At 39.9% G+C, this 72,089-nt stretch overlaps 1 protein-coding gene, 1 non-coding gene and 1 pseudogene across 8 annotated transcripts; 2 read left to right on the forward strand and 1 right to left on the reverse strand.

The window, feature by feature from the left end:
- Positions 1-1,068: 1,068 nt before the first annotated feature.
- On the reverse strand, positions 1,069-8,747 carry LOC148643323 (uncharacterized). 6 transcript variants are annotated; one of them, XM_088615953.1, is made up of 5 exons: positions 8,661-8,747; positions 7,880-8,011; positions 6,326-6,457; positions 2,504-2,599; positions 1,069-2,336 (listed from the first exon to the last, which is right to left on the reverse strand). In XM_088615953.1, the coding sequence occupies exon 5, from the start codon at positions 2,308-2,310 to the stop codon at positions 1,477-1,479; it is 834 nt and encodes a 277-aa protein (XP_088472079.1). In that variant the 5' UTR covers positions 2,311-2,336; positions 2,504-2,599; positions 6,326-6,457; positions 7,880-8,011; positions 8,661-8,747; the 3' UTR covers positions 1,069-1,476. The 6 variants fall into 6 exon arrangements, with proteins under 6 accessions (XP_088472079.1, XP_088472080.1, XP_088472083.1 ...); XM_088615954.1 differs by lacking the exon at positions 6,326-6,457; XM_088615957.1 differs by lacking the exon at positions 2,504-2,599.
- A 20,006-nt stretch (positions 8,748-28,753) lies between these two features.
- On the forward strand, positions 28,754-39,319 carry LOC148643324 (uncharacterized; annotated as a pseudogene). Its single transcript, XR_015929007.1, has 2 exons — positions 28,754-29,548; positions 37,978-39,319. The product of XR_015929007.1 is annotated as an uncharacterized LOC148643324 (transcript).
- A 12,699-nt stretch (positions 39,320-52,018) lies between these two features.
- On the forward strand, positions 52,019-52,160 carry LOC148643325 (U4 spliceosomal RNA). The gene has a single exon (XR_015929501.1). It is a non-coding gene; the product is annotated as a U4 spliceosomal RNA (small nuclear RNA).
- The last annotated feature ends 19,929 nt before the right edge of the window (positions 52,161-72,089 follow it).

Genomic DNA, 72,089 nt, shown 5'->3' on the forward strand with positions numbered 1-72,089 from the left:
AAGTGAGACACACCAGAGGAGATCAGGATGGCCTCTCGCCAGGCCAGGAAGGACATGTTGAATCACCTGAGGAAGGAGCAGATCATGGATTACATTGAGATCGAGTTCAATGAGGCAAATATGAAACTGGCTGTGAGACTGTTGGAGTCCTTGGGTTGTTTTGTACTTGGGAAACCGGAAGACAAACCAGCTTGCTGAGATATTAACTTAAAATGCTTCTTTAGTTTATTTTCAAAGCTTTGTTTGCAACATATGATTCACATTTTAGGTATGTTAAAAGTGTATACATGTGTTCCAGATGCCCAGAGCAAGCGCCTGCTTTCCAGCAGGAACAGAAGCCGCAGGTTCCTCTGGAGGCTGAAGCAGATGAAGATGAAGGAATCATCAGGAATATGACTACTTTCTGTACCTTCAAGTTCTTGAGCATTCCTAGCTGAACACGGGTGTTTACACTTGAGCCATTCACTGATGGAATTGGAATTAATTCAGTTTTCTTTTCAATTCTGATGAACACACACAGCCAGCAAAGGAAAAGCGATTAAACCTTCTTCAGGTGTGTGGGAAAGAGAGGACGATAACGGGAGAACAGTGGTCAGAGCAGGTGAGAAAGAGTGTCCTGGGGAAAAGGTGTGAAAAGATGTAATTCGTAAATAAATGTAGAGGCTCCAAAAAGAAATAAGTCTATCACTGAGAGATGAGGAAAGATGAGATCCAATGTCAAGGGTGATCTTGGGTCCTGATACATTGCCTGAAATTCCAAGGGTGCAGCCTAAGAGGTTAGAGTAATGATTATAACTCATCTGTTCAAGATTACATTGACACTTCTTCTAGATAAATACATGTACGCTTAACAGACCAGCTTCAAGGAGCTAATTATTGTCAGTGTATGTAATTATGATGCATGTAATTATCATTCATACAGCATTGTCACAAACAATGATAACACCTAGTTTAATAATTATACACCTTGAATATGCAAGAATCAAGATGCCTGCTTAATGCTTTTGTTTTCAGTATGATCACCACAATTATGAATCAAGAATGCACAATTAAGCGAAGTGACAAAGATGAATGCAACAGCTGTCTTTAATCTTTAATTGCAAAAACAATACCAATAAAATGGCTCTAACAAACACAAAGTGCATACACAAGGAACGGTCAATTTTGTATGAACAATGCTGTTTCAGAAGGTTTTCTATTAAAAGATATATTTTCTTCAGATGCAATCTTGTTATTAAGAACACTTATTACGAATAATTATTAAGTAGATATTGGGTGCTTTTTTACTTTATCTATGTTAACATAGCCAGAACTAAATCAGATAGATAGTTCAACTCAGATTTAGAAGCCTTTACTTCTGTATTGCAGCACTTTCAACTGTATTGTCTAAAAAATCTAGAGCAAAGCATAAAACCAAACAGGGGGATCAGACAGCAGTGACCCCTTTATTACTTTTGCACTTCTTTGTTCTAATAGTTATTTATTGCTTTGAATTATCTTGTGGACAAGTATCGAAGCTGGGAAGTCCATGACTATGATTCCCCAACGAATTGTTTGGTCTCCAAATCCATTTAAGTAGTAGTAAAGCTCAGGATTGACTCTATCAGCAACAGCATTAGGGTATGCCCCACCACTTGACCCTGAAGCAAAGGTCAGAAAGATCTGTGAGCAACTGCCATACCTTGCCTTTTCTAGGTGGTCCTTCACTCCTGACCACTTCTGTGGGGTGTGAAAAATTGTTGGAACATGGTAATCATCTGCAATATCTAATGACCAATAGTTAATGCCAACAGAAGCACAGGGATAGTTTTCTATAATAACTATCTTTCCACGTGCTTCACCAAGGGTTGGGATTTGGTTTTTCACCCAGAAATTTGATTGGCCATATGCCTCAATTTTGTTTTTCAGAGTTTTGTCAAAAGGTTGAGTGCAGCCTGTTTCATCGTATTCTTTTTTTATGCGCATGAGAATCGCTTCTCCTGTGTTTTCTTTCAGGAACGCAATGGTGTCTCGAAAAACATCCCCCAGAATTGCTTGCTGATAAACTACATCATGGTGGATGGTGAGATTGTTTTCAATATGTCGGCATCGAATGTCAACGAATCGTATGCCAGCCTTATATTGCTGAGAGAGAGGCCATCTCTGACATTCAACCAAGGCGCCTCCATAGAAAGCCATGGTGTTATGTGTCCCAGGAATTGAGAGCTCAGCCACAGACTTGCTGTCAGAGATGTCAGCCATCCAATTGGGCCACAGGGCATCGGGAGTACTATCCCAATCACACACGGGTGTTCCCTGTTCATTTCCCATCTTTACAAGCTCAATAGGTGCATGAACTGAAAGTGGAAAAAAAACATGGACATAATTATACACCTGAAGAAGGCTTCAAGCCAAAACAGTTTTCTCTCTTCTCTTTTCAGAATGGAATCAACTTATTACTTGTTCCTTTGCATAATTATACAATTACCAAATTGTTGTTGTTTTTTAGTTAATCATGGCTGACCTGATTGGTAGACAGAAAGAAGTATCTTCTTCTCCTCAGATAGACGTCTCAAATTTCTGGAACTGTAGGAATTGGATCTCACTCACAGGGCTTAACCTGCAATGGATTAGAGAGTTAGTGCCTCACATGCTTCAGCTGCAGTGGATGAGAGAGTTATGGCCAGACCTACTGATAGTCTATGCATGTAGGTAGGTCCCCTTTTCAGGCGATAAAGGCCAATGGGGAATGGAGGGTCAGGGCATTTTTCTCAACCATCCGACACTGGAGTTGAAGATGATGAGGTCAGCATCACACTCTGGCCAGCCTATTGCCCCTGGAAGGATTAACCCCCCAGTACTCATTTAGAAAGCAGGGAGCCGTCTGGAAGGAATTAGAGCAAGCTACATTGCTTACCCCTACCTGGGATTGAACCCGCCCGTGCTGTCTGAACTACCACAGCTCCAGACTAAGTATGTAAGCACATTAAAAACGAGGCTAGAAGTAACTTGAATGACTTTCAAAAAAATGACTTGCACTCATGTACTGTGAGTTGCATTGGATCTGACACAACTGAACTAACCTAAACTGCTCTGAACTAATACAAAACAGTTTTCTTTAAGAAAAACCTCCAGTGTTTCTCAGTAAATTTCTGTAAGTTTTCACAACAGAGTGATGCATTGATGGTTCCATGGTAGAACATGTATCACCACTGAAACGCAGGGCAATCAGTAACATCCTATACAGTTAACACATGGTCTGTTGTTGAGATACACCACCTTTTATTCATTTGGAGTTAACTAAAGATTATCAAATGCAATGGGTTGCATTATACTAAGCTAAGTGCATGACATTTTTAATTGAAAATGTCTCCAACTACAATTGTTAGGAACAATTGTATGCAAAAAAGTTTTGAAAAGTGCCCTCTTGCCACAACAGCAAGGGTTTATGCTGCTTACTGGGCTGGACAAATATGTATTTGATTAAGCCTGCTGTGTACAAGTGCAGTGCAGTGTAGGGGATGAAATGTCATTTATGGGAGAAAAAAAGTCCTTCATATGTTCTATCCAGGCTGGGTGGCAACCTATATTAATTTAGCCACCAGTTTTAGATTTAGTCATAGTCTTAGTCAGGTTGCCTAAAACACCTATTATTCACAGCTACTTTCTATTCACCTACTTTTAATTTAGTCAAGTTGACTAAATATGGAATATAATTAGTCTTACCTTGGTAAGTAATTAGTAATTTCTATTTAGTAAAACATAGTAATTAGTCTTTTGCTCTGATTTTTACTTTAAAATAATAGAAGGCTATTAAGTATACTATAAAGGCAGAGCAGTGGCTCTGGATCTGTTCGTGTGGCTGAAAGGTTGCTGGTTCAAATCTTGCGGTCAGCAGAGAAACCTTACTCTGCTAGACCCCTGAGCAAGGCCCTTAACCCCAACTGCTTCAGGGGTGCTGTACAATGGCTGACCCTGTGCTCTGCCCCCAAGCTTCTCTCCCTGTCTGTGTGTCTCATGGAGAGCAAGCTGGGGTATGCAAAAACAATTCCTAAACTTCCTGCAAAAAAGTCTATGTGGCCAATAAAGTGATCTTATCTAATAGTATAAGGTCTAGCAATGTAACTTTAAATGTGTAAAACAGATTGTGTCATGAATAATTACACAATCCTGAACATTAATGATCTTATTATTATCTAATTTTATATTTAGCCCCTCCTCCCAAACATTAACTGGTTTTCTTTACTCACTATTGCAGTATTCACGTTTGTTAAAACAATTATAAGATATTCATATAAAATTGATGTGTCAATATAATGTACATATTATTAATCAACATACCATTGATATATCACTCTTGCTTGGATTAGCTAATCTGGAAACCACCAGCATTGCTGTTTCCATTATCTACAATCTTTTCAATTAAACAGCAAGTGTTTAATTTTCCATTGGATTCATAAAGACAGCAACTGTTCATGTTAGAACAAGCATGTCAAAACATTTTGCTAAATAACTACAGCAAGTGACCAAATTAAAGAATTTACTGCAGAAAATGTTTATGAAGGGGGTGGAATACTATTGTATACCTTATTTGTTTTTATTTTAAGCTACCACAACCAACTATATAAATATTTATATTTATACAATTAATATTAATGATGTTCAGAATCTTTATCATACTTTTGTTTTTTCTTTTTTCAGCTACCCACACTTTCCCTTAGTTATATTATTCTATATTAATAAGCTATAATAAATACATTTAAAGATATAGTGCAAAAGATTAAATTAAGATACTGTTTTACTAACATCTGACTCACCACAGGTGCCCCCCTTTGATGGACTCTCTGGGCAACACAGCACACGTATAGCTAGCTGAGGCAATAAGTTTTGACACACATTTGGAATGGCTGCATCTGTTCATAGCTGGCATTTAATTGAACTGCATAACTGTGATATTTCTAATTAGAATCCAAGTTACCTGGAGTCTGCTTACTTTAAAAAAACTATTAATAGTTTAATTCATAACTCAAAAGAGAACAAAAACACAAAAAAGGCTATACCTTCAAGGAACCGACTTTGAGATTTCTGGTCCCCACAGCAGGCATAGTGATTATATATTGACTACAGCTGGAACTAAACATTGCATAGGATTCAACATCATAGTGTTAGACTTCCAAAGGGTCTTTGATCACTTATGGATTATGGAGTTGCTATGTTTTCTCTGGCTTCTACAACTCTTGTACTGAGGTAGGTTGTTGTATGTAGCTCATAGACATTTTAGTCTGTGATTATTTATCTCAGTATCATTTTAGACACACCATCAACAGTAGACAAGCTGACAGTCCTTTGTGTAAGCCTCACGACCACTATTTTCCTCACCAAGCTAAAACCATGCCTTTATTTTGGGAATCGTTATTATCATTTTATTAAAAGTGAAGCCAGTTTTAAGAACCATATAAGCTACAGTACTTGTGATTTTCCCTTCAAAATGGGTTGTAATACTTTCCCATAGACACCTGCTATTGGCTAAACATGATGTTTTACACAGACTCCTCCTGTCAAAGGACTGTTTTAGCCCATTATCTCCAAATGTGGTACAGTAGGTGATTTTAAATAAACTGATGTTTAGATGTAGATGTTTTATTAACAGCCGGACCCTGAGATGCATAATTTATAATTATAATAATTGCTTACACTTATATAGCGCTTTTCTGGACACTCCACTCAAAGCGCTTTACAGGTAACTCCCCTCCACCACCACCAATGTGCAGCATCCACCTGGATGATGCGACGGCTGCCATAGTGCGCCAGAACGCTCACCACACATCAGCTATCAGTGGGGAGGAGAGCAGAGTAATGTAGCCAATTCATAGATGGGGATTATTAGGAGGCCATGATTGGTAAGGACACCAGGGTTACACCCCTACTCTTTTCGAGAAGCGCCCTGCGATTTTTAATGACCACAGAGTGTCAGAACCTCGTTTTTATGTCTCATCCGAACGACAGCGCCTGTTTACAGTATAGTGTTCCCGTCGCTATACTGGGGCATTAGGACCCACATGGACCACAGGGTGAGCACCCCCTGCTGGCACCACTAACACCTCTTCCAGCAGCAACCTTAGTTTTTCCCAGGAGGTCTCCCATCCAGGTACTGACCAGGATCACACCTGCTTAGCTTCAGTGGGTTGCCATGCTGTAATTATTCTTCCTCATTACATGATTAAGAAGTTCAGTCTTTTTATTGTTTTCCCAAAACTGTCTAGAACTGGATGGTTGTGTTTTCTGGTTTATGTTCCCACTAACTAGTGAATTAAAAAAAAAACAGGAAATGTTAGATATAACAGACCTCTCTTCAGCTATAGACTGTTACTCTGCTTCTGCTGTCAGATAGAGTGGCAGTGTGATGATCAGCTGAGGTCCAAGCGCAGATCCCAGATCAGGGTGCTGCTTTGGGTTTTTCCAGTTTGGCAGAGAGTGGCTGTGAGGGTGTTAAAGCAGAGAGATGGTGCAGGCAGATAGTGAGACTAAGATTGCTCCAGTGGCAGAAAGGCTGCCTGTAAGCTGCAGCGAGAGTGCTGGAGCAAAAATAGCCTGAGTGGAAAGGGCATGAGAGAGCTTTGTGATTGAAGGAAGTACGTGAGCCGCAGCTATATAACCGAATAGCTGAATTCTTATATACCTGAAGCTATATAAAAAACTATATAAGAATCTAGGTTTCACTGGACATTATGAGAAATTCATCCCCAACTTCAGCACATCTGACAGTCAATTGAGAACTATCGTATCCAAAATCTTCAAAAACATGGCCAAAGTCAACACGGTGACCTTCTTGAGAATAAACAGTGAAACAAGGGACACCCGTGGAGACTGAGTGGAAAAGCATTTAAACCTGAGAACAAAAGGCACTTTTTCAGCTAAGTGACCCTGTCACAATTGTCACATTTGTACCATCTGTTCAAAATATAGATCATAATTCTAAATAAGTATTTCAGGATTAAAAAAAACTGCATCAAGAATGGAGTAAGTTCACTGATAGAGAAAAGAGGAAATTGTGTTGCATAATCATGAATTGCACCCACAGCCTTATCTGTACCTCAGCTGGGCTTCACAGGGTTTGCAGACTTTAACTTGAAGCCGTTTCCCAACACTGACACAGAAACTGTTTTTTTCTTCTGTGGTTTTAAAGATCCAAAGATAACTGCTGCTTAGAAAAAGTGAAGTTCCTACATTTTTGTTCCGTCTGAGTTTGTAATCATGGCACTTTTAACTAGGACTTTGGATTTAGAATATACAGAATCTATGTCTTATCTATCTCTTTCTCATCCTAGTGTTAATCCCGCATCAGCAGGGTCCGCTTGTCTCCATTTGATGGTTTGAACTAAATCTTTGAGCTGACATTGCCATTAAATGTGACTGAGAATACTCCAACCGGCACAGTGCTCCGCCTGCCATGGGGGGGGGGGGGAAGGAGAACAAAGTAATGTAGCCAATTCATAGAGGGGGATTATTAGGAGGCAGGGGAAATTTGGCCAGGACGGCAGGGTTACACCCCTACTCTTCTCAAGAGACACCCTGGGATTTTTAATGACCACAGAGATTCATGACCTCGGTTTTACATCTCATCCGAATGACGGAGCTTGTTTTTACCGTCACTATACTGGGGCATTAGGACCAACATGGACCACAGGGTGAGCACTCCCTGCTGGCCTCGTTAACACCTCTTCCAACAGCAACCTTAGTTTTTCCCAGGAGGTCTCCCATCCAGGTACTGACCAGGTTCACACCTGCTTAGCTTCAGTGGGTTGCTAATTGTAAGTTGCGGGGAGACATGACTGCTGGCAGTTTATGGGCCCACTAACTAGTGAATTAAAAAAAAACGGAATTGTTAGATATAACAGACCTCTCTTCAGCTGTAGACTGTTACGCTGCTTCTGCTGTCAGATAGAGTGCAAGTGTGATGATCAGCTGAGGTCCAAGCGCACATCTCAGATCAGGGTGCTGCTTCGGGTTTTTCCAGTTTGGCAGAGAGTGGCTGTGAGGGTGTTAAAGCAGAGAGATGGTGCAGGCAGTTAATGAGACTAAGATTGCTCCAGTGGCAGAAAGGCTGCCTGTAAGCTGCAGCGAGAGTGCTGGAGCAAAAATAGCCTGAGTGGAAAGGGCATGAGAGAGCTTTGTGATTGAAGGAAGTACGTGAGCCGCAGCTATATAACCGAATAGCTGAAGCTATATAAAATGTGGCTAAATTTCCAAAATATAAAATATTAAACAAATATTGCAAACACCACAAAACCATGTATTTGGTAGAGTGGTAATCTCTGAAGCAGCCCAGCATGACGCTGCAAAGGTCTGGGGATTAAATATTTTTAGATATCCAATAGGTAAGGTTGGGTAAGTTTTGCCAATGAGTCATTCCCTGAATCACTTTATGAGCACAAGCCAGATTCTACGCCTGCTAGAAGGGTCATTCTGGAAGTCTCAGAGTTATTTAGGGAGAAAATTATACATTTGTATCTGCTTGGAAAGTTAATATTGTTAATTTGTTAGTATTGTTAATATTGTTTGAGATAAAGACACACTATTTGAAGACTTAAGCTAAAGAATTCAATTACATCGATGTATAGATTCAGCAAATCAGACACCAATCAATATCAGGAATAAATGAAAGAATTTCAAATACTTACAAGACGAAAAATCTCAGTATATGCTTTTTTAGGGTGGAGAAGTGTAAATGCTGGTCTTCTAAAAGCTTTCTGGTACTTCTGGAGTTAATATACTGTAGTTTGTGGAAGAGGAGGAGCTTAACCTGTGTGTTTTATTGGATACTTTACATCATATGATTGGAGTACAAAATGCCAAAAATACAAATACAATTGCATTAGTATTGCTTCATGGAAATAAATACAATTAAGTTAAAAAATACTGATATGTTTTATAATTTTAAAATAGACCCCAAAACACAAGGCTCCTTACATTACGCTCACTACACTTCAACTTTTATTTTATCTGTGTTAAATCATTAAATGTTTCAATATATTATGATGGTGTTAATAATTGTGACATGTTTGCGAAGATGTCATGGGTATATTTATAAAACTAATTTTAGATCTGTTTCATATTCTTTTTCACATCACTGAAAGAAAATAAAGATAAAATGACTTCATATGTTTTAACATATGTTGATTACTTTTGAATGTAAACTGCATTTATTACCTTAAACATGCTTTTACTCCAGCTATATATAAATATTTACACTAGTATGTTGCAAATGAAACATCTAGAATAAAAGACATTCTCCTCAAATCAGGAAAAGATTTTTGCCAAAAAAATAACAACTGTTTCCAAAAGCAAAACAATAAAAGCAGGAGTAAACTGCTATAGACATGGATAGACATGCATAGATATCTATGGTAGAAGACATCAATGGAATATCCCATATTATGAAACAAACTCTGTTAGTGTTGTAGAATTATAGCCGAACTGCAACTGAGGTTCTTTAAAGTTTATAATAACTGAAAACCAATAATTCATCAGAGTTTGATAGTATTTTCTTAGTGGTGTCATTTCTGATAGTTATATTTCCATGACATACTTACAGAAATGAGAGATACTATTCAAAACCCTTAGCTAGGTTATTTTCATTTCCACTTAGAAATGGATGGAATTTGCACATAACCATAAGAATTGCAGATTTGTAAATGCTGATCAATCTTGCCACTGTTAAAAATTTGGAAATAAACAGAGGTAAATAAAAAGATTTCTTAGAAGTAGCCAATATGGATTTAGAAAAGGAGACTTCTGTTTAACTTTAATATTATTCTTTGAACAAGCAACAAGAATAGAACGAGAACAGGAAAATTAAATAATTTGATGTTATATACTTAGAGATCCAGAAAGAATACTGTAGTATGAATTATTTAAAAAACATGCACATGTTTGTCTCACATGGCACATCAGTATTCCTAGACCCCCTATTAAAATATTAAACAACAAAATCTATCTTTTGTCTTGATTAAAATCACAATAAAATATGAGAGAACAGCACTCCCTATTCTTAAGTAAAAATCTTATTTAAACAGAAATAATTCTATATTATGTGACAGTGTAACCATAATGATAAGAATTTTTTACACTTTAAAGCTAAAACAAAGACAGAAATGGTTTTAAGTAGAATGACATATTATAAGTTCACAACAGCACTGCCAGACACACTGCCAGCCCAAAGGGTTTATTCAGACATGTTGATGAAAAGCATTTGTAACTAAAACTAGGAGGCACTAATTTATGCAAAGATTTTTTGGAGCTAAAAACAAGACAATTTTCCCTCATTTCTTTCTAGAAACAGCTGGATGACGTTTATACCAAGTATGAGTAAACTGAGTTTTAATAATGGTTAAAAAAAGATTATTAAAAATTATTAGAAAACATAAAGTCCTTTATAAAATTATTAAAAACAACCGGATCCAATACATAATATACTGCAAGGACAAATAAATATGATATTGAAAAAGGTCAAGAGAAACAGGAATATTATAGTGGAGGGTTAAATAAAAATAATACAATAATAAAACAACTCTTTCAGCAGTAAATGTACCATTAAGAATGAATTAAAATATATCCAGGACAAAAATGGGAGACTTCTGGACAATGATTGGGAAATGGCTGATTTTGTATCCATTCTGATGAGGAAAGAAGAAAGAAGGAGTCACGAAGGCTGGGGTCAACAGCATTCTGGCAGTGGAAAGGAAAAGGTTCTCAGTAAATAACATCAGCAGAAGTGTTCTGGGTTCTAGAAGAATCTGGGTTTCACTGGACATTATGAGAAATTCATCCCCAACTTCAGCACATCTTACAGTAAATTGAGAACTACCATATCAAAAATCTTCAAAGACATTGCCAAAGTGAAAACGGTGGCCTTCTTCAGAATAAACAGTGAAACAAGGGACACACGTGGAGACTGAGTGGAAAAGCATTTAAACCTGAGAACAAAAGGCACTTTTTCAGCTAAGTGACCCTGTCACAATTGTCACATTTGTACCATCTGTTCAAAATATAGATCATAATTCTAAATAAGTATTTCAGGGTTAAAAAAAAACTGCATCAAAAATGGAGTAAGTTCGCTGATGGAGAAAAGAGGAAATTGTGTTGCATAATCATGAATTGCACCCACAGCCTTATCTGTACCTCAGCTGGGCTTCACAGGGTTTGCAGACTTTAACTTGAAGCCATTTACCAACACTGACACAGTAACTGGTTGTTTCTTAACTGTGGTTTTAAAGATCCAAAGATAACTGCTACTTAGAAAAAAGTTCCTACATTTTTGTTCTGTCTGAGTTTGTAATCATGGCACTTTTAACTAGGAATTTGGATTTAGAATATACAAAATCTATGTCAAACTGTGAAACTTAAAATTGCTGATCATGTATAGTAAATGACAAACGTGTAATTACGAGTATCCAAAAAACCCCAACAATAAGCCTCTGAAATACATTGTGACTGACACAAGACATCAAAGAGCCAGCAGCATTCCGTCTATAAAAAATGGTTATGGCCGCATCATATTATAAGGATAACTTTCCTCAGCAGAGACTGGGAATTTTGTTAGGATTAAGGACAAAATGGGGGGTTGCAAAGAACAGGCAACTTCTAAAGAAAAACCTGCTTGGCTCACCCAAAATCTAAAACAATCACCTGAAGCACAAGAAAGTGATGAGCATGTTCATTTCAGAAAAGCGATAACATTACATGGAGACAGAGATCAAAGACTTGATTGGTGGTTTCCTAACTATTCAACTGTAGAAGTAAAAGTTTCTTACAGATTGCATCTTCACACAAAATGTACTGTTATGGTGGAAAATGCATGGGTTCCTCATTTATGAAACACGCATTTTCCTTTTTGCTTTTTGTTTTTCCATGGGTTTTTTTTCCCAGTTTTTCGCAAACCTCTCACCCATGCCTCCGCCCCCTCAGATGGGGCGTTGATCTTTACCTCCTCCCACTCCCGCGCTTCTACAGTGGAAAAAGCAGATGGTCTTTATAGGACAATGTCGCTGCTACCCCACCACTCATGCGGAAAATGGATGGTTGGGATTTTCTGTGTTTCACTGGAAACTACGAGACATTCATCCCCAACGACAACACATCCGCCAGCAAATTGAAAATCGTCAAAAGGCATTGTCAAAGTCAACACAGTGGCCTTCTTCAGAATAAATAGTAAAACACCAGTGGGGACTGAGTGGAAATGCATTTGAACCTGAGAACAAAAGGCACTTTTTCAGCTATGCGACCCTGTCACAGTTGTCCCTCTTTTACCCTTTTTCATTGTTCAAAAATATAAATCATTATTCTAAATAAGTATTTCAGAATTAAAAATAAAGCTCTGCATTACGAATGGCAGAAGTTTGATAATTAAAAAAAACAACTTCATGTTGCATAATCATGAATTGCACCCACAGCCTTATCTATACCTCAGCTGGGCTTCACAGGGTTTGCAGACTTAAACTTGAAGCAAATTGCTTTCTAACATTGACACAGAAACCAAGATAGGTTTACCTGAACTTATTGCAAGCAATGTTTGTTTCTTAACTGTGGTTTAAGAGATCCAAATATAACTGCTGCTGTTTACAGAGCCTTGCAAAAATATTCTCCCTTGTTCCCACAATCTATTTCTGTTAGAGCTTGTAATCATGACAGTTTTCCATAGGACATAGGACATACAGTGATCTATTTAAGATGGCTAACAGCTGCTAACAGTATGTAAAACTTAAGGAAGATTAGAGGCCTCTAAAGTGTATTGTTTTGACACAAGCCAAGAAAAACACCAGCACGATTAAACCAGAAAAGAAAAGTCTTGGTTACATTATATTATCACCTCCATCAGTTAGGCCCAAATAACTTTATAGAGCTTTGTCCAGGAAGAATGGACAAAATTATACATCCATTTTACAAAATTAGAAGCTGTGCTCCCAAAAGTACAGATTCATGCAATCAGTAAATGTTAATTTATAACAATTGCTTACACTTTTATAGCACTTTTCTGGACACTCCACTCAATGCGCTTTAAAGGTAATGGGGACTCTCCTCCACCACCATCAGTGTGCAGCCCCACCTGGATGATGTGACGGCAGCCATAGTGCGCTCCCCACAGACCAGCCACAGAAGTGGCTGAGTTTCTAGCCCTGTCACAAGCACAGCCTTCACTTGAAGCAGTCCTTCCCTTTGCTCTCTGTGGTCTGCCTTCTCACAATCTGGCATTTGGGGTTCACCTCATGCTGCCATGGCCTCACTTCTAACCCACTTCAAATGCAGCGCACACCCTTTTTCTTTTTCTTTCCTAGGGCTGCCTTCCAGGTCCCAGCAGAGCTTCCCAATAAAGGTAAGGAGGTTTTATATAAAATAATTCATCAAATGTATCCAGTAAACACCCTTGTTGTGCAGTGACTTAAAATTAATATACAATAGGTGATGACTTTTTTGTGAAAGTAGCCCTTAAACTATTCAACATTTATTTTGGTTGTCCTATGGTAAAAACTTTCTGGATTGATTTTCAAACTTATATTTAAAAAGAGGCCAATATTTATATTATTTTTAAATAAATAGATGCTATGATAAATTTCAAAGACTTTGTAAATAATACATAAAATAATTTGTGATTGACTTAATTATCATAGCGGCACATTATTATATACAGAAAATGAAAGGGCCTGGGAAGAGTCCTACATTTGAAGATTTTAGAATAGATGTAAAGGCATATTTGTAGACTATTTCGAAATGTAAAAACATGAAAGAGGTGTGGATGGTATCTTTATTCACTCAGTTTAAACTTTATTCATAATGTGTATTTTTATTGTAATGCAGATGCAGCCATTCAAAACGCGTGGGGTATTTCGCGGTACACCGCGGTGGGCGTGTCGCATGAAAACACAGAGCATGCGGTACATCGCGTCATTTGACGTCATGCCGGAAAGTATCCGGAATCACCTTGTAAAACTGCCAGGAGGAGCCAATAAAGCTTAACCTCTCATGTACAGCATTTGAGCTTTTAAATTTAAAGTGTGTATTACAGCATGTTAATCATCAGTCATTAAAAAGTCGGTATATTTTATGAAAGCAACATTGCTCAGTTGGACAAAAGTACACAACCTACCTTTATCAGAAATATTTTAATTATGCAGAAATATTTTATGCATCAAAGCCTTTACCGAAGATATTACTAATAGTATTAATAATGAATGACTTTGGACAAGCTGTAAACTCAAAGTATTACGCTGGTCCACATTCTTTCTAACCGTCATTTTAAACTAAAATACTTTTAGTTTTTCCTTTGACAAACACCACAGCATTTCGTTGATCTAACTAACGAGGACAGGACATTAGCTAGCCAAAACGATAAAGAAATGACTTTATTTTGCTAAGTTCTTTAGCACATTTGTACAAGCACTTGGAATCTGTCCAAGCCTTACTTTGTCAGGCATTTTCTTTTACTGCAACGGACATAAAATCTCCCTTGCTTTTAACAGAGTGTTTCATAATTTCTAACTATGAAAATTATTTAAACTGCGACATTTATCATTCAACCAGAGCAAAATATCACAAGGATCCTCAAGAGCACATCAAAGACTGTATTAAAAGATACTTGTATCAGATACATGAGAATCCAGACTTTTTTATCAACTCTTTCTTTTCCCTATACCAGATATTATGGAACCACTTCAGAAGGGTGTCAGCCAGTCAGATTCCAGGGATCGGTACTTTAAAGAAAAAATACACACCAGTATTCCATTTCTCCCTAAACATTTTAAACATCGAAGTCTTTAACTAACATGTAAAATAGCATGTAAAAAAGTGGTAGTTTTAAGCTTTTCTGCTTATATAATATGGAATCGCGTATCTAAAGAAATTAATAACGATATGATTATATTCGTGTACTGCGACAGGACTGTGTAGGGCTATTTCGCCTCTCTCTTTATGTGAGTTCCCCAGTAGCCCACTGGTCTATGTGCCTGATTACTAACCTATAGGTTGTGTGTTCAAATCCAGCTGGCACTATGACTTTTCATTTAACAAACATTTCTTTGAAAAAATAGAAAAGCAATATTATGGACAATTAATTGACTTTTATATTTCTAAATATCACAACATGATCTAATTTAAGTCATTTTTGATAACAATGAATAGTCACCTTCTTCCCTTCTGACAACAGTCCCTGCTTCTGCTTCCTGCTTCTATTGTGTGTTTGTTGGGGGGGATCCCTTTAGATCTCCCTTCAGATTTAAAAGGTTATTAATCATATCTTCGGTGTCGCATCTTACCAGTGCAGCTGATCTTTTGCTGTCTGGGTCAACTATCACAAAGCTTTAGAAAATTTAACAGTTCTATTATCAACAAATTGTAAATTGCGTTACAATCTAAACATTTATATTTATTTAAATCGCATTTCAATTTAAATCACAAATGCATGTTTAATTATATGTGATTTTTTAATCATAATCAGACAAATGCAACATAAATTGATACAGTATTTTTGTCTTCTAAGTATCTTAATAAACTTTCAGCATAGCTTTCTCCCCATTTAGATTTATTTTGGGATCAAACGTGGAAAGATTAGATTGTAATCGTTTTTATTTTTTAAATACGTTTTAGAAAAGTGTAATCTATACTAAAAAGCTGTACACCACCTGCTATATAGATACATATTGTAATACTTTCGGTTTTGGATAGGACAGACACAAGAACTCAGACTTGCGGAGTTAAAGGAAGTGAAAGCCTTTATTTTTCTTCTCCGTCACCACCTGCCCGGCTCTCCCACGCCTCTGCCGCCAACAGCGCGAGCCAACACACCGCCCGCGCGCCCGAGAGAGAGTCAGAGACAGCTTTCTCACCACTTAGATTACTTTTTGATACCATCCTTAGACAAAGCAGAAACGTCTTGTATTTTCCAATGACATACAAGTGGAAAGATTACAGATTTTAATAGTCTTTAATTTTGTTACGTTATACGTTTTAGGAATGTTTCATCTATATAAAACACCACAAAACTATTCTCGATTGTATTTCTGAATGTTATGTTACACTTACAGTAGTTCACTGTTTTAAATACATCTAATTAAGAAAGTTAGGTGTAAGCATAAACTATTAGTAATCAATAATATTGAATTTAGCACTGTAATAAGTTGTTGCACTTTCCCCCGCATCTTGTAAATATATTTTCATTGTTCAATGAACAATGCCGCAGCAGGAATCTCTCCCTCCTTCTCCCCCACCTCACTGCCTGGCACCGAGCCAGAGGACACCGATTGGACGCAGCAAAAGCCTGTCGCTGTTCCCTTGTGTCCGCAGGAGATCTGAATCCACACAGATTGGATGAGTATTCAACATTCTACATTACAGCTCGAGAATTCAATTGTTACCTCATCCCCAGTTGATATCAATTGAATTCCTAAGAGTGATGTACTTTCCTTTGAGTATCTAGTGTAGAAGTTTAAATCAAAGCTCATTAACGAAACGGTATAAATGAATGGTATACTGAATGTATGTCTCTCTTGGTTTGTAACTCTTCATTTTTGAATATATACCTTTTGTATTCTGCTGAGTTATCTTGCAAGGCTGGTTTTCTAACAGCTATCAAATAATCATTCTGTGACTTACTGCTACAACTAATAACTGTCCCAGTAAATGCACAAAACCCCTACAGAGTGTAGCATAAAATTCCATTAAAACAAAAGCCAGTTTCAGTCTATTTTGTTTTCCTGGGGAATAAAGCCAGTTGCTGTTTTTTTGGTTGTTTTCAACCAGGCCCAGGCTCCATCCGGAAATAGCATCTTCAATAAAGCCAAAATCCCTGTGGGCATCTCTAATCCATCCTGCCGGAGAGCAGGCCCAGTTTTCCGCAGTAATGCTGAGTTACTGGGAGACAGGCCAGTTCGGCTCAGATCAGTGCCCAGTGTCTCCTGTCAATACCATAGTGGGAACCCATGACTGAGATTCTACAAGGATCCTGTAACACTGCTCTGTAGAGGTGAAAAGGATCTGATGCAGATGCAGGAGTCATAGGGAGGTAAGTAAGCGTACAGAACCAGGAGCTGAGTCGTAGTCCGAAGGCGAAGGTAGGTCGAGATCCGGTAAAGGCACTGGTGGCGAACAATCCAAAATGTGAGACAGAATTGTGGTTGAAAAGAGGGCTGCATGGTCAAATCCGAAACAGGCAAAGATAGCAAACAATCCAAGGGGCGAGACGAGATCCGAAGTCCGAAGGCAAAAGGTGTAGACAGAATTCCAGGAAGGCAAAAGGAGTAAGAAACGCTAGGCAGAGCAACAAGTAGTGAACTCAATACCGAGCAACAGAAAGTAGGTTAGAAAAGTATAAATAACCCGGCGTGCCGCACGGTAGAGCAATTCCAGGTGTGTTAACTCGTGCGGCGGCGCTTGTTAATAGTAATCCGCTGCTGGTACTGATTAGCTCGCTTACGCATTGATCTCTGCTGGCTGGTGGTCGTGACAGATCCCTCTGGTGTGCAAAGTATGGGGACTTTTGACCAGCTTCCTCTTCACTTGAAGAGGGTGTGAATAAAGTGAGACACACCAGAGGAGATCAGGATGGCCTCTCGCCAGGCCAGGAAGGACATGTTGAATCACCTGAGGAAGGGGCAGATCATGGATTACATTGAGATCGAGTTCAATGAGGCAAATATGAAACTGGCTGTGAGACTGTTGGAGTCCTTGGGTTGTTTTGTACTTGGGAAACCGGAAGACAAACCAGCTTGGTGAGATATTAACTTAAAATGCTTCTTTAGTTTATTTTCAAAGCTTTGTTTGGAATATATGATTCACATTTTAGGTATCTTAAAAGTGTATACATGTGTTCCAGATGCCCAGAGCAAGCGCATGCTTTCCAGCAGGAACAGAAGCCGCAGGCTCCTCTGGAGGCTGAAGCAGACGAGAAAGATGAAGGGAAACCTAAAAAGCTAATCATCAGGAATATGACTACTTTCTGTACCTTCAAGTTCTTCAGCATTCTTAGCTGAGCATGGGTGTTTACACTTGAGCCATTCACTGATGGAATTGGAATTCATTCAGTTTGCTTTTTAATTCTGATGAACACACACAGCCAGCAAAGGAAAAGCGATTTAACCTTCTTCAGGTGTGTGGGAAAGAGAGGACGATAACGGGAGAACAGTGGTCAGAGCAGGTGAGAAAGAGTGTCCTGGGGAAAAGGTGTGAAAAGATGTAATTCGTAAATAAATGTAGAGGCTCCAAAAAGAAATAAGTCTATCACTGAGAGATGAGGGAAGATGAGATCCAATGTCAAGGGTGATCTTGGGTCCTGATACATTTCCTGAAATTCCAAGGGTGCAGCCTAAGAGGTCAGAGTAATGATTATAACTCATCTGGTCATGATTACATTGACACTTCTTCTAGATAAATACATGTACGCTTAACAGACCAGCTTCAAGGAGCTAATTATTGTCAGTGTATGTAATTATGATGCATGTAATTATCATTCATACAGCATTGTCACAAACAATGATAACACCTAGTTTAATAATTATACACCTTGCATATGCAAGAATCAAGATGCCTGCTTAATGCTTTCATTTTCAGTATGATCACCACAATCATGAATCAAGAATGCACAATTAAGTGAAGTGACAAAGATGAATGCAACAGCTGTCTTTAATCTTAAATTGCAAAAACAATACCAATAAAATGGCTCTAACAAACACAAAGTGCATACACAAGGAACGGTCAATTTTGTATGAACAATGCTGTTTCAGAAGGTTTTCTATTAAAAGATATATTTTCTTCAGATGCAATCTTGTTATTTAGAACACTTATTACAAATAATTATTAAGTAGATATTGGGTGCGTTTTTACTTTATCTATGTAAACATACCTAAATCAGACAGCTGTTAAGAGTTCAACTTTGATTTATAAGCCTTTACTTCTGTATTGCAGCATTTCAAATGTATTGTCTATAAATCTAGAGCAAAGCATAAAACCAAACAGGGGGATCAGACAGCAGTGATCCCTTTATTACTTTTGTACTTCTTGGTTCTAATAGTTATTTATTGCTTTGAATTATCTTGTGGGCAAGTATTGAAACTGGAAAGTCCGTGACTATGATTCCCCAATGAATTGTTTGGTCTCCAAATCCATTCAAGTAGTAGTAGAGCTCAGCATTGACTCTATCAGCAACTGCATTAGGGTATTCCCCACCACTCGACCCTGAAGCAAAGGTCAGAAAGATCTGTGAGTGATTGCCATACCTTGCCTTTTCTAGGTGGTCGTTCGCTCCTGACTACTTCTGTGGGGTGTGAAAAATTGTTGGCACATGGTAATCATCTGCAATATCTAATGACCAATAGTTAATGCCAACAGAACCACAGGGATAGTTTTCTATAATAACTATCTTTCCACGTGCTTCACCAAGGGTTGGGGTTTGGTTTTTCACCCAGTAATTCGATTGGCCATATGCCTCAATTTTGTTTTTCAGCATTTTGCCAAAAGAGTTAGTGCAGCCTGTTTCATCGTGTTCTTTTTTTAGACGCATGAGAATCACTTCTCCTGTGTTCTCTTTCAGGAACGCAATGGTTTCTCGAAACACATCCCCCAGAATTGCTTGCTGATAAACTACATCAAGGTGGATGGTGAGATTGTTTTCAATATGTCGGCATCGAATGTCAACGAATCGTATGCCAGCCTTGACATCTCTGACATTCAACCAAGGCGCCTCCATATAAAGCCACGTTGTTATGTGTCCCAGGAATTGAGAGCTCGGCCACAGACTTGCTGTCAGAGATGTCAGCCATCTAATTGGGCAACAGGGCATCAGGAGTACTATCCCAGTCACATAAGAGTGTTCCCTGTTCATTTCCCATCTTTACAAGCTCAATACGTGCATGAACTGAAAGTAGAAAGAAAACATGGACATAATTATACGCCTGAAGAAGCCTTCACAGTCACAACGTTGTGTGTTCTCTCTTCTCTTTTCAGGATGGAATAAACATATTACTTGTTCCTTTGAATAATTAGACAATGACAAAATTTTTGTCGTTTTTTTGTTAGTAGGTAGGTCCCTTTTTCAGGCGATAAAGGCCTATGGGGAATGGGGGGTCAGGGCATTTTTCTCAACCATCCGACACTGGAGGTGAAGGTGATGAGGTTAGCATCACACTCTGGCCGGCCTATTGCCCCCGGATTAACTCCCCTGTTACTCAATAGAAAAGCAGGGAGCCGTCTGGAAGAAATAACAATAAACTACATTGCTTACCCCTACCTGGGATTGAACCCGCCCGTGCCGTCTGAACTACCACAGCTCCAGACTAAGTATGTAAGCATATAAAAAAGAGGCTTGAAGTAACTTGAATGACTTTCAAAGAATGATTTACACTCGTGTACTGTGAGTTGCATTGGAGGTGACACAACTGAACTGACCTAAATTGTTCTGAGCTAATATGAAAGGGGTTTCTTTAAGAAAAACCTCCACTGTTTCTCAGTAAATTTCTGTAAGTTTTGCATTCAGTCATATCATTGAACTTCAGGCACATTTGCTTCTTTGGAAAATGAAATGTAGTGGTTTTCAATTTAGATCCTCCCAACAAAGTGATGCATTGATGGTTCCATAGTAGAATTCTCACCTGCTACGTAGGAGGTCTGAGTTCAATTCACAGCCAATGTGCAATATGTATTTTTAACAAATAGCCCCTTGGGGATAATAAAAACTATTTTCTTAATAATAAAATACATTAATATGTATACTGTATTGATATTTTATTCATTGTATATATCACAGTATATTAAATATAAAATTAATAATAATATACATAACAGTAATTACCTGCATAGAGTTACTGTAGAAAATCTGACACCATGGGGCATTTTCACAAAACGTGTTTTCCTCAGCGAGATACATAAAAATTGTTTATTTATAGTCTGTTGTGAATATGATGTGTTTTCTTAAGGTTAACATAAACATTAAATCATTGATGTTTTGTTTTAATGCTTAAGTAACAACGTAATTTAAAAATATATGACATATCATGCCATGAATATATAAAAAAGCGATTTATTACAAAACTGTGAACCATTAATCTTAGCATATCCCTACCTCCCATTAATATGTTGCTAAGGTGTCTTTATCGTGTAAATCCATACAGAAACCTGTCATTCTAATTCCCCATTTCAGCGGCTGTCAGGAGTGGCACAGCCAGAATTTTATATTTGGGGTAGCAGGGAAACCAGCATAAAACTGTAACCTCAGGACTGTTGCAGGCAAAAAAAAGAGAAATGAACACTGGGAGTGTCTGTATTTGACAAAACAACATGTCAAGAACATGGCATATCGGAAGAAACTGGTTCGTTCCCGGTCTAGCGCTGCTTCTGAATAAGCTAGTCAGGTTGTTGGTGAGGGTCCAACTGTAGGCTGCCGTTAATCAAGCGGAGCATTCACATTGGTCATTGCAGAATTCTTGAGTACGTACGGGATCCTTGGCCTCCCGCTTAGAACAAAGTCCAAGTCCTAGTGCAGACAACAGCAGTTGTCACGTGATCTCTGAGGATGCATGAAAATGGCCAAGGAGAGCCCCTACCTGAGCTTGTGCTAACCTTTTGACCAAAATGCAGATGTTTGCTGATTGGTTGAGAGTTTGGCTGGCATGGGAGACCCACATGGTATTACCACACCCTGCCAGTCCCTGATTGGTTGATCAAGGTGAGAGATGAGTCACTTACTCCTGACTCTTAGGAATGCAGTCCAGATGTCCATCTGGCACTCCCTAGACAGATAGGTGCCAATGGATGACCATTGATCATGATAGCTAGGCTTAGATAAGTGCATCCCCATTTGGGAGCTGTCCCTTATTAAAAGAAAACACCTTAAATCAGCCTTCATGAATAGCTTATGTGTGGCTGGACCACAGAAATGAAGAGAGAGATGGGGCCTCATTTAGGAAAGCACAGCAATGCTTAATTCTGTCTTATTAATAAGCATTGCCACTACACAGGGCAATCAGTAACATCCTGTACAGTTAACACATGGCCTGTTGTTGAGATACACCACCTTTTATTCATTTGGAGTTAACTAAAGATAATCAAATGCAGTGGGTTGCACTATACTAAGCTAAGTGCATGACATATTTCATTGAAAAAGTCCTCAACTACAATTGTTAGGAACAATTGTATGCAAAAAAGTTTTGGAAAGTGACCTCTTGCCACAACAGCAAGGGTTTATGCTACATAATGGGCTGGACAAATATGTATTTGATGAAGACTGCTGTGTACAAGTGCAGTGCAGTGTAGGGGATGAAATGTCATATTTGGGAGAAATAAAGTGCTTCACATGTTCTATCTAGGCTGGGTGGCACCCTATGTTAATTTAGTCACCAGTTTTAGATTTAGTCATATTCTTAGTCAGGTTGCCTAAAACATCTATTAGTCACAGCTACTTTCTATTCACCTACTATTAATTTAGTCTAGTTGACTAAATATGGAATATAATTAGTCTTACCTTTAGTAAGTAATTAGTAATTACTATTTAGTAAAACATAGTAATAAGTCTTTTGCTTAAAGTTTGACTTTAAAATAATAGGGGTCTATTAAGTATACTATAAAGGCAGAGCAGTGGCTCTGGAACTGTTCCTGTGGCTGGAAGGTTGCTGGTTCAAATCTTGCGGTCAGCAGAGAAACCTTACTCTGCTATGCCCCTGAGCAAGGCCCTTAACCCCAACTGCTCCAGCGGTGCTGTACAATTGCTGACCCTGTGCTCTGACCTCAAGCTTCTCTTGCTGTCTGTGTGTCATGGAGAGCAAACTTGGGTATGTGAAAAGAAATTCATAATGCAAAAAAGTCTATGTGGCCAATAAAGTGATCTTATCTAATAGTATAAACAATAGTATAAAGTATAACAATGTAACTTTAAATATGTAAGACAGAGTATGTCATGTCATGAATTATTAAAAATTATTGGATTATTACAAAATCCTGAACATTAATGATCTTATTATCTAATTTTATATTTAGCCCCTCCCCCCAAACATTAACTGGTTTTCTTTATTCACTATTGCAGTATTCACGTTTGTTAAAACAATTACAAAATATAAATTCAAAATTGATACATGTCAATATAATGTACATATTATTAATCAACATACCATTGATATATCACTCTTGCTTGGATTAGCTAATCTGGAAACCACCAGCATTGCTGTTTCCATTATCTACAATCTTGCAAGTGTTTAATTTTCCATTGGACTCAAAAAAACAGCAACTCTTCATGTTCATGTCAAAACATGTTGCTAAATAACTACAGCAAGTGACCAAATTAAAGAATTAGATGCAGGAAATGTTTATGTAGGGGTGGAAAACTATTGTGTACCTTTTTTATTTTAAGCTACCAAAATCAACTATATATATATTTATATTAATACAATTAATATTCATGATATTCATAATCTTATCAGGATACTTTTGTTTTTTCTTTTTCAGATACCCACACTTTCCCTTAGTTATATTATTCTATATGAATATTCCATATTTAATAAATTTAAAGAAGTAGTGCAACAGCTAAAACCATGCCTCTATTTTGGGAATCGTTATAGTCATTTTAACAAAAGTGGAGCCAGTTTTAAGATCCATATAAGCTACAGTACTTGTGATTTTACCTTCAAAATGTGTTTTAATGTAACTGGATGGTTGTGTTTTCTGGTTTATGTTCCCATTAACTAGTGAATTAAAAAAAAACTGGAATTGTTAGATATAACAGACCTCTCTTCAGCTGTAAACTGTTACGCTGCAGCTGCTGTCAGATAGAGTGGCAGTGTGATGATCAGCTGAGGTCCAAGTGCAGATCTCAGATCAGGGTGCTGCTTTGGGTTTTTCCAGTTTGGCAGAGAGTGGCTATGAGGGTGTTAAAGCAGAGAGAAGGTGCAGGCAGATAATGAGACTAAGATTGCTCCAGTGGCAGAAAGGCTGCCTGTAAGCTGCAGCAAGAGTGCGGGAGCAAAAATAGCCTGAGTGGAAAGGGTGTGAGAGAGCTATGGGATTGAAGGAAGTACATGAGCTGCAGCCTCAGATAAGAAAGCTGAACTGGCTGAGACTGTGAAAGAGCAAACTCTGCCGATACGTTAGGTGAGATAGACAGGAGAATAGTGAATGAATTGTCTCCTTTCACAGATGGCTTGTACAGATGCAGCCATTCAAAATGCACGGTACAAACCCGCGGTACGGTAAACTACCCACAAAAACAGGTTTCGATAGTTGATAACCACTTTTTATGCGCGAAACACGGGTGATTTTTCTTCCTCCTGATCAGCTGAGAAATCTGTGTACGCTGTAAGGTTTTTACTTCTTAATTAAATGTTTAAAATACACGTTTCGAATAGAAAAAAATCATATTCTTGTTGTCTTCCTGTATGTAGAACAGATCAGCAGGTCTTTTTTCACCAATCAGAGGGGTGTTAGATGGTGTCAGCCAATCACCATTCTGAAGCCGTGCCATAATCTCTGGTATACGCACACCCCAGAATTTTGAATTTTTACTGTGTGCTAAAGAAATTTTAAAGACAACTTCTTAGCGTAGATAAGAAAGCATAGATAAAAAAGCTTGGATTCTCATGTATCTGATACACATATCTTTTTCTGCAGTCTTTGTTGCGCTCCTTCTGATATCTTGAGCTCTTGTTGAATGATAACATGATAACGCATGATAACGCATAGTTTAAATCATTTTCATTCTTAGAAATTACTAAATGCTCGGTTAAAAGCAAGGGAGATTATGTCTGTTATAGTGGACATAAAAACAAGAGTTTAGTGCAGCGTTATTAGAAAGCCAATTTTAACAACAAATCGCCGGGGTTATATCCTAGAAGACATAGACCAGCGCCAGTGGGAGCATGCCCGGAGTGTCAAAGAAAATGGCTGACGAACTAGGGATTGGACAGTTTCCAAGTGGTTGTACAATCGATGGAAATGTTCAAATAAATGTGCTAAAGAAATAAACAAAAAAAGTCATATATTCCTTAATCATATTGGCTAGCTAATGTCCTCTCTTTGCTAGTTACTTGTGGCTATGTTTCTGAGTTGCGTAGCAACGAGGGACTATATTCTCAGGCGGAGGAATTTAACAGCTTAATTTTTGTGTTAAATACATTTTTAAATTAAAATTCATTCTTTACAGCAATTGCATATTTGGGGACAGTTTCATAAAACTTTGATGCTTAAAATGTTTAGGGAGAAATGGAAGATTGGTGTGAATTTTTTCTTTAAACTACCAAGACCAGCCATATACAGTACAGTTTACATACAGTAATATGTTTATGTTGCTAAATTAATATCGTTTATGACCTTCAGATGCCTTATGCTCCACTTCTTTTTATGCTCAGCTATTAAAATTTCCTTTTAGTTCTAAAATTCCATATAAATATTTAATACTAAGCGGATCAAAACATTATTTCACAGTAAAGACATTAAATGATTTAATCTTTCCACGACCGACCAACGCACCACGAGTGCCCATGTCGGTCATTTTAACCAGCCTATCACTTACTGCGGTTTGATGCGTTATGACGCGCTAAGAAGAAGCGAAATGCCCGCAGTACGGGCTTGTACCACTCACTTTTAATGGCTGCATCTGTATTCAAGTGCAGGACGTGAGGGTTTTATTTTGTTCGTTTTGTTTTGCTCTGCTTTACTTTGTTTTGCTTTCCATCGCATTTGTAAGAGCGTAAATAAAATTCCTGCGTCTAACACTAATGTAAGAGCTATTTCAAGTGCGGCGTGGTGCGGCTTCTAAAATGCTTGTAGACATTTCTCTGTTGTTTTCTGTCTAACAAAGTACCATTTTCCTGTCTGGACAGGGAGACTTTATCATTCCCACATTAAGCCACCCTTAAGTCCTCTAAGGCGTGTCTGTCTGCAAGGTTTGAATTTTGTAAACGTTTTTTTTTAAACGGAGAACGACTTTGAAAAAGGTTTCCGCCACCGCCTCGCAATCCATGTAAGATTGTTGGAAGAACGCGGCGGCGGCGGCGCTCGCTGTAGTCGTGGCCGAGTGCTTGAGGCGATGGACTAGAAATCCATTGGGGTCTCCCCGCGTAGGTTTGAATACTGCCGACTATGGTCCCCTCCTCACATTGTTGTGTGCCCGTACCACGAAGGAAAAGCGCTGTTCCGCTTTTCCTGCTCGTTTTAAAATGCGAAATTGCTTGTACCCCCTGCCTTGGAAGCAAATTCTTCAGCATCTGTGAACGGAATTTCGCAGCTGGAAGCAGATGACAACACTTTTTGCATCCGCGTGTCTTGTGCCCCTCTTCCGGCCTTTGAAAATTGAATTCATACAGCTCAAAGATCCCACTCCATAGGTGCTTTGCTTACAACTTAAAGTCAAAAGCCGAAAGTCTCCGAAACCAAATTTAGAAAGCAGAATATTCTCTCTTCTCCTAAAGCTCCATTGGGACCCAATATCCAGCACAGAGCAAAAAAAAAAGGAAATGTCTAAGTACTTCACCCTACTCTTTTTGATTCATTCGCTACACGACCTGCATAGAGTTGTTCACACCATTTTTGACAGTTTAGGGAGTCCAGACAAGGAAGAACTGGTACTAAGAGGGAACGGGAGAGGTGAGCTTAGGAGGTGGAAAAGATACTAATACCGAACGATGTTACCGGGTGAACTGAGGGTTTAAATCGTGACGGAAGGGTTGTGTAAGGGAAATTGGATAATGAGGGGTTAATTAAGACCAGCTGAAGCCGTAACACTTATGGTACTTTATGGAGCTTATTTGTACAGTGAGCTGATATTTTGGAAACCAAAAGGTTAAAGAGCCAGATTCCCGTACATTCAATCAAACCCAGCCTGTATGGGTAAAAACTAGGATTTCTAACCACTGTACCACACGGGGCATTGCCATTCTGTGCGTGATGCAAGCAAACTGTAATGCCTGTCTTTATAGCGTGCTTGTTAGAGAGCTAGCTGGCACCCAGAGCACTGCAGAGTCTATTTAATGAAACTCAGTTGATGTACAAAGTCAGGACTTATCAGATCCTTGGGTCACGATGAGATCACCGAGGTGTCCACGTTGGCATGGCATAGCAGAGGTAGATTACCGTGATTTTATAGTGGTCAGGACTTTGCTTTGCAGCCACAACAACCCCAGTTTGAATCTGCATCATGGAAAGGGATGAACATAGTTTATATGCCCCTTCTGATATTTGTTTGAATGAAGGAGCATATAAAGCTAATCGTGTACTGCAAAGTAGTATTAAATTGGTGTGATGTCCCATATAAGTGATTTGAATGAGCACTGCCTGAGCTTGTTGTTTATCAACTGGAGACCAAACTGGTCTCTTCAGCAGAGAAATGTAGCTAAATGTTATATCTTTAACCTTGTTTGTCAGACAGCGGGCTGTCCAAACTAATTTCCAATGAATATTTTTACATGTTGAATTCCAGAAGGATATGCAGGGAGGAACAAGCAGAGGTTACACAGATGTGATTAATATTGCATTTCTTATATTTCATTTCCACACTATCCAAGAACAAATCAACTGTAAAATCAGGAAGGTCAGTACTGAAACTGTCACTTTCTCACGGATAACATCAGACACTATGGCATATTCCTGAAGAATAACTGGAATATGTAGATTTCCAAAAAATCAGTGCATTTTAACAACCCACCCTCTTTGTTTAACAATTGTTAAACCAAATCTTATTATAGCATGTCTGACAGAATATACTTTTATATTTGTATTTTTATTTTTATTTTGCACTTGATGTCTTTGTTAGCTTTTCTATTTCTTTAGGATACATAATTATTTTATTTTCATAATTTGTTGGTGTTCCTGTGCTGATTGTGTATCGCAAAACATAAGAGATTAACTGGTGATTACATCTAACACTTGTATGTAGTCTTTGATACTTCAATTTAATTGTATTTTAAACGTGTTAAACATATTTTGAACAATACCCTGCAATTTACAATTGGCAACTCACTGAAGCTAAGCAGGTGTGAACCTGGTCAGTACCTGGATGCGAGACCTCCTGGGAAAAACTAAGGTTGCTGCTGGAAGAGGTGTTAGTGAGGCCAGCAGGGGGCGCTCACCCTGCAGTCCATGTGGGTCCTAATGCCCCAGTATAGTGACAGGGACACTATACTGTAAACAAGCACCGTCTTTCGGATGAGACGTAAAACCAAGGTATTGATTCTTTGTGGTCATTAAAAATCCCAGGGTGTTTCTCGAAAAGAGTAGGGGTGTAACCCCGGTGTCCTGGCCAAATTTCCCATGCCTCCTAATAATCTCCCTCTATGAATTGGCTACATTACTTTGTTCTACTCCCCCCCACCTCCGACGGCAGGCAGAGCGACGCGCCGGTTGAAGTATTCTCCGTCGCATTTAATGGCAACGTCAACTCAAAGATTTGGTTCAAACCACCAAATGGAGACGGGCATGCCGAGAAGCGGACCCTGCTGATGCGGGATTAACGCTAGGATGAGAGAAACATATTTTGAATAAAAGTGGGTGGGAAAGAAAAATTCCAAATAAACGTATTTGAACATATTACTTATGTTCTACAATAAACCGCTTCCTTGAAAATATGGTACATAATTATGTCCTTGAAGGTGCAGCATGTGGAAATAAATTTGCAATCATACTTAATTCAGACACGAGCAGTGTAGCTCCTCCTGACTAGGTGGCGCTAGCAGGTAAAGTGAGTGCCATATCCAGTTAGAGAATATCCTCTTTCTCAGCTCCTCTCTTTGGTTGTTTTGGATTTGCTGCAGGTCCACTGAATGTCGTCATCATGCTGCGCGGAAGGGCAGCCATTTCAGCTCATGGAATGTGATTAGATCGCCTGCTTTAGATGAATAGTAAATAATAATAACATCACTTTATTAACCCTTTACAATTTCTTGCATTAGGAATTATCTTTTCGCGTACCCCAGCTTGCTCTCCATGAGACACAGACAGGGAGAGAGCCTGGGGTCAGAGCGCAGCGTCTGCCATTGTATGTCGCCCCTGGAACAGTGGGGTTAAGGGCCTTGCTCAGGAGCCCAACGGAATTGGATTCCTCTGTCGGCTGTGGGATTTGAACCGGCAACCTTCCAGCCACAGGCGCAGTGTTTTTCAACTGTTGAAAGCGTGACCCTGTTTTGCTGTAAATCTGTGCAGGGTCTGCAGGTCAGCAAGAAGATGGCGAATTGCCTCTTAATTCTCCAAACCGAGCTTCACTCTTTCATGGAGGTTTTGCTCAAATCGATCGTGTATGAAGTGTCAGAAATTTTCCGAAACAAGATGTCTGACTCTGAGGACGATTTTCAAGACAAACTGCGCAGCATCTCCCGGATTCTGGTGAGACGGACCGTGTTTAAAATCATCCAGTGTGTGGAAGACAGTGTCGGAAGTGAAATGGCGCAACTGAAGAAAGAAAACGAGAGCCTGAAGTGGAGATTGCAGTTGTGGGAGAAGGATTCGGGAACAGGAGGAGATCAGGCGCAGACAGATCATGTTGGACACACGCTTCCCTGTGAAGTCACTGCAGAAATAAAAGAAGAAATGGACACGAAACTGGAGCTGTCAGGTCAGTGTAGTGAGTTGTATGAAGTCAGTGTGTTTAAAAACAGTGTATTTAACTGGTGAGAATATTGTGCAGAGTGTATTGGGAAAGGTTTGCGTGATATAGCAACGGGATTTTTTACTGGAAACTGAACTCCCGTTTGTCCGGTTATGGTGCTGAAAACATCTGTAATACAGTTAGGGGGATTCGTTCACAATGACTCATATTTTAGTTTTTAATTAGTATTTTATTTTAAATTAGTACTAATTTAATTGAATTAGTACAATGTTTAGACCCCCTCTAAAGAAACGCGATCGCTCCGCCAAACGTTTTTCCAGCGCTTTAAGATTTACAAAAGCGAAGAAAAATCTGGAAATATTTTTCCTGGCTGTAAGCCAGGAATTGTTAAACAAGATTTAAAAGGTCGAGCGTCCACAGATATTTGCAGGCTGCGTTATATTTCACAAATTTTACATATTTTGTCTTTAACTGCTATAGTAGGATAATGGTGTAATTATCATAAATATATAGGGTTATCAATTTATTTATTTTTTCTTGGCATAACCACGTACACGTAACAGTGAACTTGTGAATGAGGTATTAGTTTTAACGTAAAGTCATGGAATTTTGGCATATTGAAAATTGTAATTTCTGAATATGAGCTTTTAACTAGTCCTTCTCTATAACACAACAGCAGCTGAGCTTAAAATCTTCTCGATTTTTCGCTTCTCGATCAAACAGACGCTGGCCCATTTTTAGCAGTGTTAAGCAACTTTAAGCAACGGAAATTGGCTTCCCGTTTATCTTACTTTTCAAAATAAAGGCTCCGTTAAAACAGTTACCAAAAGTTACATTTCTAACAACACAAAAAGTTGAGCATCCTCAAAACTGGGTTTAATGTGATATAAAGTACACAGTGAATATAAAAGTACTGTTCTTCAGTAATGTTTGCATCCATGCAAGTGTTATTGCTGTTTTTAGATTTCCAGTGCAGTGCTAGACAGGGAAAAGCCTAATTCTTGACTAAATAAAAACTTGTACTTCTCCAAAAATGTCTGAAATCAATTATATAGACATATAACTAATAGCAAACCACAACGGTTTAATCAGATTAGTGTCTTTGCAAGTGTTGCTGCTGTTTATAGACCACTTCCTTTTTTCAGGATCTGACCAGTTGACCTGCTGGTCAGGAAGGAGACTTGCGCCTGTCTAGCACTGCACTGCACTCTGCCAGTCTGAACTCTGCACTGTTCCAGTCCCTTTATCCAGTACACGGTCATGAGAGAGCTGGAGCCTATCTCAGCAGGCAACTGGTACAAGGCAGGATACACCCTGGATGGGACATCAGTCCATTGCAGAGCAGCCACAGACTCACACCCACAGCCTAAAATCACTGTAATAATATTATTAACAACATTCATCGTTATGAGTGTCATGGTGGCACAGGGCTCAACATCGCTGCTTCAAGAGTTGGAGCCCTGGGTTTAATCCCAGGCCTGGGGTGCTCTCTAATTTTTGCATGTTCTCTCCGTGTTCACGTAGGTTTCCTCCAGGTAAGTGTGTCTGTGCGCCTAGTGATAGACTGGCTTCCCATCCAGGGTGTACCCTGCCATACGACTGTTGCTTGCAGAATTAAGTGAATATCGGGGTGTCTCCAATGCTGTGTACTGGTCTGTCTGGGAGCTATGAAAACATTGTCTGTCCAGTGTTGTCTGTCCTTATTGATGAGTTGACTACAAACACTGAAGTTTCCAGTGTTCTCTTTCTGACCTCTTTGGATTAAGCACACAGCAAAATGTATATTAGCCTTCTAGAGAGACAGTCATCTCAGTTAAATTCACTGTATTTGCCGTGAATCAGATTCAGATCATTTGTGAGTTTTGATCTTTGTTTTTGTTTGGGTCTTGAGTTAATATGATGCAGTTTTCACATTTGAACTTGGACATGGTTATTTAAGCACTTTGCTGGTCATTGATGATAATTGCTGCTGTCAGTAGAGGTATGTGATTCCAACAGTGCTTTATGTACAATGGGTATAGAAAGTCACTACCCCCTTTCAAAATGTTCACCTTTTGTTGCCAAAAAGAAGACAAATAAAATCAGACTTATTTACAATTTGTACCTTACAACATCCAAGTGGAAATAGAAAGCAAAATTTCTGAAAATAAAAAGTACAATAACTGGGTTGGATAAGAGAACACCCCCTGAGTTAATTCTTGATGGATGCACCTTTTTGCTTGACTTTCAGCCTTGAGTCTGCTTGGATACATCTCTACCAACTTTGCACAAGTAGAGGGAGGAATATTTGCCCATTCCTCCCTGCTGAATCATTCAGGCGCAGTCAAACTGTGTGGTGACCGTTGATGGACTGTCTTCGAGTTATTCTAAATAATAATATAATAATAATAAACTTTATTTTATATAGTGCCTTTAAAGGTGGCTTCTCAAAGCGCTTTACAGGATGACAACAATAAATAAAAAGAATACACAAGATAAAATACAATTACAATATACAGAGGAGACATGGATGGTGGTACTAAGAAAAGCAGAGGGGTGAAGAATGGAACCAGTTAAGTAAAGGCTTTTCTAAAGAAAAGGGTTTTGAGTCAGGATTTGAAGGAGTTTAGAGAAGGTGACTCTCTGATATCCTTGGGGAGAGAGTTCCAGAGCTTGGGGGCATAACAGGAGAAGGCCAGGTCACCCATACAATGTAGAAAGGCTTGGGGGACAGTAAGGAGAGCAGAATTAGAAGAGCGAAGGTTGCGAGGTGGGGAATAGGGTGATAATAGTTCAGACAGGTACTGAGGTGCCAATCCATGCAGAGTCTTATAGGTGAGCATGAGGATTTTAAAGTCTACATGGAATTTAACTGGAAGCCAGTGCAAGGACTCCAGGATAGGAGTAATGTGAACACTTGCACTAGACCTGGTCAGGATTCTGGCTGCTGAATTTAGGACATACTGCAGTTTGTTCAGAGTAGATTTAGATACCCCAGCGAGTAGAGCATTACAGTAGTTAATTCAAGAGAATACAAATGTGTTGATCAGCTTTTCAGCCACAGTTAATGATAGCATAGAGCATAGTCTAGCGATATTTCTAAAGTGAAAAAAAAGATGTTTTGACAGTATGGTGAACATGTGGGTCGAATGTGGGGGTGATTGCAGGGTGATTGGCCATATCACCCTGCAACTCACAACTGGCAACCCACTGAAGCTACGGGTGTGAGCCTGGTCAGTACCTGGATGGGAGACCTCTTGGGAAAAACTAAGGTTACTACTGGAAGAGGTGTTAAGTGGAGCCAGCAGGGGGCGCTCACCCTGTGGTCCATGTGGGTCCTAATGCCCAGTATAGTGACGGGGACACTATACTGTAAACAGGCGCCGTCCTTCGGATGAGACGTAAAACTGAGGTCTGTGCTCATTAAAAATCCCAGGTCCCATTAAAAATCGAAAAGAGTAGGGGTGTAACCTCGGTGTCCTGGCCAAATTTCCCATTGGCCCTTACCAATCATTGCCTCCCTCTATGAATTGGCTACATTACTTTGCTCTCCTCCCACTGATAGCTGATGTGTGGTGAGTTTTCTTGTACACTATGGCTGCCGTTGCATCATCCAGGTGGATGCTGCACATTGATGGTGGTGGAGGGTCCCCATTACCTGTAAAGTGCTTTGAGAGGAGTGTCCAGAAAAGTGCTATATAAGTGTTAGCTATTAATGTTGAGCCAGAATCGAATATAACCCCAAGGTTTTTCAATTTTGATTGAAACTCAAGTACAGAGCCATCTACAGATAGGGTTACAGGACTGGCTTTACGAAGTTGATGGGGGGTGCCAATAAGCATGACTTCAGTCTTGTCGCAGTTAAGATTAAGGAAGTTTTGAGTCATCCAAATTATTATGTCAGAGATGCAATTAGATAGAATAGAGACAGCCACATCAGTGTCAGGGTTGGTATGGATGTATATTTGAGTATCGTTAGCGTAAAAATTAAAGCTGAGGCCATGTGATCCTAAAAGCTGGCCAAGTGGGAACATGTAAATGCTGAAGAGCAAGGGGCCCACTTTTGAGCCCTGAGGAACACCAGATTTAACAAGACCAATTTCTGACCTGTACCCATTAAGAGAGACAAAGTGACAGTGATCAGTGAGGTAAGATTGGAACCATTTGAGAGCAGTGTCAGAAACTCCAAACACAGTCTCAAGACGAGAAAGTAAGATGTTATGGTCAACAGTGTCAAAAGCAGCACTGAGATCAAGAAGGATGAGTACAGAAAGAAAACCAGAATCAGAAGCTATTAGAAGATCGTTGGTGACTTTGACCAGGGCAGTTTCTGTGCTGTGAAGTTGACGGAAGCCAGATTGGAGGGGTTTGAAAAGGTTGTTTGTCATGAGGTGGTTATGTAACTGAAGTGTGACAGCACGTTCTAGAATTTTAGCAAGAAAGGGTAAGTTGGAGATGGGGCAAAAATTGTTAAGATTGTCGAGAGCCATGTTTGGCTTTTTTGGTACGGGGGTAATGGCAGCAGTTTTGAGGACTGTTGGTAAAATGCCAGTGCTCATGGATTCATGTATAATATTGAGGACAATGGGACAGAGAGAAGAGAAACAAGACTGAAATAAAGAGGTGGAAATGGGATCTAAAATAGATGTGGTGGGTTTCATGCGTGTAACTAGTTTATTGAGGGATGCTAAGTCAAGAAGGGAGAAGCTGGAGAGAAGGGAAACAGAGAAGTTAGATGAGGAGGGAGGAGGTATGGAAATAATATGCGTAGTGGAGATAATGTGATGCCGAATTTGTCAATCTTAGAACTAAAGAAATCTAAGAATGTGTTGCGAAGTTGTGATGAGGCAGGTAATGTGGTGGGGCAGTTTGGCTTGAGCAGTCTGTTGATGGTGGAGAAAAGATGTCTGGGGTTGTTTTGGTGATTTTGATGTGAGAGAAGTAGGTGGATCTAGCAGACTCTATAGTAATCTTGTATTCAGATAAGTAATCTTTCCAAGCCTGATAATGTACATTTAGGCCAGAAAGACGCCACCTACGCTCAAGTTTGCGAGAGGCTACTTTCATGGATCGCAGCTGGTCATTGTACCAGGGGGCAGGGTGAGAGAAAGAGATGGTTCGAATTTTTAAAGGAGCAAAGGTATCAAGGGTAGATAAAAGAGCACTGTCAAGTAACTGTATTTTGTCCTCTAGAGGTTCAGAGGAAGAGAAACAAGATAAGGAAGACAGAACAGAATTTGCAAACCTTAGGTGATCAATTGATCGCCAGTTGTGGAAGTTTACAGAGCACGGGGGGGGAGGTGTTAGAAACAGGTAATTCCAGATTGAAGAGAATGGCTAAGTGGTCAGAGAGGCCTAGAACAAGGGGAGAGCAGTGGGAGACAAAGGAGTCATTTGCAATAATTAAATCTAAGGTGTGTCCTTTGTTATTTGTAGGGGTACAGACAAACTGAGTAAGATCAAAGCATCCCAATAGAGAAAGGAAGTCTTTAGCCAGACTGGAAGACCTTGAATCGATGTGTATATTAAAGTCCCCTAGAATTTCGATGATTTTCGATGGAATTTAGGCGGGGGCTCTGACAAGGCCACTCAAGGACATTCACCTTCCTGTCCTTCAGCCACTGTACGGTTGCTTTTGTGGTGTGCTTTGGGTCATCATCATGTTGAAAGGTGAACCATCTTCCCATTTTCAACTTCCTGGCTGAAGGCTCCAGGTTTTCTTCAAGAATCTGCCTGTAATTTGCACAATCCATCTTCCCTTCTATCCTGACAAGTGCCCCAGTCCCAGCTGAACAGAAACACCCCCATAACAGGATGCTGCCACCACCGTGCTTTACTGTAGGAATGGTGATCTTTGGATGGTGAGATGTATTGTGGTTTTTTTTTCAGACATACCATTTTGCATTGTGGCCAGAGCGTTCAATTTTGGTCTCATTTGGCCACAGAATCTTTAAGGTGCTTTTTAGCAAAACATAAATGAGACTTGATGTGACATTTTTAAGGAGTGGCTTTTTTCTTGCCTTCTTTCTATACAGGCCAGATTTGTGGAGCTTTTGTGATATTGTTGTCACATGTACACCAATGACCAGTCTTTGATATAAATGTCTTTAACTCCTCCCTGTCACAGTCCATGGTCCCCACCTGCTTTAAAAAAAAACACTATTGTTCCAACCCCCAAAAAGGCAAAAGTGGCATGCCTGAATGATAACCACCCAGTAGCATTAACATCTGTGGTGATGAAATGCCTGGAGAAGCTGGTGTTGTCACACATCAACTCCTCCATCACAGAGTCCCTGGATCCCTTGCAGTTCACCTACCAGAACAACAGATTAGTGGATGATGCTGTCTCCCTGGCTCTGCATACAGCCTTGGAACACCTGGACACTAAGAACTCTTATGTGAGAATGCTGTTTGTGGACTACAGTTTAGCATTCAATTCTATCATACCCAGTCAACTGGTGACAAAGCTCAGGGGATTAGGTCTGTGCAACTCTGTCTGCAACTGGCTGCTGGACTTTCTTATCGAGGTGGTGCGGATAGGCAATAAAACATCAACACCACTCACCCTGAGCACTGGAACCCCACAAGGCTGCTGTCTGAGTCCAAGGTTGTACTCCCTATTTACTCACGACTGTACAGCAAGACACAGCAACAACCGCATCATTAAGTTTGCAGATGACACCACTATTATAGGACTGATCAGTGATGATGACGAGTCCACTTACAGGGATGAAGTTGTACAGCTGCTTAGGTGGTGTTATAACAATAACCTGGACTTGAACATAAAGAAAATGAAAGAGCTAATAGTGGACTTTCGGAGACACAGGCCATACACCCACAGCCCACTCAGTATTGATGGAACGGAAGTGGAAACAGTCACCAGCTTTAGGTTTTTGGGAATTCACACCTCTAAAGATCTAACCTGGACTCTATCATGAAGAAGGCTCATCAGCGCCTTTATTTCTTGAGGTGCCTCAAGTGATGGGGGATGCCAATACATGTGTTGGTGAACTTCTACCGCTGCACCATCGAGAGCGTCCTCACCAACGGGATCACCGTGTGGTATGGCAACACCTCTTCGTGAGAAAGAAAGGCACTGCAGAGGATGGTCAATATGGCCCAGAAGATCATCGGCTGCGTTCTCACCGAGATTAAACAGGTCTATGAGGACTGCTGCCATGGTAGAATTCTGGCCATCACAGAGGACAGTCACCACCCCGGGCATGAGCTCTTCACCCCACTGCCCTCAGGCAAGAGATATAAGAGCATACGGACACTTACCACTAGATTCTTCAATAGCTTCTATCCACAAGCAGTGAGACTGGCGAACACATTTAGCCATCTCCCTCGGACCACACCTTCACCATCACCATCTACCTCTTTATGATTTCTTATCTATTGCACATCTCCAGTCATTGTTTACACGTCTGAATTGTTTACATTCAAACTGTCTACATGTTTACTTGCACATTGTCTATTGTTTGTTTGTATATTGTCTTGATACACTGTTTGCACTTTGTTTTGTTTTTTACACTTGTTTTACAATCGAGAGACTTTCTGTAAGTAAGAATTCCATTGTACCAGTTACATATGGCAATAAAGTTCAAGTTCAAGTTCAAATGCCTGTAGCTCCTTCAAAGTTGCCATTAGCCTCTTGGTAGCCTCTCTGATCAGTCTCCTTCTTGCTCGGTAATCCAGTTTGAAAGGAACGGCCTGATCTAGTTAAAGTCTGGGTGATGCCATACGTCTTCCACTTCCTAATGATGGTCTTGACTGTGCTCCATGGGATACTTAAAGCCTTTGAAATCTTTTTATACCCATGTCCTGGCTTGTGCCTTTCTACAGCTTTATCTCAAAGTTCTTTTGAAAGCATAGTCAATTCTTAGCTTTGAAATGCACCCAACCAGTGGAATCCTCTAGAAACAGCTGCTTTTATTCTGAACTTACGAAAAACACCACAATTGATCACAAGTGGGAGCCAATTAATTTGTTGTGTGATCTGTAAGGTGATTGGTTAAACATGAGCAAGTTTACAAATGCAGTTGTAAGGGGGCGTTCATCTATCCAAATAAGGAATTTTACTGTTGGAATACTAATTACTTTTCAGAATGTTTTAGAATTTTATTTTCACTTGGCTAATGTGGATTACTTTTTATTTTCAGAGTGTCATACAACAAAAGGTACTAAGTTTAAAAGGGAGTGGTGACTTTCTATACCCACTTTATGTGAAGAAAAGTTGTTAATCCTGAGTGTTATTTTTCAGTGTACATTTTTGTCTGTCTGTTAAAGCAAAAAGTAAGCTTTGGGCTGTCTTTAGTACTCTTTACTTCTCGTTCTAAACGGTATAAATCCCTGTATCTTAAAGTTATGTTCTACTTTCTCTGTGCTGTTATTTGCTTTTGAATTGTACTCTCAGTCCATGTTAAAGGTCTTGTTCTCTTGTCCTGTGTTTTCAGGCTCAGAGGCCAGTACTCTCCCTGATGCTAAGGAAAGGGCTGCTCTTGAACAGCAGCACAGTGAGGAGGAATGGAGCTTCAGTCTAATGCAGGAGACAGAGCTCACTGCTGCAGAAAGGAAAGAGAAACTCAGTGACCAGCACACAGAGAGCAGACAGAGTGTGGAGGATCTGGGTTCTGTGCACATGATAAAGACAGAGCCTGAGAGTGAGACATCTGGAGTCTTGGTATCTGATGATGTAAGAGACAGGTTTAATAATCTGGACACTAAAAATATTAGACAAAGCTGTAATGAACTGGATGGCATCTCTGTACATGTGGTTAAAGAAGAACTGGATGAGTTTGAAGTAATAGGGCATGACATGGAGCCCCAGTTGATTGACCCTGCAGAGCAGCAGACTGATGTACCTAATGAAGAGAACAGTACTGAGTTACAGCTTACAGAGGAGAGTCAGTACAGGGAGGAACAACAGGGAGGCCCAGAGGACTTGATAATAATTAGGCTTTCTTCTGCAGAAATACAGAGACTGTCGGTGCAATCAAGTCAAATAAAAAGTCACCAGTGCACTCACAAGGGGGAGAGAACATTCAGTTGTACTCTATGTGGGAAGTGTTTCAGTCGCTCAAACCATTTAAAAACTCACCAGCTTATTCACACAGGAGAGAAACCTTTCAGCTGCAGTCAGTGTGGGAAGAGTTTTAGTCAGGCAAGTAATCTAGAAAGACACCAGCTTATTCACACAGGAGATAAACCATTTAAATGTAGTCAGTGTGGGAAGAGTTTTAGTTTGGCAAGCAAATTAAAAACCCACCAGCTTGTTCACACAGGAGAGAAACCCTTTAGCTGTATACAGTGTGGGAAGGGTTTTAGTCATTTAAGCAATTTAAAAAGACACCAGCTTGTTCACACAGGAGAGAAACCTTTCAGCTGCAGTCAGTGTGGCAAGAGTTTTAATGGGTTAAGCCCTTTAAAAAGACACCAGCTTGTTCACACAGAAGACAAACCATTTAGCTGCAGTGAGTGTGGGAAGACATTTAATAAGTCAACTCTCTTAAAAAGACACCAGCTTGTTCACACAGGAGAGAAACCCTTCACCTGCAGTCAGTGTGGGAAGAGCTTTAGTCAGGCAGGCAGTTTAAAATCCCACCAGTTTATTCACACAGGAGAGAAGCCTTTCACCTGCAGTCAGTGTGGGAAGAGTTTTAGTCAGGCAAGCAGTTTAAGAACCCACCAACTTGTTCACACAGGAGAGAGACACAGGGTAAGCCAATACACAGAAGGTTATTAATTATTAATGTACAGGAGCTGTACAATGATTTACTAATAAAAAACATTAAATCACTCTGTCTCCTTTCTAATCTATTGTGGCATGGCTAGATCATGAATTAAATGAGTGCCTTCAGTTTTTAACCTTTTAGCAAAACTCACAGTCGTCTGTGTCTGTGCAGGTTTTAGATTTGGAACACCCTCAACTTAAACCTCCATAATCAAATTAACATTTGTAAATTGTTACACAAACTATTGTTCATGCAAGTGCAATCTCCAATATTCTCTAAATTCAACCATTGAATTTGTTTACACAGCAGTGAGACTTTAAAATAGTTTAAGATTTATGAAAAAATATATACATTAATTTAGGAAAGATATATTTCAAATAGTTTTTTTTTTCATTTAAATTGCCAGCAGTTACTCATGAACATCTAAAAATAGTGACATTACGTGAGACTGTGAGCGGGGGAGACAAAGAATGGCATCCAAATCCAAGCAGGTCCGAAGGCAGGTCGGGGCACCGTCCATGAGTTTTTCAGGGCCAGACAGGGAATTGGGGAATCTTTAGAAGTATTTACCCTCCCCTTGGGTGAACTGTTTAAACATTGGAGGGCAGAAGAACCAGAGGGCTATATAAGCAGGAAGAACACTCTTCGTGAACAGTTTCTAGTGGGTCTGCGGCCAGGACCCCTACAGAAGGAACTACAGCATCAAGCTCGAAGGGAGCCCGCCCTGACCCTCCAGGATTTGGTCCGAGAGGCACGGTTGCTACAAGAGGAAGGCTGGGGGGGAGAATCTGAAGCTACAGCCAGTGCTGCAGTCACCACACTCCCCCTGCCCTCAAATAGACCTGCACAGTTGGCAGATACCTTACGTACTGAGTTACGACTGGAGCTCCAGCAGCAGTTAGGCGACATAGAAAAAGTGCTACGGGGAGCAAGGGGAGGTCTTCCTGCAAACACTGAAAGACCCGTCCACTCTGAGGCAGAGGTACGAGTTGTAGAAACTACCCACACGTCGAATTGAGAGGCCTGGATTGATTTCTTCCGTGAAGAAATTAGGCGAGAGCTAAGACACCAGGTAGCTGAACTTGGTCAGACTTTACAGGGAAAATTTTTGGAGCTTTTTCTTCACTTCCTTCCAGGGCTCCACAGAGAAACCAACGCAGGGAACACCAACCAGGACCGGGAGCAGTACCTAGCAAACAAGCGCAGTGGGCCGCCCCATCTGTTTGCAGTGTGACCAGCCCAGAACATTTACAACACAACTGCCACTTAAAACACAGCGCTCAGCCACGGTAGGGCGCATGGATGGGATGACAGAAGCAGAAACAGCTGAAGCAGTACCTGCCTTTGTAGGACAAAGCCCTAGTGTGGAAGCGGATGGCATCGTGATCCCCTGTATGCTAGATACCGGGTCCCAGGTAACCTTGTTTAACAAAAGTTTATTCAAGGGATACCTGGGTTGCCGACCGCAAGAAAAGAAAAAGGACATTGAGTGGCTGCAGCTGTGGGCAGCCAATGGACTACAGATACCATATGTTGGGTATGCAGTAGCGGATTTCTTGGTTGGTGGTGTTTTGATTGCCGCTAAGGGGATAGTTATTGTTGAAGACAATTGCTTAGGAACAGAGCAAGGAATACTTGGAATGAATGTGATCGGCCCCTTGTGGAAAGGATTAGGGGAAGGTTCCCCCTATTATCTTAAAACCTTCCAAGCTCAGGTCCCTAAGCACACTCGGGGTGAGTTGGAGAGGACATTCACCATATGCCAGCGGATGGGAGGCTGGAAAGAATCCGAAGGACAAATCGGGAAGGCCAGGCTGACACGACAGATGAAAGTCCAGATTCCTCCAACCAGTGAAATGGTGGTGTTGGCCCGGGTCCCAGAGTGCTCCCAGTGGGAGAGTCACTGCGTGTTAGTGGAACCTTTGGAGGAGGCAGTGGAGTGGCAGGTGGCTAGGTCTGTGGACTGGACCAAGGACGGACGGGTCCCTGTGCGCATATGGAACCTACACCGATATCCCTTGGAACTCCCTTCATGACAGCCACTTGTGGAAGTGAGTAGGATTGCAGAAGATGATGTGTATGGTGATCGAGATGTCTTTTTACAGAGGTTATCCCCAGGGATAGTAGAGGTGGGGGTGCGAAACACCCAGTTTAGAAAGGATGAAACACTGCCTGCCCTTTCGATCCAAGGTGAAGAGCTGACGGCACCTCAACAAAGATGACCGGACAAGCTTTTGGATAAGTGGGGAGAAGTATTTGCAGCCCATGATGAGGACTTTGGGAGGACAAACGCAGTCCTTCACCATATTCCAACTGGTTCAGCACCTCCTACCCGAGAAAGGTATTGTCCCCCTCCCCCATCTCTATACTAGGAGTTGAGACAGTTGCTACATGGGATGTTGGAGAAAGGGGTTATTTGCGAGAGCAGTAACCCATGGGCCACCCCAGTTGTCTTGGTAAAGAAGAAGGATGGGTCATGGAGGTTTTGTGTGGACTATAGAAAATTGAATGCAGTCCCCAATGCGGGGAAGTTACACCACTTCCCCGCATTGAGGAGTCTTTGACAACACTGTCACAGGCAGGGTGGTACTCTACCTTTGACCTGGCCAGCGGATACTGGCAGGTGGAAGTTAGTGAACAGGACAGGGAAGAAACTGCCTTCACCACTCCACTGGGGCTGTACGAGTTTGAGCGTATGCCTTTTGGACTGTGTAATGCCCCTGCAACCTTTCAACCCCTGATGCAGCGCTGCCTCAGGCTAATGATAAATGAGTCACTACTGATATATCTAAATGATGTGATTGTGTACTCGCCCACCTTTGAGACGCACCTACAGCATCTGGAACTACAGCCTCAGAAATGTGCTCTCTTTCGCAAAGAGGTAAAGTGGGGCATGTGGTCAGTAAAGCTGGAGTTGAGACTGATCCTGAGAAAGTATCTGCGGTAGAAGATTGGCCGCGTCCTTTGACAGTACACCAGGTACGCTCGTTTCTGGGTTTCGTGGGATATTGCCAAGATTTATCCCAAGGTTTTCAAAGATTGCAGCCCCATTGAATGCCTTATTGTGTGGCACAGCTGCTCTTGGGAGAAAAGGAAAGGAGGTGGATTGGACACTGGCCTGCCAGGAAGCTTTTGAGACACTGAAGGAGAAGCTGCTCAGTGCCCCAATCCTAGCCTATGCAGATTTCAGACGGCAGTTCAAGCTTTACGATGCCAGCCTCGAGGAACTTGGGACAGTGTTGGCTCAAGAGCAAGAAGGTGTTAAGCGGGTAATCGCATATGCCAGCCATAGCCTTCATCCTGCAGAATGAAACGATCAGAACTGCTGGCTTTGAAGTGGGCCGTTACGTAAAAAGTTAAGGACTACCTGTGGGGAGCAGAGTTTACGGTGTTTACGGATAATAACCCACTACTGCATTTGGATACTGCCCACCCTGGTGCAACTGAGCAGAGGTGGGTGGCTCAGTTAGCAAACTTCATTCGATATTAAGTATAGACCAGGGGTACTAAACTGTAATGCTGATATATTGTCAAGGAGGCCCACAGGTATCGCCAAGATGTCTGCTTTAGCACAGCAGGCAGTTCCAGGAGAGACAGGAGCAGGGACCGGGCTACCCCCAGAGTTCTATGGTAGTGGGATCCGTAACAGACCAGAGTCCGGTGTACAGGATTATGCCTGAGGGCAGGGAAGGTCCTAAGAGGACACTACATCGCAATAATCTGCGTCTCTGCAACATCCCTCAGTTAGAGGACAGTTGGGACCAAGAGGGGTCAGTGTCAGAGGAAGGCACAGGGCAGGTAACAGGAGCACAAAGAGGAGCCGAGTGTCCAACCAGAGGGTTTCCATTGTTTTCGATGTTTGCACCCCAAGTAGCTTCTCCGCCTGAGGTAACTTACAGGGAACCACAAGAGGGACAGAATAGGCCACAATCAGGGCCCAATACCCACCCCAAGCCTGAGGAGAGGATTGCTGAAGAAGAGAGTAGGATTGGAGAAATTGAGGCATCAGAACATGAGGGTATGCTGTGCAGATCAACTAGATCCACAAGGGGGGGTCAGCCTGCAAGGTATCAAGAATAACCTGTGGTCGGGATGACCACGCTTCTGGTGGTGGGGAGTGTCACAGGATGTGAGTGTCACAGGGCCATTGAGGCATTCAAAGGGTGTGGATTGATTGGGCTATGTTGATTAGTTTGCAGGATGTGGGCCATTGAGGCTGTAAATGGCTAGGTGATTAGGTTATGTTGATTTCCAGGGCGGTGTCAATGTTGCCTCTCACACAGGGGGGTGACTGCAGTTGTCCCAATGAATACCGCCTAGCAGGAACAATTAGGTATCAAGACTTGGAGGTTTGAGGAGTCACAGAGCCAGTTTAGCCAGACAAAGGGAGGAGAGAGCCGGAGAGTGAACAATGAACTGATAAGGTCCCATGACACTTATCAGTTCATTGATAAGGCACCCTCCTGGAAAAATACTGGGCAAACCTGATTCTGCCAGGGACTATGGAAAATCCCCTGAAAGGGATTGGCTAAGCAGAGGGATTAAAACACCGGAGACAGGACAGAGGGGTCTCAGAACTCCCACTGGACCCTGGAGACGACACAGGCAGCATCGGGGAAGCTGCAGAGTGCGAGGCCATTGTATGTAGTGTGCTCTCATGAGGCACCGGTTCTGTAGGGGTTTGGGCATTTACTGGGACAATTAGTAATTGTGGCAGTAAATCACGAAATGATTATTTTAATATAACTCAAACAACGCACACACACAGGTACTAATACACGAGGATACATTTTTTTAATACATAGAATATGCATGTAAACCTAACAGATCTTATCATGAGGGTTATCATAATACAAAAGATATATATTCATTCAGTTACAAAGAGATACACATATCAAGAGGACATATGTTCAGTATATCATTCATTTAGACCGTTTCGTAAGAATTTGGTCACAACTTCTACACTAGATACTCAAAACAAGTACATAACTTTTATGAATTAAATTGATATCAACTGGTTGGGATAACAATTGAATTCTCAAGCAGTAATGCAGTGAAGTTGAATACTCATCCAATCTGTGGGGATTCAGATCTCCTGCGGGCACAAAGAAGCAGTTGCAGGCTCGTTGCTGTCCAATCCGCGCTCTCTGGCTCGGTGCCAGGCTGTGCTGTGCAGCTTGCGACGGTGCGCTGCTGATGCTCACTGACCGGATAGTTAGTGTTGGCTTTAACTAGCAAAGTTTGTGCACAGGAGAAAAGATAACTGTGGGTCCCAGCAGGTCAGGAAGAGGACCGGTTCGTTCCTGATGAAGCGCTAGTTCTGAATACTGATTCAGCTGTCCACAGTTCCAACCTGTCCACGAGGCTTGCTGCTGATGCTAACCTCGGGTGGATCCTTTGGTTACGCTGGGAACCTCCGCTCTCGACTCTTAGAACAAAGCAAAGTTCTGGCACTCGGACACACTGGCCGTTCCGTGGTTCTCCGGGCTGAGTCTCAGGATGGTCAGGAGGCGTGCTGTGAGAATGTCCTGCCCTTGGGAGCCTTTCTGCTCCTGGGCTGTCCTGCCCTTGAATTGTCTCGCACCCCTGGAATTCTTCTTAGAGATTCTCCTACTCCAGGCTCTCTGTGTTGCCTGTTTTTACCCGGAGGAACTTCAGCTCATTCATTGGCTGAAAGTTTTGTGAGCATCAGAGACCCATGTGGGTTACTCGGCCCTACCAGTCCCTGATTAGTTGATCAAAGTGAGATATGAGTCACTTACTCCTGACACTTAGGAATGCAGTCCAGATCTCCATCTGGCACTCCCTAGACAGATAGGTGCCAATGGATGACCATTGATCATGATCAAGCCAGGCTTAGCTAAGTGCATCCCCATTTGGGAGCTGTCCCTTATAAAAAAAAAAACATCTTTAAATCAGCCTGCCTGAATAGCTGAATAGGGATGAAGAGAGAGATGGGTTCTCATTTGGGAAAGCACAGCAACACTTAATTCTGTCTTATTAATAAGCCTCGCCCCTAAACTATTAACATAATCTAATTTGCATGCCTTAAAGTGCGGTATGATGCAAAAGACGTGTTATGATGCGTTTAATGCGACACGCCCACTGTGTTATACCGCAACGTACCCCCCTCGTTTTGAATGGCTGCATCTGTACTTCAATCTGAATGAGAACTTGATAAGGTGGGTGCTAGACTTCCTGACTAACAGGTCTCAACAGGTCAAATTGGGGAAGTGCTTATGTGACATCTGCTACACATCAATTGGATCACCACAGGGCCGTGTCTTGTCCCCTCTGCTGTACATTTCGTACACTTATGATTACATAAGCCAACACACAGATAGACATCTCATTATGTTTTCTGATGACAAAGCTCTGGTCACTTTATTAAAGGACACATAATACCATCATGGCCCATTCTTAATGATTTTACTAACTGGTGCAAGACATTCTCCCTAAAATTAAAGGTTTCAAAAACAAAGGAACTGGTTATTGATTTTAGGAAAAATACCACACTACAATTGATGGTCAGTCTGTTGAAATTGTCGATGACTATAAGTACTTGGGACTGGTTATTGACAAAAACAGCGACTCTTCTTTCTTAGAAAACTCAGATACTTTAAGGTAGATAAAACTATCCTTACACTTTTCTACAAATCATTCATTGAAAGTGTCTCAACATACTGCTTCACTTGTTGGTTTGGCAACATAAGTACCGGTAATTGTAATAGGCTAGGTAAATTAGAGAATATAAGCGGCAAAATAATCGGGGATAATCAGATCAATGTAAGCATCCTTTACAAACAGAGGGTGACTAAGAAAACCAAAAGCATCAGGGAGTGTGTGTGTCACCCCCTCTATTGCGAATTCACACTTCTCCCATCTGGGAGATGCCTCTCTGCCCCCAGGTGTAAAACCAACAGACTTAGAAAATCTTTCATTCCCACTGCAATTACATTCTTAAATAATTTAAAGTAACTACCTTGTCTATCGTTTCTTCTCTCCTATAACACTGCTGTATTCTCTTCCCTTTTGATGATGTGTATTTGTCATTGTGTTGTGTTGTGTTTGACTGCCGTAAAACAAATTTCCCCTAGGGGACAATAAAGCTTGAGTTTAAATAATAAAGTGCAACACATGTAGCCACAGAAATTGCATAACACTTACATTTATACTATTGGTGACATCAACATCGCGTACATATTAAACTTGAAATAGCCATGGGTTTGTTTGCTAGTCTGAATTATCTCTCTTTGAATCTCTATCATTTGTCAATTGAAACATGTCCAGATTCAAGCCTGCAGAATTTGATTAATAGGGAATATAATATGGAATCATTTATCTAAAGAACCTAATAATGATATAATTATTTTCATGTACTGTAACTCAAATTATCACAGTAGTACTGTGATATTAATCAAATTCTAAAAGTATGCTTTTGCTAACTGCGATGACGTGCATAGTTGCAGAAAAGGTTAAAACATTTTACGAAGAATATAAACTTAATATAGTCAGAAGGAGCACGTAAAAATGTTTCTAAAATAACCACGTAGACTTTAATTTTTAAAAATGTTTAGGACGAATTTACATACATTTAGATCTTTAAATTTATATTTTTATTAATTTCTTTAGATACGTGATTCCATATTATATTCCCAAATAATTAAATTTGGAAAAGTATGGGTTTCTTTTACTGCGATAATGAGAGCAAGTATTCATGGAAAATGGTAATCACTTAATTCACTGAGCGTTTTGTGATATTTAGAAATACCAACAAATTCAATATAGTGTAGATAATATTTATTATCAGTAATAACGACAGTAGTAGCAGCTTGAAATTATTCGTTGTTATTAATAAATGATTTATATAGCTAGTAATATTACTGTATTCCACTTTCTTTGTTAACACGTTTTAATTTTAATTTGACTCATTCATGCATGATGAACTATGAGAGAGCGAAAGATGGAGGTTTCTTGTCAAAACAACATTCCCCAGAATGCAGTGGGAAATTGGCATTTTACTCCTGATGGTAACTGTAACAAACTGTCATGTTTCACATCCTTGCGAAACAATCATGACATTCTCATCCAATCTAAGGTTTGATGTTTTTTTATTTTTATTTTGAAACCATGATCTTGACCATCAGGTGTGAAGTTGAGTTAAGAGCTTCAGATTTAAACTGTTATTAATAATATCTTTAGTGTCGCATTAAAATTGGAATGTTCTTCCAAGTGTAAAAAGAGGTGATACACAATGTGTCTCCTTTATACATTTCCAGTTTACAGACCGTCCAAGATAATTTTTATGAATAATATCTTCCATATCGCATTAAGTCATACTTTTCAGAATTTAATTATTAGGAAATATAATATGGAATCACATATCTATATTATCGCATAAATAAATTAATAATGATATTAGTTTAAGGATCTACATATATGTATTACTGTATTTTACGTTCTTTTTAAACACGTTTTATTAGCACCCGAATTTCAGTGGGTGAGAAAGAGAGAAAAAAATGAATCCTGTTTTTTATGGTCTGTAGCTCAAATCCTGCTTAACTAAAAATTAGACACAAGAACAGTATTATTGGACAATGCTTTGAGGTTCTGGTGGAATTTCTCTGTAAACTGAAGAGTTATAGAGGAGACACGTTGTGTATCTCCTGTAGCAGCAATGCTTGTTAATAAGACAGAATTAAGTGTTGCTGTGCTTTCCCAAATGAGGCCCCGTCTCTCTCTTCATCTCTGTGGTGCAACCACAGAGAAACTATTCATGCAGGCTGATTTAAGGTTTCTTTTGATAAGGGACGGCTCCCAAATGGGGATGCACTTAGCTAAGCCTGGCTATCATGATCAATGCTCATCCATTGGCGCCTATCTGTCTAGGGAGTGCCAAATGGACATCTGGACTGCATTCCTAAGTGTCAGGGGTAAGTGACTAGTATCTCACCTTGATCAACTACTCAGGGACTGGTAGGTCCGAGTAACCCACGTGGGTGTCTGATGCCCAGGAAACTTTCAGCCAATGAACGAGCTGAAGTTCCTCCAGGTAAAAACAGGCAACACAGAGTTCCAGAACTATTCCAAAAGAAGATTCTCTAAGGAGAATTCCAGGGGTGCGAGACAATTCCAGGGCAGGACGGCCCAGGAGCATAAAGGCTCCCAAGGGCAGGACATTCTCGCAGCACGCCTCCTGACCATCCTGAGACTCAGCCCAGACAACCACGGAACGGCCAGTGTGTCCGAGTGCCAGAACTTTCCTCTGTTCTAAGAGTTTAGAGCGGAGGTTGCCAGAGAGTAACCAGAGGATCCACCCGAGGTTAGCATCAGCAGCAAGCCTTGTCAACAGGTCGGAACTGTGGACAGCTGAATTACTATTCAAACTACCGCTTTATCAGGAACGAACCGGTCCTCTTCCTGACCTGCTGGGACCCACAGTCATCTTTTCTCCTGTGCACAAACTTTGCTAGTTAAAGCCAACACTAACTAGCCGGTCAGTGAGCATCAGCAGCGCACCGTCGCAAGCCGCACAGCAAAGCCTGGCACCGAGAGCAGATTGGACAGCAACAAGCCTGCAACTGCTTCTTTGTGCCCGCAGGAGATCTGAATCCCCACAGATTGGATGAGTATTCAACTTCACTGCATTACTGCTTGAGAATTCAATTGTTATCCCAACCAGTTGATATCAATTTAATTCCTAAGAGTTATGTACTTGTTTTGAGTATCTAATGTAGAAGTTATAACCAAGTTCATTTTCGAAATGGTCTAAATGAATGATATACTGAATGTATGTCCTCTTGATATGTGTAACTCTTTGTAACTGAATGAATATATACCTTTTGTATTCTGATAACCCTCACGATAAGATCTGTTAGGTTTATATGCATATTTTATGTATTAATATTTATTCTTGTGTATTAGTACCTGTGTGTGCATTGTTATACCGCAATGTTGGATTCTAAAGCCATTAAAAGAATTATTTCATGATTTACTGCCACAATTAATGATTGTCCCAGTAAATGCCCAAACCCCTACAGAACTGGTGCCTCGTGAGAGCACACTACACTCCTCCTTGTACACTTGTACGAACATTCCATTGTTAATGTGATAGGGAAGATATTATTAATAACCTTTTAAATCTGAAACTGTTAACTACTTCACACCTGCATGTCAAGATCATTGTTTCAAAATAAAAAAAAACATCAAACCTTTGACTGGATGAGAACGTCATGATTGTTTAGCAAGGATGTGAAACGTGATAATAATGTGCTGACTGGCACATTCCCTCCAATTTTTAATCATTCTGTGTCCAAATCAAAATGGGTGAGAGAGAGTAGGAAGAGACGCAGAAAAAATTGTATCCTGTCTTAATTTCAAATTATTTTTTGAAAGATGTGGAAGAAGATGCAACATTATTACATTTCAAATTTTAATATTATTGATTAATAATCGTTTATACTAATACCTGACTTTTTATTTAGATGTAAATAAAATATTGAATTAAGTGACATTCAGAAAAAAAAAATCTAGAATAGTCTGTGGTATTTGTATAGATGAATTATTTCTAAATGTTTTTAAAAAATAGAAGCTGTAGAAGGGTTTTTACGGTTAGTGGACGGTGTGCTATTTTGTAAGCAACCTGCTAATCTGCTTAACACCTGTAGAAAACATGATTTTATTTCTGTACGGAATGCGTATTGCATTTACAAAATTAAAGTGTTTAAAATGTTTTAGAAGTAAACAGAACTTACAGCTTACACAAAGACTCTAAGCTGATCTCACGGAAGAAAAACCACCTGTTTTTCGTGCATAAAAACTGTTTTTAACTGATTTATATATACAAAGTCTTCTCGTGTTGATTTAAGTGTCCTTTTTTCAGTTTCATTGCATGATTAGCATGAAACAACTCGGAGATATTGTTATGATTTCTCTTTTATTATCACATCTCTCAACTCGTCCACTTGTGATTATTCTGGAAATATTTTGACATGTTCCTTTTAACTCTGAGTTTGTAATGTCGGGTGCTCTGAACGAGTTAAGCTTTGATGCAGTCCAAATAAATCTGTTTCCCTCAAGCTATACTATAGTGGCTTTAAAACTCTACAGCATTGTATACGCGTTGTTTGCATGTGGCACATCTTTGTTCAAGTTTAAAACTACAGTAAAACAAGTGTCACAGGATGTGGGCCGTTGAGGCAGTAGCAGGCTGAGATTGATAAGGTTATGCTGATTTCCTCTCACTCAAAGGTGGCGACTGCAGTTATTCTAATGAATACAGTCTAGTAGGAACAGTCAGTAACAACAGAAACACCCAAGTCGTTCAGGAAGAAATTAGGTATTGATACTTGGAGCTGTGAGGAGTCGCTGAGACAGTTTTATCCAGACCAAGGGAGGAGGAGGGAGAGCTGGAGGGTGAACAGGTGATAAGGGACCATAACACCTAGCTCTGCACTCACACACTCCTCAAACAACACAAGCTTCCTCCTGGAAAATACTGGGCAAACCTGATTTTGACAGGGACACTGGAAAAACCCCTAAGAGGGATTGGCTAAGGGGAAGAATTCCCAATTCTCACTGGACCCCGGAGATGACACAGGCAGCACAAGGGAAGCTGCAGAGTGCGAGACCACGGAGGTACTGTGCAGAGACTTCAATACCTGGGGGCAAGGAACTACTGATTCAGTAACTGACAACCATGGGAGACATTGGCATTGGAACAGAAGTACTGTAGAGAGACTTTTAACACCTGAAGGCGAGGAACAAGGAACCTGGCACAGCTAGCTGATTCAAACTGAGGGGAATGTAATACAGCCCACAGACGATTTCTATTGTTACCTGAACAGAGACTGGGGAAACTGGTGGTACCACTCTCCTTAATGTGAGCCATCAGAGACAACAGGTACAAAGTAGAAACGTTTGAGTGGCTTTTCTTCTGTATTTTACAAGAAAGACTGCTGCCCCTCTGCATTCAATATAAATGCTTGTCGCTGGTCTGTGTGTGCATTGGTGATTCTGGGAGATAAACAGAACCTGTTGTAATGTAGAGGGTGCCAAGCACCCCATTTGTATTGCTAAGTTGCGTAGTTGTACATGAGGCAGGAACATTCCTCGCCCATAGGGTTCTCCTTAGTGTGACAAATGCTCACGAAATCAGAAGCTGTCTCCAGGACTTGTGATGATCCCACTTATCACGACTAAATCGTGATATTGATAGTTACTGTAGTTCGACGTTCATATGAGTTTCATGGCAGTATGGACTGTTTCCCCGAGAGTCATGAACCACAGCGGTATAGTATTGCAGTGAGACAGCACAATGCCTGCAAGACTACATCACGCTAAATGCCACAGATTGTGTTTGTCCTGTCGTGTCAGTCGTCCTGCAGCTACAGGAAGTGGTACAAAAACGTGCTGCAATGCTTTCAGGACGTTAAGAGTTGTTTATGCAGCATCCAAGAACAGTACTTGTGACTTGAATGTAAACTGTACTGTATGTGCCCGCCCCCTTTCATCTGTAGTGTATGAAGTGGGCACAGTACGCCCCTCGTCATTACTCTGGCCTCTTGTATTATCAGGGTTGAATTTCTGCTGCTGAAAATGAGCAACGGTTTTGTCACAACGCCCTTTGTTTCTGAAGGAGACCTGGTCTGTCGTCAATTTCTTCAAAACCTTTAGCTATAAGACACATATGAAGCGTTACAGTATGCCATGAGATGATTGATAACGATTTCCATAGGATCCCAGTGGTTGCCTGGCAACCGTCAACTTTGCACAGTGGCAGTGTCGTAGCCTGTGAGGTTAAGCCGAGGTGTGATTATTGCTAGTTGAAGATTTTTCCCAATACCCCGCTTCCGCCGATTTGCAATACAATCGGTGAAAGCCATGTTTGACAGTCTTTCGAGAGTAGTTCAGGTGGGTAGCTGCGTCAGCATGCGTAGTCTGAAAAGAAACAAGTAATTGGTTTATTCCATGCTGAAAAAAATAAGAAAGAGAACACAACGTTTCGGCCGTGGAGCCTTCTTCAGGTGTGAGAGAGACAGGGCAGTAGGCAAAGGTAAAGTATCGGGAGAACAAAGGTTGGGAGGGAGGAGGAGTGAGAGGCGGGAGCAGGGGACAGATAGAGAGGCCAATCAAGAGGTGGTTGATTGGCCTCTCTTTCTGTCCCCTGCTCCCGCCTCTCACTCCTCCTCCCTCCCAACCTTTGTTCTCCCGCTGCTTAACCTTTGCCTACTGCCCTGTCTCTCTCACACCTGAAGAAGGTTAGTAGGAGTCGTGTTAGTAGAGTTCCACAGATAATATCTAGTAGGCATTATAAGGTAGTGAATAACATTCTTAGAGTGGAGAGCCACTGTACTCAATTTTAGACAGTTATGCAATACCCACTTTATGAATTGCTTTTATACATAATACTCCTAATAAAAGAAAGAGGTTACAATCCAAAACACAGTGACTTAAGTTCATGGCACAAATCATTATCACTTCTTCCTTCTCTTACTAATCTTTGACATCTCCCTAAATGCTGACTTCTCCTCCTCAGCTCTTTTGTAAAAATACACTTTCTTTTCTAGACACTGATGGCTTAGACTTCAATGGTATTGATGTGGCAGGCTTATACAGAAATACCGTTTAAAAATTCCAAAGACTCAGAAGGTCAGAAGATCTGTTACAGAAGTCTAGGTTTACCTTTTTAGAGCTGTAATTGTTTAATAGAAGATCAAATCCACTCCCATGTATCAGCACGTTACAGTTTATTTCTGTTAATTCTGTTGAAGTAATAAGATTGCTTATGCTGTTGGACTTTAGCTGGTGTTTTTTAGAACAAATTGTTTACTCTGCTGTAAGGAATATGCAGTATGTGCCTTTGTCAGTCATTGCTCACCATACCTGTAACTTTCTTATCTAACTCACTACCTCAAATGGTGAAGGTGCACAAACATGAATGAAAAAAAATAACCCATAATGCAGATGAAATGCACAAAAAAACAGCCCCTGATAGAGTATAACACATTTATACTATTGCAGAGACACACGTAACATATATATATACTGTATATATATGAAACAGAAACAGGAATCGCTTACTCACCTGAAGAATCTGTGTAGGAATCTCTAGCATTTATCAATGGAAATAAAAGCTGCTATAATACAATGCATGTTCAAACTCAAACCCTCAGCTGCTGTTCTTGTTTGTTTTGTGACAAATTGCAACTGAGCATCACATGAGCAGTTACGTATCCTTATCTGTTAGAGAATTTCAAGTAAGGAGTTAGGTCAGAATGGGTAGGCTGCAAAACAACAAGTAAAGATGTATTCCAAGATGAAACGTTGTGGCGGTTTTCTTATCTTTTCAGCATGGACTAAACTTTTACGTGTTCCTTATATGCTATATAGGTATATATTAGCACAAATGTCGTTCTTAAACTAACATGAAATTGCCAGGGACATTCAGCTATATACAAAGAAGAGACAGACAAAGTAATAATTCTATATTAACATATTGACGCAATGATCGAACTAACTGACATCTTCTGATTCAGATCCTCTGCAGTTCATGCTAATTAGAACAGCAGCAATGCTGAGACCTCACCACCCTACGGAGCACAAATTCAGCTGCTATCCAGTTCTGTTCTGTATGTTTTTTCATTGCAATTGAGCTCAGAGCTGGAGATGATCTCAGTACCGTGTAAATGAGCCCGCACTTGCATGCTAATTTACAAGTTGTGGCAATTGTTTTTCTATAGTTCATTTACATTAAGGCAACGTGTTACCAAAGAGCCTGATAGGTTTAAAAGTTTCACGAGCCAGGTAGGACTCAAACCTACAATTTTCTGATCTGAAGTCAGACATGTTATCCATTACCCATGTAACATGTGCTTGCACTCCACCACAGTGAGCTCTACATCGCTACTAGTAATACACTTCCCCATCTAAATTTTCAAAGCAAGGACCTAGTGTTTCGTACTATTTTGTATGAGGTTTCAAATATCATCTCCTGAAGTCAGAAAAGGTGTTGATGTGTCGTGCTGAAATTCCGTTTAATTTTGAATTCAAAGAAAAAACGTTTTACTCCAAGACACCGTGAAATTGTCACTTCCTGCAGACAATAGGTTTATTTCATGTTGAAAAGAGTAGAAAGAAAACCGTGGACCCTTCTTCAGGTGTGAGAAGACCTCACGGCTGAAACGTTGTTTCCTTTTTCTCTTTTCAGCATGCAATAAACCTATTACTTGATCCTTTGCAGCCGAGGCATGCTGATGTCGCTACCCAGCTGAACATCTTGAAGACTCTACTTATCTCCTGTAGAAGTAAAGCAGGGCTTGCTGGGTGAGCATTTGTTCCGGTTAATTAGGTCATATGTCATGTTAAATCACTTCTTCTAAACAGAACGTTTGCTGGTGCTAGCTTTCCCCATGAAAAGAGACATTTCCCTTACGTGACATATTGTTTTTTTTCTATCAATAAGTATAGAAATAAAACAAAAGAAAAAACAGTGTCACCAAAGAATGCACAGGTCTGTCGCCTTGGGGAGGTGTCAAGGGCATTGAGCTCCTTGGACATGAAAAGTGCCAGATAAAAGCCATTTCTCATCATTTCTCTTGGTGTCAGTGCTGCTATTAAATGGGACGGAGGCAATGGGCTCAGAGAGCAGGTTAAGTGCACACTGAATGCAGATGTGTCCAAGTGTCTGTAAAAGGGTGGTGCTCCGCTGGCGCTGTGCCCTAGTTGCTTAAAATGCCTGTCTAGTAAACAGGCTATCCTGGCTCTGAATACCAGTGGTGTATCATTTCAGACAAACACACACAGCTTGGTTCAGTTTAATGCAATAATTCATTTCCTTTCTGGAACAACTTGTTTTTGAAGAAATCCATGTACAGTTGCTTGTGAAAGATGAAATCCATTTCTTAGTTGTCAATGGAAAACTATTGCCGGCTGCAAGAAGCGCAAGTGATTGTTTTCTTTTACCAAAACCCTGCAAATGTAGGAACACCCAAGGCTGTCAGATTTCTGTGGCGCAATCAGTTAGTGTGTTTGGCTGTTAACTGTAAAGTTGGTGATTCAAGCCTACCCAGGGCTGCAAGTCTCAGTTTTTCCAATATAAACATCATCACCGCTAAAGTAGATGGCGCAGAATGCTCCAGAGCCGAAACGCTGTGTTTCCTTTCTTCTCTTTTCAGCATAGAATAAACCTTTGCTTGATCCTTTGCAGCCTAGTCGTGCTGACGCAGCTACTTTTTTCTTAACGCGAGGAGCGGCATTGCCACCTCAATTCTTCTTCTTCTTATTATTATTCTCCAAAATGATCTGCAGAATATGTCGCCTTTGTGGTGATGTCACTGCTCTGCTTCACAAATGTCCTTAGTGTCGGGCCATTTCTTTCTGCCATTTTTCCGGAGCGGTTATTGATTGCTCCATTATTTCCCTTATACTGTCCATCACAGTACAGTCAAAAAAACAGAAACAAGCCGACAGGATGACAATCAAATTGCAAAAACGAATCAAAGCACTCGATAGATTATTTGAATCCAGAAGAATCTACGAGCAACTTTGTCCTGGCTTGCATGAAAGTCGGAAAATGTCAAAAAGAAAAACATGGTGGCTTTTATATTCCTTATTTTCTTTTTAGTTCATTGGCTCTTCTGACCATTGTCCTCCTGCCTGGCTCTTGACCTGTGACTGTCTGAACACACACAGTAGACTTTCAGGCGGGGAATTTGTCCTGAGCCTCTGTGAAAGACCCACCAACCCCCATAAATAACTGCTCTAGAAATACATGAATGCAAAAGAGGAGCTCCAACTCAGTGCCATACTAAAGTAAACGAAGTAATACTAAGACATGAGTAGCATAAAGAGATTCCTTTCCTCAAACGTTTTTGACAGGTGCCACGCCCCCTTTTTCAGCTAATGTGTGTCCACGGTGGGGCACACCCCCTTGTCATCCAATGGTGCGTTTTTATGGTCGGATGTCCCACCCCCTCCCGAGCCAAAGGTGTATCGTTAAGGGTCGGATGTCCGCCATCCCCCACTGAGCGGTCCTGAGCCTCAGGGTCCAAAAGCCCCTGCCACCGCATCCCTTAGATTTATAAATAAGTGTATGAAAGCATGTCTTAGGGTTGGAAGGCGATCATGTCTGCCACGGGGTTAAGTGCGCTCAATTATAACCCTAGGGAATCGGGGAGTTACGGCAGCGTGGGGAGTTTGGTGGGGGCCGCGAGATCCCGGGGTGTGAGCGGCACCTGCCGCGGCCGTGTGTCAGAGTGGTTGTCCGGTCAGTCGGCTTATCAGTTGCACAATCTGGCGCGTGTGCACTTTAAGATAAACAGGATGCTGGTACCTGAAATGGACTGGCAGTGGCAGGCTGACTTGGTGGACATGAGAGAGTACAGCGAGTTCAACGATGGTTTCTGCTACATCTTAACATATATAGACATGTTTTCTAAATACCCCTGGGCCAAGCCACTGAAAAACAAGTCTGGAGGGGGCGTGACAAGCGCTTTCCGAAATATACTTCAAGAGGGTTGTACTCCTAAAAAGTTACAAACGCACGATGGAAAAGAATTTCTTAACAGACCTTCCAAAATTTTCTCAAACATGAGAATATTGAACATTTCATTACGGCCAGTGATGTGAAGGCTTGCGTGGTAGAGAGGTTTAACAGAACTATTAAAACAAAAATGTAGCTGTACAGATGCAGCCATTCAAAATGCGCGGGCGATACCGCATTATTTTCCGGTACGCTGTACGCAGTCTACCGCAAGCTACCGGTAAATACCGCGAGTTACCAGTAAATACCGCTAGTTACCGTAAATTCTCCTATAATACGACAAGCAAAACAATAGTATCCGGAATTTCCGCAAGGTGGAGCTAATAAAGCTCAACCTCTCATGTTTGAGCTGTGGCCATCAGTCTTTAACGAAGATATTACTAATAGTATTAATAATGAATGACCTTGGACAAGCTGTAAGTGTAAACAAAAAGTATTGCCCTGGTCAACATTCTTTTTTTCATTGTCCGTCTTTGTAAAAGTAACACCACAGCATTTCGCAATCACGTATTTGTTTCCAATCATGCAAAGTACAGTGATTCACCATGCCTTTCACATGCTCATAAAAGAGATTGATTAAGGAACATAAACATATTACCGTATGCAAACTGTACTGTATACAGTATGTATATGTATATTTAATGTCTTAACTGTGCCCGTTTAAGTATTGAATATTCATATCTAATTTTACCACTGAAGGGAAATCTTAGTAGCTGAGCATAAAAAGAATAGGAGCATACTGCAACGCGTGTGAAGGCCATAAACAATATTAATTTTGGAACATAAACATACAGTATATAGCTGGTCTTGGTACTTTAAAGAAAAAAATACACACCAGTATTCCATTTCTCCCTAAACATTTTAAGCTTTGAAGTCTTTAACTAACGTGATACCGGAGTCAACAAGCATACTTTTAGAATTTGATTAATATGGAATATAATATGGAATCGCGTATCTAAAGAATTTAATAAATGTATGATTATATACGTGTACTGCGACAGGGCTGTGTAGGGCTGTTTCGCCTCCCTGTTCATGCAAGTTGTCTTGTAGCCTACTGGTCTAGGTGTGTGACTAACAATGCACAGGTTGTGTGTTCGAATCCAGCTGGTGCTGGACTTTCCTTTTAACAAACATTTCTTCGAAAAAATAGAATAGCAATATTATGGACAATCAATTGACTTTTATATTTCAAAATATCGCAACATGATCGATTCTAAGTCATTTTTGATAACAATGAATAGTCACCTTCTTCCCTTCTGACAGCGGTTCCTGCTTCTATTGTGTGTGTGTGTGTGCAACAGAGTAAATTTTTATAGAGAAATGGAGGCTGGACAGTATGCGTTACAATATAAACATTTATATTGATTTAAATCGTGTTCTGATTTAAATAGCAAACGCGTGTTTAATTTTGTGTTTTTTAATCATAATCAGGCTAATGCATTTCTACATTTTCTGCATTTATGCTTCTAAAGTCATGGTCAGCATTTATTATTGTACTGTGCTGTAAACTTTTTCTGTGCCTAGTCACATTATTTTATAGCGTTTGTATTGTGTTATTAAATCCGGTGACGCTGTGTGTTAGTTTCCTGACTCCCATGTTACATGGTCTGTGATTGAATCCCATGGAACTATGACTTTATTTTTTAACAAACATTTCTTTGAAAAAATGAAACGTTTCCCTTGGTCAGAGATTAAATAAAACCTCACTCGCACCAAACAAATTTATATTTCTAAATACTGTATCACGAAATGATCGAATTTAAGTCTTTTTAATAACAATGAATAGTCACCTATGCGTTACAAAATATACATTTATATTGATTTGAATCGCGTTTTGATTTAAATCGTAAACGCGTGTTTAAATATATGTGTTTAAAGGCGATATACTGTATAAAAGCGCTGATTCCTATGGAGTGTGTTCCGCCGGGGATTCAAAAAAAATATTTTAAATAGGCTGATAAAGCTTAGACTACTGTAACTGTATTCTAGCCTGTATTACAACAGAACATTGGACAATGCAACGTAAATTGCAAAAATGCACTTGGAATCTGTCCAAGCCCTCCTACAAAAATTATTTAAACTGCGACACTGATCATTCATCTCTAAATAAACTTTATTTTATATAGCGTTTTAAGCGAATAGGTAATTAGATTGCTCATAAACCTAATCGCTTTTTCTACATAAACACAGCGTGATTGCTCTCTGAAAATGCTTTTCCTTTATATTTACAGTAGGCTCAGATTTCAACTATAGATCGTATTATTATAAACTTTCTTGGAAAAATGTATTTTATGTAAACCACGTTTGCTATTAATTCATTTAGGGCTAAAATACGTTCATTGTCTTCCAATCGAGTCGAGTTGACATTGGAAGCTTGCCACACCCGGACTGTTAAACCAATGCATTAGCACGTCAAAGCCCATTGAGGGTATTGAGCCAGTATTGGCTTTAGTATTCCCCCCCTCTCCCCTCAATTCAATTCAATTCAAGGTGTTTTATTTGCATGAGAGATGGGTACAAGCAGTGTTGGGTATGTATATTGTAACGCTTACGGCCGACAGGCACTGTGTATGAGCCGGCGTACCAGAGCAGCGCACCGAGGGAGCGTCTGCATTTATAACTTAGTTTTTAAAATTAGTCAAGCAATATGAAGCATCTCCTTTTACTTTTAAGTCCCTTAAATACATTGAGCACAGCTTTCTCACCACTTAAGATTGCTTTTGATACCATCCTTACACAAAGCAGAAGGGAAATCTTCTGCCCCTTATGCAAAACCAAACCCTCCTCCCATCCCAGTTTACCCTCTTTATCATCCTCAAAATCTACCTCGATTTTCAACTTAAAGCATTACTGCTTACTGGGTTTTTGAGGGGGAGGTGTCTTTCGCTGGAAATCTCACCTGCTTCCACTACTCAACCCCCTCTCTGCCTGAGTGCTGGCTGTGACAAATTAAACCGGTTTCACAGGTATTCAAAGTAGGAAGTACAGTGTTAAGTGGTAGCTGGGCTACTCCCTAAATAGAATCGCTTTAACATGCTAATGCATTGGTTTAACAGTACGCTGGGCAAACGTTCGGAGGTCAAATTCTTCCAGCACGGGGGTACCTTTAAAGCGGAGACGACGGCACCGAAACTTTTTGGCGCGCCTTCTCTTTAAAGCCCTGGCCAAATATGAAGACAGTACGTACAGTTATAATTCAAACGGAATTAAAAACTACACATCCCAGCAATTCTGTCAATGAGCCCTAAATGAATTAATAGCAACCATGGTTTCATGGAGGGCTTCTCAGATAGTTGGGCATTCAGGTAGATTGCCAGGTGAAAGGATTTGTAAACATACTTTGTTAAAGCAAGTCAGTTTTTTCCACAACACATAAAATACATTTTTCCAAGAAAGTTTAGCCTTTGTCACTAATGAAACCACTAAATAAAGACATAAATATAGAAATCATAAGATTTTTTTATTCAATGTTGGTAGCAGGATGAACTGTGCTAAGTGTATATTTTGTCGCAGAGTTGCTGCAAGATGTTAACAGTGAAAAAAGGTATTTAGAAATGAGTTATTTCAAGAAGAAAATGTTCAGAATAATTGCAAATCTAGCAGGATAGAGAAAGCACAGAAAACAGGCAGTTAGATTGATCAGATTAGTATGAAAAGTTATTTAGCAAAGGGAATGAGAAGAGTGACAAACTAGTATGCTTTAGATCTTTTAATCTGAACCAGGGAAAACTGATCATGTTTCTCTATAACAATAATAAAAAACTTTATTTTATATATCACCTTTAAAAGTGGCATCTCAAAGCAATACAGTAGATATAAAAACAGATAAAAGGACCACAGATCACAAAGTAAATACATATAAGAAAGACAAGCAGTTTGAGGTGCTACCAAAATTAGAAAATTAAGCAGATACAGACACTAAGTCTTCTGAAAATAAAGGTTCTGAGGTTAGATTTAAATGCACTCAGGGTACATGACTGATATCACCGGGAATACAAATTGAGAGCTCTGGGGTGCAGCTAGAGAAGACCCTGTCACCCACAGAATGTAGATGTTCTTGAGGACAGCTAGAAGACCAGAGTCAGACGGACAAAAGTGGGGAGTAGACAGATAATAAGCCATATATTGTACAGTAGGTACTGAATGAGGATGAGGATTTTGAAGTTGACTCGAAACCTGATAGATAACCAATGCAAGGACTTGAAAACAGGTGTAATGCATCCCTGATAGGATTCTCGCTGTCATATTCTGAACATATTGAAGATTGCTCAGTGTGGATTTAATTTCCCCAGTGAACAGGATGTGCATTTATTAATTCTAGAAAAAAAAGCCTTTCTTGATTTCTCTAGTTCTTAGTTTCTCTAGTTCCCTTTAAAATAAACTATTATTCCACAATGCAGAGTATTACATGGCCAGTATTTACACATGATATTTGTGATTTCAAGAAATTAACACAAGCAGCTTTTGGAGATTTAAGTGTTGGCTGAGTTATTGCAGGATAAAAGACTGGAGATGTTGGTAAGAAGAAGATAATTTTGGGATAGCTGAGGAATACACTGATAACAAGAACACTTCCTAATGGGGTTAGGCATACTTTTGATGAAGATGATGAAGTTAACAGACTGTATGTTTACATAGATACTGAAATGAGGATTGTATTTTAGATTGTATTTTAGATTTTGTGTAGTTGCTAGTGTTGAACTGTGTGTTGGATGCACATGAAATGAAGGAATGGGCAAACATAGCTGATACGGATCCACAGAGCCAGCATATTAAGATGTTTATAATAAGAGGCAATTTGTTTAAATAACTAGGTATGGATACTGATGTGCAAGAGAGGTGGAAAGGCTGTTTCCATAAGCCAGCACTATAAAATATTTTATTCTCAGTGAGATGCTGCCATTTAATAGTGGGTTTCTAACACTGTGTATAGTTCCATCCACACAGTGCCTTTACTTCCATCCACTTCTAATCTCTTTATCCAGTACAGAGGATTTGGAGCCTATCCCAGTAAGCCACGGACACAAGGCAGAATACACCCTGGACATAGCGCCAGTCCATCATAGGACAGACAGACACAAACACACACACACCAGGGCCAGTTTAAATCACCATTCTGAAGCCCTACCATAATCTCTGGTATGGGGAGACCCCAGAATTCTGTCCCATAGTTTAGACAGATGATAGATACTTTTATTGATCCCGTGAGGGAAATAAAGTAAATAATTTTCATTTTAGGAAATTATTAAACGCTCGGTCAAAAGCAAAGGAGATTGTCTGTTATAGTGGACATAAAAACAAGAGTTCGTTGGCATTATATAATTATACGAATTACACAAATATAATTATATCTTATTAATTTCTTGAGATACGCGATTCTTTTAATACAGTCTTTGCTGTGCTCTAGAGGATCCTTGTGATATTTCGAGCTCTGGTTGAATGATAAGTGTCGCAGTTTAAATCATTTCGTAGTTAGAAATTCTGGAACGCTCTGTTAAAAGCAAGGGAGTTTTTATGTCCGTTGCAGTTCTTTTGCAACATGAATATAATATGCATATCCACGTCAAAGCCCATTGAGGACCCGGGCGCAATAGTTGTTTTGTCCCTTGATTTACTGATCTGCATTAATTAAATCTTGTCAGTCAGGTCTTTTATTCTCTATTTCAATTGTCGTTTACACATGCACGACTTTAAAAGCTAGCAAGAGAGGTTTCGATTCACATTAGCTGGCGAGCCTTGTTAAAAATATATGAATATAATTATATCGTTATTAATTTCTTGAGATACACGATTCCATATTATATTCCCTTTTAATCAAATTCTAAAAGTATGCTTGTTGACTCTGGTATCACGTTAGTTAAAAAGTTTGATGCTTAAAATGTTTAGGGAGAAATGTAATACTGGTGTGTATTTTTTCTTTAAAGTACAGAGACCAGCCATATACTGTATGTTTATGTTCCAAAATTAATATCGTTTATGGCCTTCACACGTGTTACAGTATGCTCCTATTCTTTTTATGCTCAGCTACTAAGATTTCCCTTCTGCTTTCCTTCTGCTTTGTGTAAGGATGGTATCAAAAGCAATCTTAAGTGGTGAGAAAGCTGTGCTCAATGTATTTAAGGGACTTAAAAGTAATAGGAGATGCTTCATATTGCTTGACTAATTTTAAAAACTAAGTTATAAATGCAGACGCTCCCTCGGTGCGCTGCTCTGGTACGCTGGCTCATACACAGTGCCTGTCGGCCGTAAGCGTTACAATATACATACCCAACACTGCTTGTACCCATCTGTTATAAATGCAGACGCTCCCTCAGTGCCGCGCCGGGTATAAATATCAAAATATTGTACCGCAACGGGGGCTCTAGGTCGCATTAGGTCGGCCCCCCACCGTCGGGGCTCAAACCCGGGACTCCCGCGTCTCCCTGCATTGACCTAGCCCCGTGAGCTAAAGAGAGATCTCTCTACAGCCCAGTAGTTGTAGTCCTGCTATCACAGGGAAGGGTGGTGACGTCACCTGCTCTGGTACGCTGGCTCTTACACAGTGCCTGTCGGGCGTAAGGGTTACAATATACATACCCAACACTGCTTGTACCCATCTGTCATGCAAATAAAACACCTTGAATTGAATTGAATTGAGGGGGAGAGGGAGAGACATGATCAGTGTCGCAGTTTAAATAATTTTTGTAGGAGGGCTTGGACAGATTCCAAGTACATTTTTGCAATTTACGTTGCATTGTCCAATGTTCTGTTGTAATACAGGCTAGAATACAGTTAGTCTAAGCTTTATCAGCTTATTTAAAATAAATTATTTGAATCCCCGGCGGAACACACTCCATAGGAATCAACGCTTTTATACAGTATATCGCCTTTAAACACATATATTTAAACACGCGTTTACGATTTAAATAAAAACGCGATTCAAATCAATATAAATGTATATTTTGTAATGCATAGGTGACTATTCATTGTTATTAAAAAGACTTAAATTCGATCATTTTGTGATATTTAGAAATATAAATTTGTTTGGTGCGAGTGAGGTTTTATTTAATCTCTGACCAAGGGAAACGTTTCATTTTTTCAAAGAAATGTTTGTTAAAAAATAAAGTAATAGTTCCATTGAATAGTGATTGAATAGGGATTCAATCACAGACCATGTGACATGGGAGTCAGGAAACTAACACACAGCGCCACCGGATTTAATAACGCAATAAAAACGCTATAAAATAATAATAATAATAATAAATTATGAAACGCCCTGTTAAAAGCAAGGAAGGTTTTAACCGTTGAAGTAAAACAAAATGCCTGACAAAGTATGGCTTGGACAGATTCCAAGTGCTTGTACAAATGTGCTAAAGAAATTATACTTTGAGTATACAGCTTGTCCAAAGTCATCCATTATTAATACTATTAGTAATATCTTCAGTAAAGGCTTTGATGCATAAATATTTCTGATAAAGGTAGGTTGTGTACTTTTGTCCAACTGAGCAATCTTGCTTTCATAAAATATACCAACATTTTAATGACTGATGATTGACATGCTGTAATACACAGTTCAAAATTAAAGGCTCAAATGCTGTACATGAGAGGTTAAGCTCCCCCTGGCAGTTTTACAAGGTGACACCGGATAGTTTCCGGCAGAGCGTCAAATGACGCGTGATTAACCACGTGACACCGCGTGATACCGCGACACGCCCACCGGGGTATGCCGCGAAATACCTCACCCATTTTGAATGGCTGCATCTGTAATTGTCATGGGGTAACAATGCGATCGTCTCTTCCTGTAAAAACATAAATCTGAACAAGGTCATACACACACTCGCGATGGTCATAAACTGAAAGGGGTCGATGCACACGACACAAGCAGCCCCCGACTCAAGCACGACGCAAGCAGTAACACACCTCTGTCTGGTCATGTTCATGACCTCGTCCCGAAACCTGACACATCCTTCTTTTAGAATTGCTACATCCAGTTGGCAGTAAAGTTTCAGCTCAGTCTGTAAGTTAAACACAGTTCCCTTGCATTCTTCATACCAAACCAAAAACTCGGCTTACTTACCCGGCAGCATGTAGTTAACGCCGTAAAGTTCTGGCGGTGACAACGGGCCTACATATTTTTGGTTTTCTGAAGTGTTCATCAAGTGTGGAAAATGCCCCTTAGGGAATCCCATGGCTGATGGTAATTTGCTTAATTTCATAGGGAGAAAGTATAGAGAATTGATCAATCTGATGTGCAGAGCTTTTACGGTCATACACATTATTTTACCACCCTGATTAATTAGTTCAACATCCATCTTTTCATCTCGCAACTTTCTGATTACTAGGTAATTGTCATATCCCTTGCCATTGTCTGATATGAAAGTATAGTTCTTGAAACGCCCATTGATAAATTTACGTACAAAATCATTTAGACAAGTTTCACCATAAAATTCCCAGCTTCGTTTATTGTTAATATGAAGGGCGTGGACGTAATTTGGAATGTGTCCCAGTTTCTTGCATGCAATGTACTTGCTTGAAATTTTGGGTTTGTCCAAAGGCTGTATGTAGCACAAGTGTGTGTCAGGGGTGTCGATTACGTTGTTACACCGCGAGCACAGTTTCTCTTTACATTTGTGACTTGCGAGGTTATAAACCCCACATTTTTCACAAAAGGACCAGCTCTCACACTTAGTAACACCCGACGCCGCATTCTGAAAGTGTCTCGTAAAACACTGAGAGCTATGGCAAAAGAACTTACAGACTCGGCAATTCTGAATTTTGGCACCAATTTCACAACACTGAGGATCTAAACAAGTTTTACAAGATTTAACACAGGTATGCCAAAAATATGCAAAAATATGCCGACCCCACAAAAGCTTTAATATTTAAAACCCTGTAGAAATTATCTTCATGCAGTAGAACAAAAAGTATTTTAGAATTTGGCGGTGTGGGACATGTTGTAAAATATTTCCAATCACCCTGATCATGGTACAAAATTTTAATGACCACCTTTAAATGTTTTTCAAAAGCTGTAATGTCTGACAAAATAATTTTCAGATTCTCTGGAAAACCCAACTCTCTGTGCATTCGTTTAGTGCTTGTAACATTTCCCCATCAGTACAACCTTCATTTAACAAACCGTACACACTACCGGCGAAACACTACCACCCGTGTAATGTCGTGTAAAGTCGATAAGGTGCGCTTAATTACCCTGCTGTACAGAACGGATTTAAATCTTCTGCGGGCACCACCCTGCATATTCCTAACTATCGTCACTACTAACCGGAGGCTGTCATCGGTGAGAACTTCTGTGTGGCTCTGTAAGAGGTCTGAGATGTGGTTTAAAAAATCAGCAGCATTTAATTCTCCAGGGAGTCTTCTGCGTGAGAACAAGGGTTTGTTACTACACCATGCACAGTGTTTATCACCTGTACAAATGACGCTATTCTGTCAAGATTAACAAAACGAAATTCTTCATAGTGCTCTGTTGCTCTAAAATTATTTTAAGACCCGTTATAACTACGTATACGCTCCAGGAAAACTAAGGGGTCTCTATTTGCACCACCACTGCCACCAACCTGATTCACATCGTTCATCACAACCGGTTCTCGGTTTTCAAAGTTACTGCCATCCGGTTCTGCTGCAGCATCCACAGGCATTAAGTTGTTTTCTACCAATGCATTCTCATTGTATGGTTCGGCTTGCCCTTGGGAAATCTGATGCCTCTCTCTGAATCTATTACGTCTCAACAAACATGCTTTTGCCAGTTTAATTCTTTTATTAACATACAAACACTTGATGTTAGTAAGAGGTCGGTCTTTTAACCAGTTTTTAGATCGCATGCTTAGTCATTTATCACTGGGGATCTTCGCCAATGAACCGTGAAATAGTATTATCAGGTTTTAAAATCCTGAGGTTAGGGCAGCATTCTCTGTAGAAATTATAGAGGTTAGCAGCGAAAGCCTGGATTGGTTTTTGAAACAAGGAATGTACGCTTGCTAAAGCCCACCTTAGATGCTCTAAATCTCGCTTTTTATCCACCTCATTAGTGCTCACCATTGATAGTAACTGTGCAATATACCGCACTGAATCTAGCGCATCACCAAACGCCAAGTCTCTAATTGCATTATTTTTTCTCTCCAAAGGCTTGACACATTTGGATTTGGTCAGCGTATTAACAGCCGTCTTCGACGCTGTCACCACCTTAGGTTCTAACCAACCTGTTAGATTAACTGCATACAGATGCAGCCATTCAAAACAAGCGGGCGATACCGCATTATTTTGCGGTGCGCTGTACGCAGCCTACCGCGAGTTACTGTAAATTCTCGTATAGTACCTCATAATACCACGTGGTACCGCAAGTAAAATAATAGTATCCGGAATTTCCGCAAGGTGGAGCTAATAAAGCTCAACCTCTCATGTTTGAGCTGTCGCCATCAAAGTCTTTAACGAAGATATTACAAATAGTATTAATAATGAATGACCTTGGACAAGCTGTAAGTGTAAACTAAAAGTATTGCCCTGGTCCACATTCTTTTTTTCATTGACTGTCTTTGTAAAAGTAACACCACAGCATTTCGCAATCACGCATTTGTTTCCAATCATGCAAAGTACAGTAATTTTTGAGAATCTCTGATTCACCATGCCTTTCACATGCTCATAAAAGAGATTGATTTAGGAACATAAACATATTACTGTATGCAAACTGTACTGTATACAGTATGTATATGTATATTTAATGTCTTTACTGTGCCCGTTTAAGTATTGAATATTTATATGGAATTTTACCACTGAAGGGAAATCTTAGTAGCTGAGCATAAAAAGAATAGGAGCATACTGTAACACGTGTGAAGGCCATAAACGATATTAATTTTGGAACATAAACATACAGTATATGGCTGGTCTCTGTACTTTAAAGAAAAAATACACACCAGTATTCCATTTCTCCCTAAACATTTTAAGCATCAAACTTTTTAACTAACGTGATACCGGAGTCAACAAGCATACTTTTAAAATTTGATTAAAAGCGGATACAATATGGAATCGCGTATCTAAAGAAATTAATAACGATATAATTATATTCATGTACCTTAACACAAGAATAGTACACGCTGTACGATGTCTGTTGACAATGTTTGTAGGGCTTTTTCAACGCTCCTCATGCGACCTTACCAGTGGTGCTGTAGGTTAGGTTCCTGACTCCCACATCACATGTTGCATGTTCAAATCCAGCTGGAGCAATGACTTTCTTTAACAAACATTTCCTTGAAAAAATAAAACGTTTCCCTGGGTCAGAGATTAAATAAAACTTCACTCGCACCAAACAAATTTATATTTCTATCACAACATGATCGAATTTAAGTCATTTTAATAACAATGAATAGTCACCTATGCATTTCAATATAACCATTTATATTGATTTAAATCGCTTTTAAATCGCCTTTATTTAAAACCCATAAATAAAGCTAATACTGTTTAGACTTTTAATTATTTAAAACTGTATTACAGCAGCACAATGCACAATGCAACGTAAATCGCTATCTTTGTCTTCTGCGTAATAATGTTCACCTCTTTGTCCAGCAAATTAATAATAGTAATAATAATGAACTTTATTGTATATGGCGCCTTTAAAGGTGGCTCCTCAAAGCGCTTTACAGGGTAAAAACAATAACAACAATAGTGTTAGGCTGGGAAAACAATTTTTTTTTAAGAAATACAAAATGAGATATAATGATGTGTTCCAGCTTAGACATTCACGACGAGCATAACATGGGGGCGGCGTAGCAGTTGGCTCTGGCTTTCCCATCTATACCGATGCACTGCAGGTATAACCCCCCTCTCTGCGGGAGTGCTGGCTGTAAATAAAACTTCACTCGCACCAAACAAATGTATATTTCTAAATATCACAACATGATCGAATTTAAGTCATTTTAATAACAATGAATAGTCATCTATGCATTACAATATAAACATTTATATTGATTTAAATCACGTTTTGATTTTAATCGCAAACGCGTGTTTAAATATATGTGTTTTTTGATTCACAATCAGACAAATGCACAGATATAAATTGATATCTTTGTCTTCTAAGTATCTTCATAAACTTTCAGCATAGCTTTCTCCTCGTTTAGATTTATTTTTCTTGGGATCTTGGGATCAAACGTGGAAAGACTAGATTGTAATCATTTTTATTTTTTAAATACATTTTAGAAAAGTGTAATCTATACTAAAAAGCTGTACACCACCTGTTATAAAGATACATATTGTAATACTTTTGGGTTTGGATAGGACGGACACAAGAACTCAGACCTGCGACGTTAAAGCAAGTTCAAGCCTTGATTTTATATATCACCTTTAAAAGTGGCATCTCAAAGCAATACAGTAGATGCAAAACCAGTTAAAAGGACCTCAGATTACAAAGTAAATCCCCAACACTGATTGTACCCATCTGTCATGCTAATAAAGCACCTTGAATTGAATTAAATTGAGAGAGAGAGCACAGCCTGGACAGACAGGCAAATAAGATACACTCCACAGACATTCACAGCAGCGACATATCATAAAACGTTTGTTAAATTATTACTTGTTTTTCGGGAAGTTAAAAAAAACACTTGAATAACTTATCCAGTCTCTCGAAATAAAATTATTTTTCAAGCAATGCAACTAACGGGCAACGTGTTTTTTTTAATCCAACATTGACAGCCATATCTTAAATCTTGTCAGTCAGCTCTTTTTTCTCTATTTGAATTGTGGCAATTCAAACAACTTGGGATAACAAGTGGTCTCAAAGTCACCAAGCTCACAGAGCTTCAACAACAGATGACAATTTCCTTAGTCCTTCCTTAGTCTTCCTGAAATTGTCAGATTATGAGTGAATAAAAGCATTTTATTAAAAACACGTTTGCGTTTGTTTGGGAGCTATATTATGTATTTTTCATATGTAAGATATAATGTGTTCCTGCTTACACATCGCACGACTTTAAAAGCTAGAAAAACAAGTTTCGATTCACATTATCTGGCCAGCCTTGGTTTGTCAAAGGACAGCACACTCTCTTCCGCTTGCCCTTAACAGACAATGCACAGGGGGGAGGGCAAGTACAGTAAGAGAGAGAGGTGGATGATTTGTGAATATGATCATGTGAATTCCATCAAGTCAGGCACCTGTGAATTTGCAGTATTCCCAGAAAGAGCCACATCCCATCCACTATTCCTCCAGAAAGCTTATGCAGAAGTGAAGGAATTAAATATGGAATCAATATGGAATTTAATATGGAATTAAACCGGTTTCACAGGTATTTTCACTATAGAAAGGGCCAGATTTCCAGCGAAAGACACCCCCCCCCCTCCAAAACCCAATAAGTACAGTACTTACTAGTTTAGAAAGCTAAGTGTTTACATAAATTATTAGTAATCAATAATATTAAATTTAAAACTGTAATAAATTGTGCTAATAATAAATTCTATTCTACACTGAGAATGTAGGGGAGGAAGAATGCCCGTGGTCTTTTCACTTACTGCAATATTATGGACACTCAATTAACTTTGAAAAAAAAATTTTTTTTTGACAGCTGGTACAGCACCCCACCGCGCCCACGCGCCAGGATTATATTCTCATGTACAGGTAGAATATGTTAATTGTCTTCCAATGAAAGAAGGGTTCCTTTCGCCGTAGTCGGGTTGACATTAGAAGCTTGCCACGCCTAGACTGTTACACCAACGCATTAGCATGTTAAAGCGATTTCATTGAGGAGCCTAGCTTTCTTAACTAGTAAGTACTGTACTTACTGGGTTTTTGAGGGGGGGGGGTGTCTTTCGCTGGAAATCTCGCCTCCTTCTACTTTGAAAATACCTGTGAAACCGGTTTAATTCGTCACAGACAGCACTGCCGCAGAGAGGGGGGTTATACTTGCAGTGCATCGGTATAGATGGGAAAGCCAGAGCCGACTTCTACGCCGCCCATGTGTTATGCTCTTCGTTAATGTCTAAGCCGGAACACATCATTATATCTCATTTTGTATTTCTTAAAAAAAAATCGTTTGCCCTGCCTAACAGTTTTGTTGTTATTGTTTTTAACCTGTAAAGCGCTTTGAGGAGCCACCTTTAAAGGCGCCATATACAATAAAGTTCCTTATTATTACTATTGTTAATTTGCTGGACAGAGAGGTGAACATTATTACTGTAACACAACGGGGGCTCAGGCGGGTGCCCTTGCCGCATTAGGTCTGCCCCCCACCGTCAAGAGCTTGAACCCAGGACTCCTATGTCACTCTGCAGGGACCCAGCCCGGTGAGCCAACGAGAGATCTCTCTACAGCCCAGTAGCTGTAGTCCTGCTATCACAGGGAAGGGCGGTGACGTCACCTGCTCTGGTACGCCGGCTCTTACACAGTGCCTGTCGGCCATAAGCGTTACATTACACAAAAGACAAAGATAGCGATTTACGTTGCATTGTGCATTGTGCTACTGTAATACAGTTTTAAATAATTAAAAGTCTAAACAGTATCAGCTTTATTTATGGGTTTTAAATAAAGGTGAATTAAACGCAATTTAAATCAATATAAATGTTTATATTGTAACGCCTAGGTGACTATTCTTTGTTAATAAAATGACTTAAATTCGATCATGTTGTGATATTTAGAAAAATAAATTTGTTTGGTGCGAGTGAGGTTTTAATTAATCTCTGACTCAGGAAACGTTTCATTTTTTCAAAGAAATGTTTGTTAAAAAAATTCATTGCTCCAGTGGGATTCAATCACAGACCGTCGTCTGAGGTGGGATTGAGGAACCTAACCCACAGCGCCACCGGCAAAGTCAAGTGCAGTGTGCTGAAAAGGCACTACAGAAACATTATCAACAGACAATGTACAGCATGTACTATTCTTGTGTTGCGGTACATGAATATAATTATATCATTATTAATTTCTTTTGATACGCGATTCCATATTATATTCCCTTTTAATCAAATTCTAAAAGTATGCTTGTTGACTCCGGTATCACGTTAGTTAAAGACTTCGATGCTTAATGTTTAGGGAGAAATGGAATACTGGTGTGTATGTTTCCTTTAAAGTACCAAGACCAGCCATATACTGTATGTTTAAGTTCCAAAATTAATATCGTTTATGGCCTTCACACGCGTTACAGTATGCTCCTATTCTTTTTATGCTCAAGTACTAAGATTTCCCTTCAGTGGTAAAATTCCATATAAATATTCAATACTTAAACGGGCACAGTTAAGACATTAAATATACATATACATACTGTATACAGTACAGTTTGCATATGGTAATATGTTTATGTTCCTAAATCAATCTCTTTTA

Source organism: Lepisosteus platostomus, chromosome 22, assembly GCF_059453375.1.
Source record: "Lepisosteus platostomus isolate fLepPlt1 chromosome 22, fLepPlt1.hap1, whole genome shotgun sequence".
Taxonomy (NCBI): domain Eukaryota; kingdom Metazoa; phylum Chordata; class Actinopteri; order Semionotiformes; family Lepisosteidae; genus Lepisosteus; species Lepisosteus platostomus.

Bases quoted from the DNA above. Each gene is read 5' to 3' on its own strand.
- LOC148643323 (XM_088615958.1), bottom strand. From the start codon at position 2,310: ATGGGAAATGAACAGGGAACACCCGTGTGTGATTGGGATAGTACTCCC.